At 49.5% G+C, this 72,089-nt stretch overlaps 1 long non-coding RNA gene across 1 annotated transcript; it reads right to left on the reverse strand.

Moving 5' to 3' along the window:
- Positions 1-29,878: 29,878 nt before the first annotated feature.
- Positions 29,879-56,367, reverse strand: LOC308186725. The gene is made up of 3 exons (XR_013944202.1): positions 55,611-56,367; positions 44,037-44,195; positions 29,879-31,933 (listed from the first exon to the last, which is right to left on the reverse strand). It is a non-coding gene; the product is annotated as an uncharacterized lncRNA (long non-coding RNA).
- Positions 56,368-72,089: the final 15,722 nt, after the last annotated feature.

Below are 72,089 nucleotides of genomic sequence, written 5' to 3' on the forward strand. Positions count from 1 at the left end.
GTGCTAAACGCCACCCTAATACTAGTACTTTTATCCCTAGCAGGCCTCCCCCCATTAACAGGCTTTATACCAAAGTGACTTATCATCCAAGAACTAACTAAACAGGAAATAACACCAGCAGCCATGGCAATTGCCATGCTATCACTGCTCAGCCTCTTCTTCTACCTACGCCTCGCATACCACTCAACAATTACCCTTCCCCCCAACTCCTCTAACCACATAAAACAATGATACACTAGCAAAGCCCCAAGCACACCTACTGCGGTCCTTGCCTCACTATCAATCCTCTTACTTCCCCTGTCCCCAATAATACATGCCATTGTCTAGAAACTTAGGATAACACCCCAAACCGAAGGCCTTCAAAGCCTTAAATAAGAGTTAAACCCTCTTAGTTTCTGCACATTAAGACTTACAGAATATTAACCTGTATCTTCTGAATGCAAGTCAGACGCTTTAATTAAGCTAAAGCCTCCCTAGACAAATGGGCTTCGATCCCACAAAACTCTAGTTAACAGCTAAATGCCTAAACCAATTGGCTTCTGCCTACAAAGACCCTGACGCACCCTAGTGCGCATCGATGAGCTTGCAACTCAACATGAATTTCACTACAGAGCCGATAAGAAGAGGAATTAAACCTCTGTAAAAAGGACTACAGCCTAACGCTTCAACACTCAGCCATCTTACCCGTCACCTTCATCAACCGATGACTATTTTCCACTAACCATAAGGATATTGGCACCCTGTACCTCATCTTCGGGGCATGAGCAGGAATAGTCGGCACCGCACTCAGCCTATTAATCCGCGCAGAACTAGGACAACCAGGAACTCTCCTAGGCGACGACCAAATTTACAATGTAATCGTTACCGCTCACGCCTTTGTAATAAGCTTCTTTATAGTCATACCCATCATGATTGGAGGATTCGGCAACTGATTAGTCCCCCTCATAATCGGTGCCCCCGACATAGCATTCCCGCGAATAAACAACATAAGCTTTTGACTCCTCCCCCCATCATTCCTCCTCCTACTAGCCTCATCCACTGTAGAAGCTGGCGCCGGCACAGGCTGAACTGTCTACCCTCCCCTAGCAGGTGACCTTGCCCACGCCGGAGCTTCAGTAGACCTGGCTATCTTCTCACTCCACTTAGCCGGTATCTCCTCCATCCTTGGGGCCATCAACTTTATCACCACAGCCATCAACATAAAACCCCCCGCACTCTCACAATACCAAACCCCACTATTTGTCTGATCCGTACTAATTACCGCCATCCTACTCCTTCTATCACTCCCCGTACTCGCCGCCGGTATTACAATATTACTAACTGATCGAAACCTAAACACCACATTCTTCGACCCCGCTGGAGGAGGAGACCCAATCCTGTACCAACACCTATTCTGATTCTTCGGACACCCAGAAGTCTATATTCTGATCCTACCGGGGTTCGGAATCATCTCACACGTAGTCACATACTACTCAGGCAAAAAGGAGCCCTTCGGCTACATGGGAATAGTCTGAGCCATACTATCCATCGGCTTCCTAGGATTCATCGTCTGAGCTCACCACATGTTTACAGTAGGAATAGACGTTGATACCCGAGCCTACTTTACATCAGCCACTATAATCATTGCCATCCCTACCGGAATCAAAGTATTTAGCTGACTAGCCACCCTGCATGGAGGAACAATCAAATGAGACCCCCCCCAATACTATGAGCTCTAGGATTTATCTTCCTATTTACCATCGGAGGATTAACAGGAATCGTTCTTGCAAACTCTTCCCTAGACATCGCCCTGCACGACACGTACTACGTAGTTGCCCACTTCCACTACGTCCTATCCATAGGCGCCGTCTTTGCCATTCTAGCAGGATTTACTCACTGATTCCCACTACTCACTGGGTTTACCCTACACCAAACATGAGCAAAAGCCCACTTCGGGGTAATATTTACAGGAGTAAACCTAACGTTCTTCCCCCAGCACTTCCTAGGCCTAGCAGGAATACCCCGACGATACTCGGACTATCCCGACGCCTACACACTATGAAACACCATTTCCTCCTAGTCCTAGGACTTAGAGAAACTCCAGTACTAAAAATAGTAAACACAAGCAATAATTTCATATACTTCACTCTCACTCACCACTCAACTATCAGCTAACCACACCCCCGTCCACATAGCTTAACACAAAGCATGGCACTGAAGTTGCCAAGATGGCATAAAACATGCCTGCGGACAAAAGACTTAGTCCTAACCTTACGGTTGGTTTTTGCTAAATATATACATGCAAGTATCCGCGCCCCAGTGTAAACGCCCTCGACCACCTACCCCCATACAGGCCTTGAGGAGCGGGTATCAGGCACACCCAAGTAGTAGCCCAAGACGCCTCGCTAAGCCACGCCCCCACGGGTATTCAGCAGTAATTAACATTAAGCAATGAGTGCAAACTTGACTTAGTTATAGCAACAGCCTAACTTCAAGGGTTGGTAAATCTTGTGCCAGCCACCGCGGTCATACAAGAAACCCAAATCAACCGTCCTATTGACACGGCGTAAAGAGTGGTAAAATGCCTATCCTAGCTAACTAAGATCAAAATGCAACTGAGCTGTCATAAGCCCAAGATGCACCTAAACACACCATTAAGATGATCTTAGGAACTAACGACTGATTTAAACCCACGAAAGCCAGGGCCCAAACTGGGATTAGATACCCCACTATGCCTGGCCCTAAATCTTGATACTTACTTTACCGAAGTATCCGCCAGAGAACTACGAGCACAAACGCTTAAAACTCTAAGGACTTGGCGGTGCCCCAAACCCACCTAGAGGAGCCTGTTCTACAATCGATAATCCCCGATTAACCCAACCACCCCTTGCCAACACAGCCTACATACCGCCGTCGCCAGCCCACCTCGAATGAGAGCACAACAGTGGACACAATAGCACCCCGCTAATAAGACAGGTCAAGGTATAGCCTATGGAGTGGAAGAAATGGGCTACATTCCCTATTCATAGGGCACACGGAAAGAAGCGTGAAACCACTTCTGGAAGGCGGATTTAGCAGTAAAGTGGGACAATAGAGCCTACTTTAAGCCGGCCCTGGGGCACGTACATACCGCCCGTCACCCTCCTCAAAAGCCACATCCCACATAACTAATACCATAAATACGCTGAAGATGAGGTAAGTCGTAACAAGGTAAGTGTACCGGAAGGTGTACTTAGAATATCAAGACGTAGCTATAACACCAAAGCACTCAGCTTACACCTGAAAGATATCTACTAGACCGGATCGTCTTGAAGCCCCCCCTCTAGCTCAACCACACAAATAGTACACCAAAACTAAAGAATTTACTAAACTAATTAAACTAAAGCATTTTACAGTCTTAGTATAGGCGATAGAAAAGACACTTAGACGCGATAGAGACCCCAGTACCGTAAGGGAAAGATGAAATAGCAGTGAAACAATCAAAGCGACAGACAGCAAAGATCAACCCTTGTACCTTTTGCATCATGGTTTAGCGAGAACAACCAAGCAAAGTGAACTAAAGTTTGCCCCCCCGAAACCCAAGCGAGCTACTTTCAAGCAGTTAAAGAGAGCGAACCCGTCTCTGTTGCAAAAGAGTGGGATGACTTGTCAGTAGAGGTGAAAAGCCAACCGAGCTGGGTGATAGCTGGTTACCTGTGAAACGAATCTAAGTTCCCCCTTAATCCTCCCTACCGGACATCCTGAACCCTAATGAGATGATTAAGAGCTATTTAATGGAGGGACAGCTCCATTAAAAAAGGACACAACCTCGACTAGCGGATAATTCTTACTACTGATCCTACCGTGGGCCCTAAAGCAGCCATCAAAAAAGAGTGCGTCAAAGCTCCACCACCTAAAAATACCAAAATAAGATGATTCCCTTATCACAAACAGGTCAACCTATGAATATAGGAGAATTAATGCTAAAATAAGTAACTCAGGGCCACACCCCTCTAACGGCGCAAGCTTACATAGAAACATTATTAACAGACCTAGACAGATACAAAAACCCCTACAAGACCACGTATTAACTAACCCTGTTAACCCGACTCAGGAGCGCCTATAAGAGCGATTAAAATCTGTGAAAGGAACTCGGCAAATTAATAAGGCCCGACTGTTTACCAAAAACATAGCCTTCAGCAAATTAAACAAGTATTGAAGGTGATGCCTGCCCGGTGACTTAGGTTTAACGGCCGCGGTATCCTAACCGTGCAAAGGTAGCGCAATCAATTGTCCCATAAATCGAGACTTGTATGAATGGCTAAACGAGGTCTTAACTGTCTCTCACAGATAATCAGTGAAATTGATCTCCCCGTGCAAAAGCGGGGATGTGAACATAAGACGAGAAGACCCTGTGGAACTTAAAAATCAATGACCACCGCGAATCCTCAATCAACCCCACTGGGGCCACTACCATCGCAGAGCCTGGTCGATATTTTTCGGTTGGGGCGACCTTGGAGGAGAACAAATCCTCCAAAAACAAGACCATACCTCTTTACCTAGAGCTACCCCTCAAAGTGCTAACAGTGACCAGACCCAATATAATTGATTAATGGACCAAGCTACCCCAGGGATAACAGCGCAATCCCCCTCAAGAGCCCATATCGACAGGGGGGTTTACGACCTCGATGTTGGATCAGGACATCCTAATGGTGCAGCCGCTATTAAGGGTTCGTTTGTTCAACGATTAACAGTCCTACGTGATCTGAGTTCAGACCGGAGCAATCCAGGTCGGTTTCTATCTATGACACACTCTCCCCAGTACGAAAGGACCGGGAAAGTGGGGCCAATACCACAAGCACGCCCCCCCCCTCTAAGCAGTGAAACCAACTAAACCGTGAAGAGGGCCTTCCCCCACCACTTTCAATCCTAGAAAAGGACCAGCTAGAGTGGCAGAGCCCGGCAAGTGCAGAAGGCTTAAGCCCTTTCCCCAGAGGTTCAAATCCTCTCCCTAGCTTCACCCATGATTCAAATAACAACACTAAGCTGCCTCATTATATCCCTCCTATACATCATCCCAATCCTGATTGCCGTAGCCTTCCTAACCCTAGTAGAACGGAAAATCCTAAGCTACATACAATCCCGCAAAGGCCCTAACGTTGTCGGGCCTTTTGGCCTACTTCAACCATTTGCGGACGGACTGAAACTATTTACCAAAGAGCCCATCCGACCCTCTACCTCTTCCCCACTTCTATTCATTCTGATACCAATACTAGCCCTTGTCCTAGCCCTCACCACTTGAGCACCACTACCACTCCCATTTCCCCTAGCAGATCTAAACCTCGGAGTTCTCTTCCTAATAGCCATGTCAAGCCTAGCCGTCTACTCAGTCCTATGATCAGGCTGAGCCTCGAACTCAAAATACGCACTAATCGGAGCCCTACGGGCAGTAGCACAGACCATTTCATACGAAGTGACACTGGCCATAATCCTGCTATCAATAATCATACTAAGCGGAAGCTACACACTCAGCTCCTTTGCCGTCGCACAGGAGCCTCTATACTTCATTTTCTCCTCATGACCCCTAGCAATAATATGATACGTATCCACCCTAGCAGAGACAAACCGAGCTCCTTTTGACCTCACAGAGGGTGAATCTGAGCTAGTCTCAGGGTTTAACGTTGAATACGCCGCAGGACCCTTCGCCTTATTCTTCCTAGCTGAATATGCGAACATTATGCTAATAAATACACTTACAGCCATCATATTCCTAAACCCAAGCGCCCTAGGGCCACCCACAGAACTATTCCCCGTCATCCTAGCCACAAAAGTCCTCCTACTATCTTCTGGTTTCTTATGGGTCCGAGCTTCATACCCACGATTCCGATATGACCAACTAATGCACCTACTATGAAAAAACTTCCTACCCCTCACACTAGCTCTGTGCCTCTGACACATCAGCATACCTATCTGCTATGCAGGCCTACCTCCTTACATAAGGAAATGTGCCTGAACTACAAAGGGTCACTATGATAAAGTGAACATAGAGGTATAACAGCCCTCTCATTTCCTGTTGACCTTAGAAAAGTAGGAATTGAACCCACACAAGAGAAATCAAAATTCTCCATACTTCCCTTATATTATTTTCTAGTAGAGTCAGCTAATCAAGCTATCGGGCCCATACCCCGAAAATGATGGTTTAACCCCCTCCTCTACTAATGAACCCTTACGCGACCCCAATCATAACCTTCAGCCTCATCTTGGGCACCACAATCACAATTTCCAGCAACCACTGAGTTCTGGCCTGGACAGGACTGGAGATCAACACACTAGCCATCATTCCCCTAATTGCCAAATCCCACCACCCACGAGCAGTAGAAGCCGCAACGAAATACTTCCTAACCCAAGCAGCTGCTTCCGCCCTGGTCCTATTCTCTAGCATAACCAATGCCTGAGTCACTGGCCAATGAGACATCACACAAATAAACCACCCAACCTCCTGTCTACTACTGACAGCAGCAATCGCTATTAAACTGGGCCTAGTGCCATTTCACTTCTGATTCCCAGAAGTACTACAAGGATCGCCACTAATAACAGCCCTGCTACTCTCGACCCTCATAAAATTCCCCCCACTAACCCTGCTCCTACTAACATCCAAATCCCTCGACCCAGCTCTACTCACCGCCATGGCCCTAGCCTCAACAGCACTAGGAGGCTGAATAGGACTGAACCAAACACAAACACGCAAAATCCTAGCCTTCTCGTCCATCTCCCACTTAGGCTGAATCGCCATCATCCTAGTTTACAGCCCCAAATTGGCCTTACTTACCTTCTACCTATACACAATCATAACATCAGCCGTATTCCTAGCCCTTAACAAAATCAAAGCCCTTAACCTATCCATGATCACAACCTCATGAACAAAAACCCCAGTGCTAAACGCCACCCTAATACTAGTACTTTTATCCCTAGCAGGCCTCCCCCCATTAACAGGCTTTATACCAAAGTGACTTATCATCCAAGAACTAACTAAACAGGAAATAACACCAGCAGCCATGGCAATTGCCATGCTATCACTGCTCAGCCTCTTCTTCTACCTACGCCTCGCATACCACTCAACAATTACCCTTCCCCCCAACTCCTCTAACCACATAAAACAATGATACACTAGCAAAGCCCCAAGCACACCTACTGCGGTCCTTGCCTCACTATCAATCCTCTTACTTCCCCTGTCCCCAATAATACATGCCATTGTCTAGAAACTTAGGATAACACCCCAAACCGAAGGCCTTCAAAGCCTTAAATAAGAGTTAAACCCTCTTAGTTTCTGCACATTAAGACTTACAGAATATTAACCTGTATCTTCTGAATGCAAGTCAGACGCTTTAATTAAGCTAAAGCCTCCCTAGACAGATGGGCTTCGATCCCACAAAACTCTAGTTAACAGCTAAATGCCTAAACCAATTGGCTTCTGCCTACAAAGACCCTGACGCACCCTAGTGCGCATCGATGAGCTTGCAACTCAACATGAATTTCACTACAGAGCCGATAAGAAGAGGAATTAAACCTCTGTAAAAAGGACTACAGCCTAACGCTTCAACACTCAGCCATCTTACCCGTCACCTTCATCAACCGATGACTATTTTCCACTAACCATAAGGATATTGGCACCCTGTACCTCATCTTCGGGGCATGAGCAGGAATAGTCGGCACCGCACTCAGCCTATTAATCCGCGCAGAACTAGGACAACCAGGAACTCTCCTAGGCGACGACCAAATTTACAATGTAATCGTTACCGCTCACGCCTTTGTAATAAGCTTCTTTATAGTCATACCCATCATGATCGGAGGATTCGGCAACTGATTAGTCCCCCTCATAATCGGTGCCCCCGACATAGCATTCCCGCGAATAAACAACATAAGCTTTTGACTCCTCCCCCCATCATTCCTCCTCCTACTAGCCTCATCCACTGTAGAAGCTGGCGCCGGCACAGGCTGAACTGTCTACCCTCCCCTAGCAGGTGACCTTGCCCACGCCGGAGCTTCAGTAGACCTGGCTATCTTCTCACTCCACTTAGCCGGTATCTCCTCCATCCTTGGGGCCATCAACTTTATCACCACAGCCATCAACATAAAACCCCCCGCACTCTCACAATACCAAACCCCACTATTTGTCTGATCCGTACTAATTACCGCCATCCTACTCCTTCTATCACTCCCCGTACTCGCCGCCGGTATTACAATATTACTAACTGATCGAAACCTAAACACCACATTCTTCGACCCCGCTGGAGGAGGAGACCCAATCCTGTACCAACACCTATTCTGATTCTTCGGACACCCAGAAGTCTATATTCTGATCCTACCGGGGTTCGGAATCATCTCACACGTAGTCACATACTACTCAGGCAAAAAGGAGCCCTTCGGCTACATGGGAATAGTCTGAGCCATACTATCCATCGGCTTCCTAGGATTCATCGTCTGAGCTCACCACATGTTTACAGTAGGAATAGACGTTGATACCCGAGCCTACTTTACATCAGCCACTATAATCATTGCCATCCCTACCGGAATCAAAGTATTTAGCTGACTAGCCACCCTGCATGGAGGAACAATCAAATGAGACCCCCCCCAATACTATGAGCTCTAGGATTTATCTTCCTATTTACCATCGGAGGATTAACAGGAATCGTTCTTGCAAACTCTTCCCTAGACATCGCCCTGCACGACACGTACTACGTAGTTGCCCACTTCCACTACGTCCTATCCATAGGCGCCGTCTTTGCCATTCTAGCAGGATTTACTCACTGATTCCCACTACTCACTGGGTTTACCCTACACCAAACATGAGCAAAAGCCCACTTCGGGGTAATATTTACAGGAGTAAACCTAACGTTCTTCCCCCAGCACTTCCTAGGCCTAGCAGGAATACCCCGACGATACTCGGACTATCCCGACGCCTACACACTATGAAACACCATTTCCTCCTAGTCCTAGGACTTAGAGAAACTCCAGTACTAAAAATAGTAAACACAAGCAATAATTTCATATACTTCACTCTCACTCACCACTCAACTATCAGCTAACCACACCCCCGTCCACATAGCTTAACACAAAGCATGGCACTGAAGTTGCCAAGATGGCATAAAACATGCCTGCGGACAAAAGACTTAGTCCTAACCTTACGGTTGGTTTTTGCTAAATATATACATGCAAGTATCCGCGCCCCAGTGTAAACGCCCTCGACCACCTACCCCCATACAGGCCTTGAGGAGCGGGTATCAGGCACACCCAAGTAGTAGCCCAAGACGCCTCGCTAAGCCACGCCCCCACGGGTATTCAGCAGTAATTAACATTAAGCAATGAGTGCAAACTTGACTTAGTTATAGCAACAGCCTAACTTCAAGGGTTGGTAAATCTTGTGCCAGCCACCGCGGTCATACAAGAAACCCAAATCAACCGTCCTATTGACACGGCGTAAAGAGTGGTAAAATGCCTATCCTAGCTAACTAAGATCAAAATGCAACTGAGCTGTCATAAGCCCAAGATGCACCTAAACACACCATTAAGATGATCTTAGGAACTAACGACTGATTTAAACCCACGAAAGCCAGGGCCCAAACTGGGATTAGATACCCCACTATGCCTGGCCCTAAATCTTGATACTTACTTTACCGAAGTATCCGCCAGAGAACTACGAGCACAAACGCTTAAAACTCTAAGGACTTGGCGGTGCCCCAAACCCACCTAGAGGAGCCTGTTCTACAATCGATAATCCCCGATTAACCCAACCACCCCTTGCCAACACAGCCTACATACCGCCGTCGCCAGCCCACCTCGAATGAGAGCACAACAGTGGACACAATAGCACCCCGCTAATAAGACAGGTCAAGGTATAGCCTATGGAGTGGAAGAAATGGGCTACATTCCCTATTCATAGGGCACATGGAAAGAAGCGTGAAACCACTTCTGGAAGGCGGATTTAGCAGTAAAGTGGGACAATAGAGCCTACTTTAAGCCGGCCCTGGGGCACGTACATGGTTAAACATGCCTGTTAGTAGTGTGGCGAGCCATAGTGGGAAGGCTAGGGCTATGTTCATAGATAGTTGGGTGGTTGGGGTGAATGTATATGGAAGGAGGCCTAGAAGGTTGATTGTAAGAAGTATGATTATTAGGGATGTAAATATTATGGCTCATTTGTGGCCATTTTTGTTGAGTGGGACTATTAGTTGTTTTGTGATTAGGTGAAGGAGTCATGTTTGGATAGTAGAAAGGCGGTTGTTGATTCATCGGTTGTTTGGGGACGGGAATAGTAGGGCTGGGAAGAGTAGGGATAGTAGGATTAAGGGGATGCCAAATAGATTGGGGCTGGAAAATTGGTCAAAGAAGCTTAGGTTCATGGTCAGGATCATGGTGTGGGTTTGGTAGTGAGGGAGGTCTTATTTGATGGGGGGTTGGTTGTGGTGAAGGCTAGTAGTTTTGGTTGGATGAGGAGTGCTAGGGTTAATCAGGTTATAATTATGATTGAAAATCATGGTGCGGGGTTAAGCTGTGGCATATCATTAAGGAGGGGGAAGTCCCTCTTTGGCTAGCTTAAAAGGCTAGTGCTGTTGCATAGCTTCTTAATGATTAGGATGATGATAGAAGGGACGATCAGGCCTCGAAATGTGGGAGTGGGGTTGATTCTACTACAATGGGTATGTAGCTGTGATTAGCCCCGCAAATTTCTGAGCATTGTCCGTAAAAAATCCCAGGCCGGGTGGTAATGAATGAAGTTTGGTTTAGTCGGCCTGGGATTGCGTCTGTTTTAACTCCGAGCGTTGGGACTGCTCAGGAGTGGAGTACGTCTCCTGCAGTAATGATCACGCGGATGGGGGATTCTATTGGGATAACTACGCGGTGGTCAACTTCTAGCAGTCGGAAGTGGCCGTTGGGTAAGTCTGGGGTGGGCACTATGTAGGAGTCGAATGATAGGTCTTTGAAGTCTGTGTATTCGTAGCTTCAGTATCATTGGTGGCCGATGGCTTTTAGGGTGAGGTCTGGTTCGTCGATTTCGTCCATTATGGATTTGTAGGGATGGGAGGGCGAGGAGTACCAGGACGATAGCAGGTAGGATTGTCCAGATCAGCTCTACTTCTTGGGCGTCTACAGCATTGGACGAGAGTTTTTCTGTTAGTATGTGGGCTAAAAGGTAGAGAACTAGGCTGCAGATAGCTAGGGCAACGATTAGGGCGTGGTCGTGGAATTCAACGAGTTCTTCTATGATGGGTGATGAGGCGTCTTGGAATCCTAGTTGGGAGTGGTTGGCCACATGAGATGTACAGGATTTTTACCTGTGATTTAGTCTTGACAAGGCTATGTAATTGGTTTACTAACGTCTCATAAGAAAGAAGCATGAGCGGTTAACCTCCTGGGAGACCCAGAAAACTTCACCCCAGCAAACCCACTAGTAACCCCACCACACATCAAACCAGAATGATACTTCCTATTCGCCTACGCCATCCTACGTTCAATCCCAAATAAACTAGGAGGCGTATTAGCACTGGCCGCCTCCGTACTGATCCTATTCCTAATCCCATTCCTGCACAAATCAAAACAACGAGCAATAACATTCCGACCACTCTCCCAGCTCCTATTCTGAGTACTAGTCGCCGACCTCCTCGTCCTAACATGAGTAGGAAGCCAACCCGTCGAACACCCATTCATCATCATCGGCCAACTCGCTTCAATCGCCTACTTCACTATCCTCCTATTTCTCCTCCCCGCCGCAAGCGCCCTAGAAAACAAAATACTCAACTGCTAAATACTCTAATAGTTTATAAAAACATTGGTCTTGTAAACCAAAGATTGAAGACTTACCACTTCTTAGAGTACCCCAAACTCAGAAAAAAAGGACTCAAACCTTTATCTCCAGCTCCCAAAGCTGGCATTTTCAATAAACTATTCTCTGACCCTAACCCCTAAACCGCCCGAATAGCACCCCGCGACAACCCCCGCACAAGCTCCAATACAACAAACAAAGTCAACAACAGCCCCCAACCCGCCACTAAAAACATCCCTGCCCCATGTGAATAAAACATGGAAACTCCACTAAAATCCGACCGAACAACAAACACCCCAACATTATTCACAGTAGAAACCCCGAACTTCCAAGCCCCCATAAACCCCCCAAACACCAACCCCCCAAAAACAATTGCCACAAACGCTACTGCACATCCAATCACCCATCAATCCCCCCAAGCCCCAGGGAAAGGCTCCGCTGCTAAAGCTACTGAATAAACAAACACCACCAGCATACCCCCCAAATACACCATAAACAGCACTAAAGCCACGAACGAAACCCCAAGGCCCAGCAACCACCCGCACCCCGCCACAGACGCTAACACCAAACCAACAACCCCATAATACGGCGAAGGATTCGACGCCACACCCAAAACACCCACCGCAAAGCAAATCCCTAAAAAAAACATAAAATAAGTCATTATTCCTGCCCGGACACTACCCGAGGCCTGCGGCTCGAAAAGCCGCCATTGTTCTCAACTACAGGAACTAACCGCAAGCCCCCAATAATTCTACCCCATCTATGCCATTATGCTTAACCCCTCCCCCCTCCCCCCCCGAGGCGGGGGTATTTGGTTATGCATATTCGTGCATAAATTTATATACCCCATATACATACATACTATAGTACCAGTAATATACATTATATACGGACTATCTTATAAGCAGGTGCTAAACCCATACATGTACACGGCCATTAAACCCTTAAACACACTCCTACCAAACCACCCGGCATGAATGTTCTAGGACCATACCCCACAACACCCAATACAACTCCACTCAAGCGCATAACAAGACCCCATTTTAATGAATGCTCACAGGACATGCTCCAACAACAACTCTCCACCACATATCTCATGCAGTTCGTATCAGACGGATTTATTAATCGTACTCCTCACGTGAAATCAGCAACCCGTTGCACATAATGTCCGGTATGACTAGCTTCAGGCCCATACGTTCCCCCTAAACCCCTCGCCCTCCTCACATTTTTGCGCCTCTGGTTCCTCGGTCAGGGCCATCCATTGGGTTCACTCACCCCTCCTTGCCCTTCAAAGTGGCATCTGTGAGTACTTTCACCTTCTCAATGCGTAATCGCGGCATGTTCCAGCTTTTTGGCGCCTCTGGTTCCTCTTATTTTTTCCGGGGTTACCTCACAGGTGGCTATTCCCAGTGATCTCGGGGGTCCCACAATCTAAGCCTGGACACACCTGCCTCACGGCCTATCCTATATTTCAAGGGTCCCTCGATGAGACGGTTGGCGTATATGGGGAATCATCCTGACACTGATGCACTTTGACCACATTCAGTTAATGTTACCTCCACCCTCCGGGTTAAATGGGGCTATTGGATGAATGCTCGTTGGACATAGCACAAAACAACAAATCATTAAGCGCAACCCCTGCGCTTCACAAACTAAACCAGTAAACTTTCGCTAACCACCATGTAGCATAAACCTTCATCGCCCAATCCCAGCAAACTACCTCTAAAACTCCATTAATCATCCCTTCCATGACATCATCGGAACGATGTATATATACACACAAACACATACAAAATAACTTAAACTTATTAGAGAAACTCCAGTACTAAAAATAGTAAACACAAGCAATAATTTCATATACTTCACTCTCACTCACCACTCAACTATCAGCTAACCACACCCCCGTCCACATAGCTTAACACAAAGCATGGCACTGAAGTTGCCAAGATGGCATAAAACATGCCTGCGGACAAAAGACTTAGTCCTAACCTTACGGTTGGTTTTTGCTAAATATATACATGCAAGTATCCGCGCCCCAGTGTAAACGCCCTCGACCACCTACCCCCATACAGGCCTTGAGGAGCGGGTATCAGGCACACCCAAGTAGTAGCCCAAGACGCCTCGCTAAGCCACGCCCCCACGGGTATTCAGCAGTAATTAACATTAAGCAATGAGTGCAAACTTGACTTAGTTATAGCAACAGCCTAACTTCAAGGGTTGGTAAATCTTGTGCCAGCCACCGCGGTCATACAAGAAACCCAAATCAACCGTCCTATTGACACGGCGTAAAGAGTGGTAAAATGCCTATCCTAGCTAACTAAGATCAAAATGCAACTGAGCTGTCATAAGCCCAAGATGCACCTAAACACACCATTAAGATGATCTTAGGAACTAACGACTGATTTAAACCCACGAAAGCCAGGGCCCAAACTGGGATTAGATACCCCACTATGCCTGGCCCTAAATCTTGATACTTACTTTACCGAAGTATCCGCCAGAGAACTACGAGCACAAACGCTTAAAACTCTAAGGACTTGGCGGTGCCCCAAACCCACCTAGAGGAGCCTGTTCTACAATCGATAATCCCCGATTAACCCAACCACCCCTTGCCAACACAGCCTACATACCGCCGTCGCCAGCCCACCTCGAATGAGAGCACAACAGTGGACACAATAGCACCCCGCTAATAAGACAGGTCAAGGTATAGCCTATGGAGTGGAAGAAATGGGCTACATTCCCTATTCATAGGGCACACGGAAAGAAGCGTGAAACCACTTCTGGAAGGCGGATTTAGCAGTAAAGTGGGACAATAGAGCCTACTTTAAGCCGGCCCTGGGGCACGTACATACCGCCCGTCACCCTCCTCAAAAGCCACATCCCACATAACTAATACCATAAATACGCTGAAGATGAGGTAAGTCGTAACAAGGTAAGTGTACCGGAAGGTGTACTTAGAATATCAAGACGTAGCTATAACACCAAAGCACTCAGCTTACACCTGAAAGATATCTACTAGACCGGATCGTCTTGAAGCCCCCCCTCTAGCTCAACCACACAAATAGTACACCAAAACTAAAGAATTTACTAAACTAATTAAACTAAAGCATTTTACAGTCTTAGTATAGGCGATAGAAAAGACACTTAGACGCGATAGAGACCCCAGTACCGTAAGGGAAAGATGAAATAGCAGTGAAACAATCAAAGCGACAGACAGCAAAGATCAACCCTTGTACCTTTTGCATCATGGTTTAGCGAGAACAACCAAGCAAAGTGAACTAAAGTTTGCCCCCCCGAAACCCAAGCGAGCTACTTTCAAGCAGTTAAAGAGAGCGAACCCGTCTCTGTTGCAAAAGAGTGGGATGACTTGTCAGTAGAGGTGAAAAGCCAACCGAGCTGGGTGATAGCTGGTTACCTGTGAAACGAATCTAAGTTCCCCCTTAATCCTCCCTACCGGACATCCTGAACCCTAATGAGATGATTAAGAGCTATTTAATGGAGGGACAGCTCCATTAAAAAAGGACACAACCTCGACTAGCGGATAATTCTTACTACTGATCCTACCGTGGGCCCTAAAGCAGCCATCAAAAAAGAGTGCGTCAAAGCTCCACCACCTAAAAATACCAAAATAAGATGATTCCCTTATCACAAACAGGTCAACCTATGAATATAGGAGAATTAATGCTAAAATAAGTAACTCAGGGCCACACCCCTCTAACGGCGCAAGCTTACATAGAAACATTATTAACAGACCTAGACAGATACAAAAACCCCTACAAGACCACGTATTAACTAACCCTGTTAACCCGACTCAGGAGCGCCTATAAGAGCGATTAAAATCTGTGAAAGGAACTCGGCAAATTAATAAGGCCCGACTGTTTACCAAAAACATAGCCTTCAGCAAATTAAACAAGTATTGAAGGTGATGCCTGCCCGGTGACTTAGGTTTAACGGCCGCGGTATCCTAACCGTGCAAAGGTAGCGCAATCAATTGTCCCATAAATCGAGACTTGTATGAATGGCTGAACGAGGTCTTAACTGTCTCTCACAGATAATCAGTGAAATTGATCTCCCCGTGCAAAAGCGGGGATGTGAACATAAGACGAGAAGACCCTGTGGAACTTAAAAATCAACGACCACCGCGAATCCTCAATCAACCCCACTGGGGCCACTACCATCGCAGAGCCTGGTCGATATTTTTCGGTTGGGGCGACCTTGGAGGAGAACAAATCCTCCAAAAACAAGACCATACCTCTTTACCTAGAGCTACCCCTCAAAGTGCTAACAGTGACCAGACCCAATATAATTGATTAATGGACCAAGCTACCCCAGGGATAACAGCGCAATCCCCCTCAAGAGCCCATATCGACAGGGGGGTTTACGACCTCGATGTTGGATCAGGACATCCTAATGGTGCAGCCGCTATTAAGGGTTCGTTTGTTCAACGATTAACAGTCCTACGTGATCTGAGTTCAGACCGGAGCAATCCAGGTCGGTTTCTATCTATGACACACTCTCCCCAGTACGAAAGGACCGGGAAAGTGGGGCCAATACCACAAGCACGCCCCCCCCCTCTAAGCAGTGAAACCAACTAAACCGTGAAGAGGGCCTTCCCCCACCACTTTCAATCCTAGAAAAGGACCAGCTAGAGTGGCAGAGCCCGGCAAGTGCAGAAGGCTTAAGCCCTTTCCCCAGAGGTTCAAATCCTCTCCCTAGCTTCACCCATGATTCAAATAACAACACTAAGCTGCCTCATTATATCCCTCCTATACATCATCCCAATCCTGATTGCCGTAGCCTTCCTAACCCTAGTAGAACGGAAAATCCTAAGCTACATACAATCCCGCAAAGGCCCTAACGTTGTCGGGCCTTTTGGCCTACTTCAACCATTTGCGGACGGACTGAAACTATTTACCAAAGAGCCCATCCGACCCTCTACCTCTTCCCCACTTCTATTCATTCTGATACCAATACTAGCCCTTGTCCTAGCCCTCACCACTTGAGCACCACTACCACTCCCATTTCCCCTAGCAGATCTAAACCTCGGAGTTCTCTTCCTAATAGCCATGTCAAGCCTAGCCGTCTACTCAGTCCTATGATCAGGCTGAGCCTCGAACTCAAAATACGCACTAATCGGAGCCCTACGGGCAGTAGCACAGACCATTTCATACGAAGTGACACTGGCCATAATCCTGCTATCAATAATCATACTAAGCGGAAGCTACACACTCAGCTCCTTTGCCGTCGCACAGGAGCCTCTATACTTCATTTTCTCCTCATGACCCCTAGCAATAATATGATACGTATCCACCCTAGCAGAGACAAACCGAGCTCCTTTTGACCTCACAGAGGGTGAATCTGAGCTAGTCTCAGGGTTTAACGTTGAATACGCCGCAGGACCCTTCGCCTTATTCTTCCTAGCTGAATATGCGAACATTATGCTAATAAATACACTTACAGCCATCATATTCCTAAACCCAAGCGCCCTAGGGCCACCCACAGAACTATTCCCCGTCATCCTAGCCACAAAAGTCCTCCTACTATCTTCTGGTTTCTTATGGGTCCGAGCTTCATACCCACGATTCCGATATGACCAACTAATGCACCTACTATGAAAAAACTTCCTACCCCTCACACTAGCTCTGTGCCTCTGACACATCAGCATACCTATCTGCTATGCAGGCCTACCTCCTTACATAAGGAAATGTGCCTGAACTACAAAGGGTCACTATGATAAAGTGAACATAGAGGTATAACAGCCCTCTCATTTCCTGTTGACCTTAGAAAAGTAGGAATTGAACCCACACAAGAGAAATCAAAATTCTCCATACTTCCCTTATATTATTTTCTAGTAGAGTCAGCTAATCAAGCTATCGGGCCCATACCCCGAAAATGATGGTTTAACCCCCTCCTCTACTAATGAACCCTTACGCGACCCCAATCATAACCTTCAGCCTCATCTTGGGCACCACAATCACAATTTCCAGCAACCACTGAGTTCTGGCCTGGACAGGACTGGAGATCAACACACTAGCCATCATTCCCCTAATTGCCAAATCCCACCACCCACGAGCAGTAGAAGCCGCAACGAAATACTTCCTAACCCAAGCAGCTGCTTCCGCCCTGGTCCTATTCTCTAGCATAACCAATGCCTGAGTCACCGGCCAATGAGACATCACACAAATAAACCACCCAACCTCCTGTCTACTACTGACAGCAGCAATCGCTATTAAACTGGGCCTAGTGCCATTTCACTTCTGATTCCCAGAAGTACTACAAGGATCGCCACTAATAACAGCCCTGCTACTCTCGACCCTCATAAAATTCCCCCCACTAACCCTGCTCCTACTAACATCCAAATCCCTCGACCCAGCTCTACTCACCGCCATGGCCCTAGCCTCAACAGCACTAGGAGGCTGAATAGGACTGAACCAAACACAAACACGCAAAATCCTAGCCTTCTCGTCCATCTCCCACTTAGGCTGAATCGCCATCATCCTAGTTTACAGCCCCAAATTGGCCTTACTTACCTTCTACCTATACACAATCATAACATCAGCCGTATTCCTAGCCCTTAACAAAATCAAAGCCCTTAACCTATCCATGATCACAACCTCATGAACAAAAACCCCAGTGCTAAACGCCACCCTAATACTAGTACTTTTATCCCTAGCAGGCCTCCCCCCATTAACAGGCTTTATACCAAAGTGACTTATCATCCAAGAACTAACTAAACAGGAAATAACACCAGCAGCCATGGCAATTGCCATGCTATCACTGCTCAGCCTCTTCTTCTACCTACGCCTCGCATACCACTCAACAATTACCCTTCCCCCCAACTCCTCTAACCACATAAAACAATGATACACTAGCAAAGCCCCAAGCACACCTACTGCGGTCCTTGCCTCACTATCAATCCTCTTACTTCCCCTGTCCCCAATAATACATGCCATTGTCTAGAAACTTAGGATAACACCCCAAACCGAAGGCCTTCAAAGCCTTAAATAAGAGTTAAACCCTCTTAGTTTCTGCACATTAAGACTTACAGAATATTAACCTGTATCTTCTGAATGCAAGTCAGACGCTTTAATTAAGCTAAAGCCTCCCTAGACAGATGGGCTTCGATCCCACAAAACTCTAGTTAACAGCTAAATGCCTAAACCAATTGGCTTCTGCCTACAAAGACCCTGACGCACCCTAGTGCGCATCGATGAGCTTGCAACTCAACATGAATTTCACTACAGAGCCGATAAGAAGAGGAATTAAACCTCTGTAAAAAGGACTACAGCCTAACGCTTCAACACTCAGCCATCTTACCCGTCACCTTCATCAACCGATGACTATTTTCCACTAACCATAAGGATATTGGCACCCTGTACCTCATCTTCGGGGCATGAGCAGGAATAGTCGGCACCGCACTCAGCCTATTAATCCGCGCAGAACTAGGACAACCAGGAACTCTCCTAGGCGACGACCAAATTTACAATGTAATCGTTACCGCTCACGCCTTTGTAATAAGCTTCTTTATAGTCATACCCATCATGATCGGAGGATTCGGCAACTGATTAGTCCCCCTCATAATCGGTGCCCCCGACATAGCATTCCCGCGAATAAACAACATAAGCTTTTGACTCCTCCCCCCATCATTCCTCCTCCTACTAGCCTCATCCACTGTAGAAGCTGGCGCCGGCACAGGCTGAACTGTCTACCCTCCCCTAGCAGGTGACCTTGCCCACGCCGGAGCTTCAGTAGACCTGGCTATCTTCTCACTCCACTTAGCCGGTATCTCCTCCATCCTTGGGGCCATCAACTTTATCACCACAGCCATCAACATAAAACCCCCCGCACTCTCACAATACCAAACCCCACTATTTGTCTGATCCGTACTAATTACCGCCATCCTACTCCTTCTATCACTCCCCGTACTCGCCGCCGGTATTACAATATTACTAACTGATCGAAACCTAAACACCACATTCTTCGACCCCGCTGGAGGAGGAGACCCAATCCTGTACCAACACCTATTCTGATTCTTCGGACACCCAGAAGTCTATATTCTGATCCTACCGGGGTTCGGAATCATCTCACACGTAGTCACATACTACTCAGGCAAAAAGGAGCCCTTCGGCTACATGGGAATAGTCTGAGCCATACTATCCATCGGCTTCCTAGGATTCATCGTCTGAGCTCACCACATGTTTACAGTAGGAATAGACGTTGATACCCGAGCCTACTTTACATCAGCCACTATAATCATTGCCATCCCTACCGGAATCAAAGTATTTAGCTGACTAGCCACCCTGCACGGAGGAACAATCAAATGAGACCCCCCCCAATACTATGAGCTCTAGGATTTATCTTCCTATTTACCATCGGAGGATTAACAGGAATCGTTCTTGCAAACTCTTCCCTAGACATCGCCCTGCACGACACGTACTACGTAGTTGCCCACTTCCACTACGTCCTATCCATAGGCGCCGTCTTTGCCATTCTAGCAGGATTTACTCACTGATTCCCACTACTCACTGGGTTTACCCTACACCAAACATGAGCAAAAGCCCACTTCGGGGTAATATTTACAGGAGTAAACCTAACGTTCTTCCCCCAGCACTTCCTAGGCCTAGCAGGAATACCCCGACGATACTCGGACTATCCCGACGCCTACACACTATGAAACACCATTTCCTCCTAGTCCTAGGACTTAGAGAAACTCCAGTACTAAAAATAGTAAACACAAGCAATAATTTCATATACTTCACTCTCACTCACCACTCAACTATCAGCTAACCACACCCCCGTCCACATAGCTTAACACAAAGCATGGCACTGAAGTTGCCAAGATGGCATAAAACATGCCTGCGGACAAAAGACTTAGTCCTAACCTTACGGTTGGTTTTTGCTAAATATATACATGCAAGTATCCGCGCCCCAGTGTAAACGCCCTCGACCACCTACCCCCATACAGGCCTTGAGGAGCGGGTATCAGGCACACCCAAGTAGTAGCCCAAGACGCCTCGCTAAGCCACGCCCCCAGGGGTATTCAGCAGTAATTAACATTAAGCAATGAGTGCAAACTTGACTTAGTTATAGCAACAGCCTAACTTCAAGGGTTGGTAAATCTTGTGCCAGCCACCGCGGTCATACAAGAAACCCAAATCAACCGTCCTATTGACACGGCGTAAAGAGTGGTAAAATGCCTATCCTAGCTAACTAAGATCAAAATGCAACTGAGCTGTCATAAGCCCAAGATGCACCTAAACACACCATTAAGATGATCTTAGGAACTAACGACTGATTTAAACCCACGAAAGCCAGGGCCCAAACTGGGATTAGATACCCCACTATGCCTGGCCCTAAATCTTGATACTTACTTTACCGAAGTATCCGCCAGAGAACTACGAGCACAAACGCTTAAAACTCTAAGGACTTGGCGGTGCCCCAAACCCACCTAGAGGAGCCTGTTCTACAATCGATAATCCCCGATTAACCCAACCACCCCTTGCCAACACAGCCTACATACCGCCGTCACCAGCCCACCTCGAATGAGAGCACAACAGTGGACACAATAGCACCCCGCTAATAAGACAGGTCAAGGTATAGCCTATGGAGTGGAAGAAATGGGCTACATTCCCTATTCATAGGGCACATGGAAAGAAGCGTGAAACCACTTCTGGAAGGCGGATTTAGCAGTAAAGTGGGACAATAGAGCCTACTTTAAGCCGGCCCTGGGGCACGTACATGGTTAAACATGCCTGTTAGTAGTGTGGCGAGCCATAGTGGGAAGGCTAGGGCTATGTTCATAGATAGTTGGGTGGTTGGGGTGAATGTATATGGAAGGAGGCCTAGAAGGTTGATTGTAAGAAGTATGATTATTAGGGATGTAAATATTATGGCTCATTTGTGGCCATTTTTGTTGAGTGGGACTATTAGTTGTTTTGTGATTAGGTGAAGGAGTCATGTTTGGATAGTAGAAAGGCGGTTGTTGATTCATCGGTTGTTTGGGGACGGGAATAGTAGGGCTGGGAAGAGTAGGGATAGTAGGATTAAGGGGATGCCAAATAGATTGGGGCTGGAAAATTGGTCAAAGAAGCTTAGGTTCATGGTCAGGATCATGGTGTGGGTTTGGTAGTGAGGGAGGTCTTATTTGATGGGGGGTTGGTTGTGGTGAAGGCTAGTAGTTTTGGTTGGATGAGGAGTGCTAGGGTTAATCAGGTTATAATTATGATTGAAAATCATGGTGCGGGGTTAAGCTGTGGCATATCATTAAGGAGGGGGAAGTCCCTCTTTGGCTAGCTTAAAAGGCTAGTGCTGTTGCATAGCTTCTTAATGATTAGGATGATGATAGAAGGGACGATCAGGCCTCGAAATGTGGGAGTGGGGTTGATTCTACTACAATGGGTATGTAGCTGTGATTAGCCCCGCAAATTTCTGAGCATTGTCCGTAAAAAATCCCAGGCCGGGTGGTAATGAATGAAGTTTGGTTTAGTCGGCCTGGGATTGCGTCTGTTTTAACTCCGAGCGTTGGGACTGCTCAGGAGTGGAGTACGTCTCCTGCAGTAATGATCACGCGGATGGGGGATTCTATTGGGATAACTACGCGGTGGTCAACTTCTAGCAGTCGGAAGTGGCCGTTGGGTAAGTCTGGGGTGGGCACTATGTAGGAGTCGAATGATAGGTCTTTGAAGTCTGTGTATTCGTAGCTTCAGTATCATTGGTGGCCGATGGCTTTTAGGGTGAGGTCTGGTTCGTCGATTTCGTCCATTATGGATTTGTAGGGATGGGAGGGCGAGGAGTACCAGGACGATAGCAGGTAGGATTGTCCAGATCAGCTCTACTTCTTGGGCGTCTACAGCATTGGACGAGAGTTTTTCTGTTAGTATGTGGGCTAAAAGGTAGAGAACTAGGCTGCAGATAGCTAGGGCAACGATTAGGGCGTGGTCGTGGAATTCAACGAGTTCTTCTATGATGGGTGATGACGCGTCTTGGAATCCTAGTTGGGAGTGGTTGGCCACATGAGATGTACAGGATTTTTACCTGTGATTTAGTCTTGACAAGGCTATGTAATTGGTTTACTAACGTCTCATAAGAAAGAAGCATGAGCGGTTAACCTCCTGGGAGACCCAGAAAACTTCACCCCAGCAAACCCACTAGTAACCCCACCACACATCAAACCAGAATGATACTTCCTATTCGCCTACGCCATCCTACGTTCAATCCCAAATAAACTAGGAGGCGTATTAGCACTGGCCGCCTCCGTACTGATCCTATTCCTAATCCCATTCCTGCACAAATCAAAACAACGAGCAATAACATTCCGACCACTCTCCCAGCTCCTATTCTGAGTACTAGTCGCCGACCTCCTCGTCCTAACATGAGTAGGAAGCCAACCCGTCGAACACCCATTCATCATCATCGGCCAACTCGCTTCAATCGCCTACTTCACTATCCTCCTATTTCTCCTCCCCGCCGCAAGCGCCCTAGAAAACAAAATACTCAACTGCTAAATACTCTAATAGTTTATAAAAACATTGGTCTTGTAAACCAAAGATTGAAGACTTACCACTTCTTAGAGTACCCCAAACTCAGAAAAAAAGGACTCAAACCTTTATCTCCAGCTCCCAAAGCTGGCATTTTCAATAAACTATTCTCTGACCCTAACCCCTAAACCGCCCGAATAGCACCCCGCGACAACCCCCGCACAAGCTCCAATACAACAAACAAAGTCAACAACAGCCCCCAACCCGCCACTAAAAACATCCCTGCCCCATGTGAATAAAACATGGAAACTCCACTAAAATCCGACCGAACAACAAACACCCCAACATTATTCACAGTAGAAACCCCGAACTTCCAAGCCCCCATAAACCCCCCAAACACCAACCCCCCAAAAACAATTGCCACAAACGCTACTGCACATCCAATCACCCATCAATCCCCCCAAGCCCCAGGGAAAGGCTCCGCTGCTAAAGCTACTGAATAAACAAACACCACCAGCATACCCCCCAAATACACCATAAACAGCACTAAAGCCACGAACGAAACCCCAAGGCCCAGCAACCACCCGCACCCCGCCACAGACGCTAACACCAAACCAACAACCCCATAATACGGCGAAGGATTCGACGCCACACCCAAAACACCCACCGCAAAGCAAATCCCTAAAAAAAACATAAAATAAGTCATTATTCCTGCCCGGACACTACCCGAGGCCTGCGGCTCGAAAAGCCGCCATTGTTCTCAACTACAGGAACTAACCGCAAGCCCCCAATAATTCTACCCCATCTATGCCATTATGCTTAACCCCTCCCCCCTCCCCCCCCGAGGCGGGGGTATTTGGTTATGCATATTCGTGCATAAATTTATATACCCCATATACATACATACTATAGTACCAGTAATATACATTATATACGGACTATCTTATAAGCAGGTGCTAAACCCATACATGTACACGGCCATTAAACCCTTAAACACACTCCTACCAAACCACCCGGCATGAATGTTCTAGGACCATACCCCACAACACCCAATACAACTCCACTCAAGCGCATAACAAGACCCCATTTTAATGAATGCTCACAGGACATGCTCCAACAACAACTCTCCACCACATATCTCATGCAGTTCGTATCAGACGGATTTATTAATCGTACTCCTCACGTGAAATCAGCAACCCGTTGCACATAATGTCCGGTATGACTAGCTTCAGGCCCATACGTTCCCCCTAAACCCCTCGCCCTCCTCACATTTTTGCGCCTCTGGTTCCTCGGTCAGGGCCATCCATTGGGTTCACTCACCCCTCCTTGCCCTTCAAAGTGGCATCTGTGAGTACTTTCACCTTCTCAATGCGTAATCGCGGCATGTTCCAGCTTTTTGGCGCCTCTGGTTCCTCTTATTTTTTCCGGGGTTACCTCACAGGTGGCTATTCCCAGTGATCTCGGGGGTCCCACAATCTAAGCCTGGACACACCTGCCTCACGGCCTATCCTATATTTCAAGGGTCCCTCGATGAGACGGTTGGCGTATATGGGGAATCATCCTGACACTGATGCACTTTGACCACATTCAGTTAATGTTACCTCCACCCTCCGGGTTAAATGGGGCTATTGGATGAATGCTCGTTGGACATAGCACAAAACAACAAATCATTAAGCGCAACCCCTGCGCTTCACAAACTAAACCAGTAAACTTTCGCTAACCACCATGTAGCATAAACCTTCATCGCCCAATCCCAGCAAACTACCTCTAAAACTCCATTAATCATCCCTTCCATGACATCATCGGAACGATGTATATATACACACAAACACATACAAAATAACTTAAACTTATTAGAGAAACTCCAGTACTAAAAATAGTAAACACAAGCAATAATTTCATATACTTCACTCTCACTCACCACTCAACTATCAGCTAACCACACCCCCGTCCACATAGCTTAACACAAAGCATGGCACTGAAGTTGCCAAGATGGCATAAAACATGCCTGCGGACAAAAGACTTAGTCCTAACCTTACGGTTGGTTTTTGCTAAATATATACATGCAAGTATCCGCGCCCCAGTGTAAACGCCCTCGACCACCTACCCCCATACAGGCCTTGAGGAGCGGGTATCAGGCACACCCAAGTAGTAGCCCAAGACGCCTCGCTAAGCCACGCCCCCACGGGTATTCAGCAGTAATTAACATTAAGCAATGAGTGCAAACTTGACTTAGTTATAGCAACAGCCTAACTTCAAGGGTTGGTAAATCTTGTGCCAGCCACCGCGGTCATACAAGAAACCCAAATCAACCGTCCTATTGACACGGCGTAAAGAGTGGTAAAATGCCTATCCTAGCTAACTAAGATCAAAATGCAACTGAGCTGTCATAAGCCCAAGATGCACCTAAACACACCATTAAGATGATCTTAGGAACTAACGACTGATTTAAACCCACGAAAGCCAGGGCCCAAACTGGGATTAGATACCCCACTATGCCTGGCCCTAAATCTTGATACTTACTTTACCGAAGTATCCGCCAGAGAACTACGAGCACAAACGCTTAAAACTCTAAGGACTTGGCGGTGCCCCAAACCCACCTAGAGGAGCCTGTTCTACAATCGATAATCCCCGATTAACCCAACCACCCCTTGCCAACACAGCCTACATACCGCCGTCGCCAGCCCACCTCGAATGAGAGCACAACAGTGGACACAATAGCACCCCGCTAATAAGACAGGTCAAGGTATAGCCTATGGAGTGGAAGAAATGGGCTACATTCCCTATTCATAGGGCACACGGAAAGAAGCGTGAAACCACTTCTGGAAGGCGGATTTAGCAGTAAAGTGGGACAATAGAGCCTACTTTAAGCCGGCCCTGGGGCACGTACATACCGCCCGTCACCCTCCTCAAAAGCCACATCCCACATAACTAATACCATAAATACGCTGAAGATGAGGTAAGTCGTAACAAGGTAAGTGTACCGGAAGGTGTACTTAGAATATCAAGACGTAGCTATAACACCAAAGCACTCAGCTTACACCTGAAAGATATCTACTAGACCGGATCGTCTTGAAGCCCCCCCTCTAGCTCAACCACACAAATAGTACACCAAAACTAAAGAATTTACTAAACTAATTAAACTAAAGCATTTTACAGTCTTAGTATAGGCGATAGAAAAGACACTTAGACGCGATAGAGACCCCAGTACCGTAAGGGAAAGATGAAATAGCAGTGAAACAATCAAAGCGACAGACAGCAAAGATCAACCCTTGTACCTTTTGCATCATGGTTTAGCGAGAACAACCAAGCAAAGTGAACTAAAGTTTGCCCCCCCGAAACCCAAGCGAGCTACTTTCAAGCAGTTAAAGAGAGCGAACCCGTCTCTGTTGCAAAAGAGTGGGATGACTTGTCAGTAGAGGTGAAAAGCCAACCGAGCTGGGTGATAGCTGGTTACCTGTGAAACGAATCTAAGTTCCCCCTTAATCCTCCCTACCGGACATCCTGAACCCTAATGAGATGATTAAGAGCTATTTAATGGAGGGACAGCTCCATTAAAAAAGGACACAACCTCGACTAGCGGATAATTCTTACTACTGATCCTACCGTGGGCCCTAAAGCAGCCATCAAAAAAGAGTGCGTCAAAGCTCCACCACCTAAAAATACCAAAATAAGATGATTCCCTTATCACAAACAGGTCAACCTATGAATATAGGAGAATTAATGCTAAAATAAGTAACTCAGGGCCACACCCCTCTAACGGCGCAAGCTTACATAGAAACATTATTAACAGACCTAGACAGATACAAAAACCCCTACAAGACCACGTATTAACTAACCCTGTTAACCCGACTCAGGAGCGCCTATAAGAGCGATTAAAATCTGTGAAAGGAACTCGGCAAATTAATAAGGCCCGACTGTTTACCAAAAACATAGCCTTCAGCAAATTAAACAAGTATTGAAGGTGATGCCTGCCCGGTGACTTAGGTTTAACGGCCGCGGTATCCTAACCGTGCAAAGGTAGCGCAATCAATTGTCCCATAAATCGAGACTTGTATGAATGGCTAAACGAGGTCTTAACTGTCTCTCACAGATAATCAGTGAAATTGATCTCCCCGTGCAAAAGCGGGGATGTGAACATAAGACGAGAAGACCCTGTGGAACTTAAAAATCAACGACCACCGCGAATCCTCAATCAACCCCACTGGGGCCACTACCATCGCAGAGCCTGGTCGATATTTTTCGGTTGGGGCGACCTTGGAGGAGAACAAATCCTCCAAAAACAAGACCATACCTCTTTACCTAGAGCTACCCCTCAAAGTGCTAACAGTGACCAGACCCAATATAATTGATTAATGGACCAAGCTACCCCAGGGATAACAGCGCAATCCCCCTCAAGAGCCCATATCGACAGGGGGGTTTACGACCTCGATGTTGGATCAGGACATCCTAATGGTGCAGCCGCTATTAAGGGTTCGTTTGTTCAACGATTAACAGTCCTACGTGATCTGAGTTCAGACCGGAGCAATCCAGGTCGGTTTCTATCTATGACACACTCTCCCCAGTACGAAAGGACCGGGAAAGTGGGGCCAATACCACAAGCACGCCCCCCCCCTCTAAGCAGTGAAACCAACTAAACCGTGAAGAGGGCCTTCCCCCACCACTTTCAATCCTAGAAAAGGACCAGCTAGAGTGGCAGAGCCCGGCAAGTGCAGAAGGCTTAAGCCCTTTCCCCAGAGGTTCAAATCCTCTCCCTAGCTTCACCCATGATTCAAATAACAACACTAAGCTGCCTCATTATATCCCTCCTATACATCATCCCAATCCTGATTGCCGTAGCCTTCCTAACCCTAGTAGAACGGAAAATCCTAAGCTACATACAATCCCGCAAAGGCCCTAACGTTGTCGGGCCTTTTGGCCTACTTCAACCATTTGCGGACGGACTGAAACTATTTACCAAAGAGCCCATCCGACCCTCTACCTCTTCCCCACTTCTATTCATTCTGATACCAATACTAGCCCTTGTCCTAGCCCTCACCACTTGAGCACCACTACCACTCCCATTTCCCCTAGCAGATCTAAACCTCGGAGTTCTCTTCCTAATAGCCATGTCAAGCCTAGCCGTCTACTCAGTCCTATGATCAGGCTGAGCCTCGAACTCAAAATACGCACTAATCGGAGCCCTACGGGCAGTAGCACAGACCATTTCATACGAAGTGACACTGGCCATAATCCTGCTATCAATAATCATACTAAGCGGAAGCTACACACTCAGCTCCTTTGCCGTCGCACAGGAGCCTCTATACTTCATTTTCTCCTCATGACCCCTAGCAATAATATGATACGTATCCACCCTAGCAGAGACAAACCGAGCTCCTTTTGACCTCACAGAGGGTGAATCTGAGCTAGTCTCAGGGTTTAACGTTGAATACGCCGCAGGACCCTTCGCCTTATTCTTCCTAGCTGAATATGCGAACATTATGCTAATAAATACACTTACAGCCATCATATTCCTAAACCCAAGCGCCCTAGGGCCACCCACAGAACTATTCCCCGTCATCCTAGCCACAAAAGTCCTCCTACTATCTTCTGGTTTCTTATGGGTCCGAGCTTCATACCCACGATTCCGATATGACCAACTAATGCACCTACTATGAAAAAACTTCCTACCCCTCACACTAGCTCTGTGCCTCTGACACATCAGCATACCTATCTGCTATGCAGGCCTACCTCCTTACATAAGGAAATGTGCCTGAACTACAAAGGGTCACTATGATAAAGTGAACATAGAGGTATAACAGCCCTCTCATTTCCTGTTGACCTTAGAAAAGTAGGAATTGAACCCACACAAGAGAAATCAAAATTCTCCATACTTCCCTTATATTATTTTCTAGTAGAGTCAGCTAATCAAGCTATCGGGCCCATACCCCGAAAATGATGGTTTAACCCCCTCCTCTACTAATGAACCCTTACGCGACCCCAATCATAACCTTCAGCCTCATCTTGGGCACCACAATCACAATTTCCAGCAACCACTGAGTTCTGGCCTGGACAGGACTGGAGATCAACGCACTAGCCATCATTCCCCTAATCGCCAAATCCCACCACCCACGAGCAGTAGAAGCCGCAACGAAATACTTCCTAACCCAAGCAGCTGCTTCCGCCCTGGTCCTATTCTCTAGCATAACCAATGCCTGAGTCACTGGCCAATGAGACATCACACAAATAAACCACCCAACCTCCTGTCTACTACTGACAGCAGCAATCGCTATTAAACTGGGCCTAGTGCCATTTCACTTCTGATTCCCAGAAGTACTACAAGGATCGCCACTAATAACAGCCCTGCTACTCTCGACCCTCATAAAATTCCCCCCACTAACCCTGCTCCTACTAACATCCAAATCCCTCGACCCAGCTCTACTCACCGCCATGGCCCTAGCCTCAACAGCACTAGGAGGCTGAATAGGACTGAACCAAACACAAACACGCAAAATCCTAGCCTTCTCGTCCATCTCCCACTTAGGCTGAATCGCCATCATCCTAGTTTACAGCCCCAAATTGGCCTTACTTACCTTCTACCTATACTAGGATGGCCTCTAGCAGGATTTACTCACTGATTCCCACTACTCACTGGGTTTACCCTACACCAAACATGAGCAAAAGCCCACTTCGGGGTAATATTTACAGGAGTAAACCTAACGTTCTTCCCCCAGCACTTCCTAGGCCTAGCAGGAATACCCCGACGATACTCGGACTATCCCGACGCCTACACACTATGAAACACCATTTCCTCCATCGGCTCCCTAATCTCAATAGTAGCCGTAATCATACTAATATTCATCATCTGAGAAGCCTTTCCGGCCAAACGAAAAGTCCTACAACCAGAACTAACTACCACAAACGTTGAATGAATCCACGGCTGCCCTCCCCCATACCATACTTTCGAGGAACCGGCCTTCGTCCAAGTACAAGAAAGGAAGGAATCGAACCCTCACATGCTGGTTTCAAGCCAACTGCATTAACCGCTCATGCTTCTTTCTTATGAGACGTTAGTAAACCAATTACATAGCCTTGTCAAGACTAAATCACAGGTAAAAATCCTGTACATCTCATGTGGCCAACCACTCCCAACTAGGATTCCAAGACGCCTCATCACCCATCATAGAAGAACTCGTTGAATTCCACGACCACGCCCTAATCGTTGCCCTAGCTATCTGCAGCCTAGTTCTCTACCTTTTAGCCCACATACTAACAGAAAAACTCTCGTCCAATGCTGTAGACGCCCAAGAAGTAGAGCTGATCTGGACAATCCTACCTGCTATCGTCCTGGTACTCCTCGCCCTCCCATCCCTACAAATCCTCTACATAATGGACAAAATCGATGAACCAGACCTCACCCTAAAAGCCATCGGCCACCAATGATACTGAAGCTACGAATACACAGACTTCAAAGACCTATCATTCGACTCCTACATAGTGCCCACCCCAGACTTACCCAACGGCCACTTCCGACTGCTAGAAGTTGACCACCGCGTAGTTATCCCAATAGAATCCCCCATCCGCGTGATCATTACTGCAGGAGACGTACTCCACTCCTGAGCAGTCCCAACGCTCGGAGTTAAAACAGACGCAATCCCAGGCCGACTAAACCAAACTTCATTCATTACCACCCGGCCTGGGATTTTTTACGGACAATGCTCAGAAATTTGCGGGGCTAATCACAGCTACATACCCATTGTAGTAGAATCAACCCCACTCCCACATTTCGAGGCCTGATCGTCCCTTCTATCATCATCCTAATCATTAAGAAGCTATGCAACAGCACTAGCCTTTTAAGCTAGCCAAAGAGGGACTTCCCCCTCCTTAATGATATGCCACAGCTTAACCCCGCACCATGATTTTCAATCATAATTATAACCTGATTAACCCTAGCACTCCTCATCCAACCAAAACTACTAGCCTTCACCACAACCAACCCCCCATCAAATAAGACCTCCCTCACTACCAAACCCACACCATGATCCTGACCATGAACCTAAGCTTCTTTGACCAATTTTCCAGCCCCAATCTATTTGGCATCCCCTTAATCCTACTATCCCTACTCTTCCCAGCCCTACTATTCCCGTCCCCAAACAACCGATGAATCAACAACCGCCCTTCTACTATCCAAACATGACTCCTTCACCTAATCACAAAACAACTAATAGTCCCACTCAACAAAAATGGCCACAAATGAGCCATAATATTTACGTCCCTAATAATCATACTTCTTACAATCAACCTTCTAGGCCTCCTTCCATATACATTCACCCCAACCACCCAACTATCTATGATCATAGCCCTAGCCTTCCCACTATGGCTCGCCACACTACTAACAGGCCTACGAAACCAACCATCAGCCTCTTTAGCCCACCTATTACCCGAAGGTACCCCTACACCCCTAATCCCCGCACTAATCCTGATCGAAACAACCAGCCTACTAATCCGCCCCCTAGCCCTCGGAGTCCGCCTTACAGCCAACCTTACAGCAGGACACTTACTCATCCAACTCATCTCTACAGCCTCCATTGCATTAATACCCACCCTTCCTGCAGTATCCATCCTAACAATAATCATCCTACTACTCCTAACCATCCTAGAAGTAGCAGTAGCCATAATCCAGGCCTACGTCTTCGTGCTCCTTCTAAGCCTATACTTACAAGAAAACATCTAATGGCACACCAAGCACACTCATACCACATAGTTGACCCAAGCCCTTGACCAATCTTCGGGGCAGCCGCCGCCCTACTCACAACCTCAGGATTAATCATGTGATTCCACTACAACTCATCCATACTACTAACCCTAGGCCTCATCTCAATACTCCTAGTAATACTCCAATGATGACGAGACATTGTACGAGAAAGCACCTTCCAAGGCCATCACACTCCCACAGTCCAAAAAGGCCTACGATACGGCATAATCCTTTTCATCACATCCGAAGCATTCTTCTTCTTAGGGTTCTTCTGAGCGTTCTTCCACTCGAGCCTGGCCCCAACCCCAGAACTAGGAGGCCAATGACCCCCAACAGGAATTAAACCACTCAACCCGATAGAAGTCCCCCTACTAAACACAGCCATCCTACTAGCCTCAGGCGTTACCGTAACGTGAGCCCATCACAGCATCACAGAAGGAAACCGAAAACACGCCATCCACGCCCTAACCCTAACGATCCTCCTGGGATTCTACTTCACAGCCCTACAAGCAATAGAATACCACGAAGCCCCATTCTCAATCGCCGATAGCGTCTACGGATCTACCTTCTTCGTTGCCACTGGATTCCACGGACTCCACGTAATCATCGGATCCTCCTTCCTGACCGTCTGCCTCTTCCGACTGATCAAGTTCCACTTTACATCAGACCACCACTTCGGATTCGAGGCAGCAGCCTGATACTGACACTTCGTAGACGTCATCTGACTATTCCTCTACATAACCATCTACTGATGAGGATCTTGCTCTTCTAGTATATTAATTACAATTGACTTCCAATCTCTAGAATCTGGTATAAACCCAGAGGAGAGCAATGAACGCACTCATGTTCATATTCGCCCTATCATCAATCCTAAACGCCGCCCTAACCGCATTAAACTTCTGACTCGCCCAAATAAACCCCGACTCAGAGAAACTCTCACCGTACGAATGTGGATTCGACCCACTTGGATCTGCTCGATTACCATTCTCAGTCCGATTCTTCCTCAGTAGCCATCCTGTTCGTCCTATTCGACCTAGAAATCGCCCTCCTACTCCCCCTGCCATGAGCCGTCCAACTCCAATCCCCCCTAATGACCCTCACCTGAACTGTAGTGATCCTCCTTCTCCTAACACTCGGACTGGCCTACGAGTGAATTCAAGGGGGCCTAGAATGAGCAGAATAACAGAAAGTTAGTCTAACCAAAAAGATAGCTGGTTTCGACCCAGCAGATTACAGCCAACCCTGTAACTTTCTTATGTCGCCCCTACATTTAAGCTTCTACTCAGCCTTCATTTTCAGCGGACTAGGACTAGCCTTCCACCGAACCCACCTAGTATCCGCCCTACTATGCCTTGAAAGCATAATATTATCGATATTCGTAGGCCTATCAATATGATCCATCGAAAACCAAGTCTCCTCATTCACCATGGTACCAATTCTCATGCTAACCTTCTCAGCGTGTGAGGCGGGCACAGGCCTGGCCATCCTAGTAGCCTCCACCCGCACACATGGCTCCGACCATCTACACAACCTAAACCTCCTGCAATGCTAAAAATCATCCTACCCACAATCATACTTCTTCCAACAGCCCTGCTGTCTCCACCAAAATTTCTATGGACTAACACCACCTTATACAGCCTCCTAATCGCTGCCCTAAGCCTACAGTGATTAATCCCAACCTACTACCCCTACAAATTTTTATCCAACTGAACAGGAATTGACCAAATCTCATCCCCCCTCCTAGTACTATCCTGCTGACTACTCCCACTCATAATCATAGCAAGCCAAAACCACCTGCAACAAGAACCCCTACAACGCAAACGAATCTTTATCTCAACCTTAGTCGCAGTCCAGCCATTCATCCTACTAGCCTTTTCCACCACAGAACTAGCACTATTTTACATCTCATTTGAAGCAACCCTCATTCCCACCCTAATCTTAATCACCCGATGGGGGAACCAACCAGAACGCCTAAGCGCTGGCATCTACCTGCTATTCTACACGCTAGTAAGCTCTCTACCCCTGCTAATCACAATCATACACCTATACGTGAAAATTGGCACCCTGCACCTGCCAACCCTACAACTAACCCACCCAACCCTATCCACCTCATGGACAGGAATACTATCAGGTCTAGCACTGCTCATAGCATTCATAGTAAAAGCCCCACTATATGGCCTACACCTCTGACTGCCAAAAGCCCACGTAGAAGCACCCATCGCAGGCTCAATACTCCTCGCCGCCCTACTACTAAAGCTAGGAGGATACGGAATTATACGAGTCACTCTATTTATGGGCCCACTGTCCAACCTCCTGCACTACCCCTTCCTAACCCTGGCCCTATGAGGCGCCCTAATGACTAGCTCAATCTGCCTACGACAGACAGACCTAAAATCACTAATCGCTTATTCATCCGTTAGCCACATAGGCCTAGTTATCGCCGCAGGAATAATCCAAACCCACTGATCATTCTCAGGGGCAATGATCCTAATAATTTCCCATGGACTAACTTCCTCCATACTATTCTGCCTAGCCAACACAAACTATGAACGTACGCACAGCCGAATTCTACTACTCACACGAGGCCTACAACCTCTCCTACCACTCATAGCTACCTGATGATTGCTGGCCAATCTAACAAACATAGCCTTACCCCCAACAACAAACCTCATAGCAGAGCTAACCATTATAATCACCTTATTCAACTGATCTGCCTTCACGATCATCCTAACAGGAATCGCAACCCTACTAACCGCCTCCTACACCTTATTCATACTACTAATGACCCAACGAGGCTCAATCCCCTCCCACATCACATCTATGCAAAACTCAACCACGCGAGAACACCTGCTCATAACACTCCACATTATCCCAATATTCCTCCTAATCCTCAAACCCGAACTGATCTCCGGAATCCCCTCATGCAAGTATAGTTTAAACCAAACATTAGACTGTGATTCTAAGAATAGAAGTTCAAACCTTCTTACCTGCCGAGGGGAGGGTTTAACCAACAAGAGCTGCTAACTCTTACATCTGAGCCTAAAACCTCAGCCCCCTTACTTTTAAAGGATAACAGCAATCCACTGGTCTTAGGAACCACCCATCTTGGTGCAAATCCAAGTAAAAGGAGTGAACCCCACACTACTAATCAACTCCCTCACACTACTCACGCTGACAATCCTCCTAACCCCAATCATCCTGCCATTTCTATTTAAAAACTTTAAAAACACCCCACAAGCCACCACCCGCGCTGTTAAAACCGCATTCCTAATTAGCCTAGCCCCTACAACCGCATTCATCTACTCGGGAGTAGAATCTGTCACCTGCCACTGGGAGTGAAAATTCATTATAAACTTTAAAATCCCCCTGAGCCTAAAAATAGACCAATACTCAATAACATTTCTTCCAATCGCCCTATTTGTAACATGATCAATCCTACAATTCGCCATATGATACATGGCCTCAGAGCCATACGTAACAAAATTTTTCACCTACCTACTGACATTCCTAGTCGCCATACTCCTCCTAACAACCGCAAACAACATATTCCTCCTATTCGTAGGCTGGGAAGGAGTACGAATCATGTCCTTCCTTCTCATCGGCTGATGACAAGGCCGAGCAGATGCCAACACCGCCGCCCTACAAGCCGTAATCTACAACCGAATCGGAGACATCGGACTGATCCTGAGCATAGCATGACTAGCTTCAACATTCAACACCTGAGAGATCCAACAAGCCGTACACCCCCACCAAACCCCAATCCTCCCCCTCATAGGATTAATCCTCGCAGCCGCAGGAAAATCCGCCCAATTTGGACTCCACCCATGACTGCCCGCAGCAATAGAAGGCCCCACCCCAGTATCAGCCCTACTGCACTCCAGTACCATAGTAGTAGCCGGAATCTTCCTGTTCATCCGCATGCACCCCCTGCTAGCCACCAACCAGACAGCCCTAACCGCCTGCCTATGCCTAGGTGCTCTATCAACCCTATTCGCTGCCACATGCGCCCTAACCCAAAATGACATCAAAAAAATCATTGCTTTCTCAACATCCAGCCAACTAGGACTAATAATAGTCACTATCGGACTAAACCTCCCACAACTAGCCTTCCTACACATCTCAACCCATGCCTTCTTTAAAGCCATACTATTCCTATGCTCAGGGTCTATCATCCACAACCTAAACGGAGAACAAGATATCCGAAAGATAGGAGGCCTACAGAAAATACTCCCAGTCACTACTTCCTGCCTAACCATCGGAAACCTGGCGCTGATAGGAACCCCATTCCTAGCCGGATTCTACTCAAAAGACCTCATCATCGAAAGCTTAAACACATCATACCTAAATACTTGAGCCCTACTCCTAACCCTTATAGCCACAGCATTCACCGCAACCTACAGCATCCGCATAACCATCCTAGTCCAAGCTGGACAAACCCGAATCCCCCCAATAGTATCAATAAACGAAAACAACCCACTAATCACCGCCCCCCTAACCCGACTCGCCCTAGGCAGCATTACAGCAGGAATAATCATTACCTCTTTCATCACACCAACCAAAACCCCCCCAATAACCATACCCCTTATCACCAAAACCGCTGCCATCCTCATAACAATCCTAGGAATCATCCTAGCCCTAGAACTATCGAACATAACACACACCCTCACTCACCCCAAACCAAACCCCCTCATAAACTTCTCCTCTGCATTAGGGTACTTCAACCCCCTAGTACACCGATTCTTCTCCAAAAACCTACTAGAAAAGGGACAAAACATTGCCCTACACTTGATCGACCTCTCCTGACTCAAAAAAATAGGGCCAGAGGGCCTTGCTGAACTACAAGTAGCCGCAAGCAAAGCCGCAACCTCAATACACACAGGGCTAATTAAGGCCTACCTAGGATCCTTCGCCCTCTCCATCCTGGTAATAATCCTAATAACACACAGACTCACTAATGGCCCCTAACATCCGCAAATCCCATCCCCTACTAAAAATAATCAACAACTCCCTAATCGACCTACCCGCCCCCTCCAACATCTCTGCCTGATGAAACTTCGGCTCCCTTCTAGCCATCTGCTTAGCCACACAAATCCTAACAGGCCTGCTACTAGCCATACACTACACCGCAGACACTTCACTCGCCTTCTCCTCAGTAGCTCACACATGCCGAGACGTCCAGTACGGATGGCTCATCCGCAACCTCCACGCCAACGGTGCTTTGCTCTTCTTTATCTGCATCTACTTACACATCGGACGAGGCCTCTACTACGGCTCCTACCTATACAAAGAAACCTGAAACACAGGAGTAATCCTCCTACTCACCCTAATAGCAACTGCCTTCGTAGGGTATGTCCTACCATGAGGACAAATGTCATTCTGAGGGGCCACCGTAATCACCAACCTATTCTCAGCCATCCCGTACATTGGGCAAACTCTAGTAGAATGAGCCTGAGGAGGATTCTCAGTAGACAATCCAACCTTAACCCGATTCTTCGCCATCCACTTCCTACTGCCCTTCCTAATTGCAGGAATCACCCTAGTCCACCTAACCTTCCTACACGAATCAGGCTCAAATAACCCACTAGGAATCGTATCAGACTGCGACAAAATCCCATTCCACCCATACGTCTCCATTAAAGACAGCTTAGGGCTTACCCTAATAATCACCCCTCTAATAGCACTAGCCCTATTTTCACCGAACCTCCTGGTTCTTGGAATCCTAGTTGGGAGTGGTTGGCCACATGAGATGTACAGGATTTTTACCTGTGATTTAGTCTTGACAAGGCTATGTAATTGGTTTACTAACGTCTCATAAGAAAGAAGCATGAGCGGTTAATGCAGTTGGCTTGAAACCCATCCCCAGTGGTGCAAGTGCACTCTCTGAACTCACTGAAGTGCATCCCCAGTGGTGCCAGTGCACTCTCTGCACTCACTGCACTGCATCCCCAGTGGTGCCAGTGCAATCTCTGGACTCACTGCAGAGCATCCCCAGTGGTGCCAGTGCACTCTCAGGACTCACTGTAGTGCATCCCCAGTGGTGCCAGTGCACTCTCTGGACTCACTGCACTGCATCCCCAGTGGTGCCAGTGCACTCTCTGGACTCACTGCACTGCATCCCCAGTGGTGCCAGTGCACTCACTGGACACACTGTACCGCAACACAGGTGGTGCCAGTGCACTCTCTGCACTCACTGCACAGCATCCCCAGTGGTGCCAGTGCATTCACTGGACTCACTGGACTGCATCACCAGTGGTGCCAGTGCACTATCTGGACTCAATGCACTACATCCCCAGTGGTGCCAGTGCACTCTCTGGACTCACTGCACTGCATCCCCAGTGGTGCCAGTGTACTCTCTGGACTCACTGCAGTGCATCCCCAGTGGTGCCAGAGCACTCTCTGGACTCACTGCACTGCATCCCCAGTGGTGCCAGTGCACTCTCTGGACTCACTGCACTGTATCCGCAGTGGTGTCAGTGCACTCTCTGTACTCACTGAAGTGCATCCCCAGTGGTGCCAGTGCACTCTCTGGACTCACTGCACTGCATCCCCAGTGGTGCCAGTGCACTCTCTGGACTCACTGCACTGCATCCCCAGTGGTGCCAGTGCAATCTCTGGACTCACTGTAGTGCATCCCCAGTGGTGCCAGTGCACTCTCTGGACTCACTGCAGTGCATCCCCAGTGGTGCCAGTGCACTCTCTGGACTCACTGTACTGCATCACCAGTGGTGCCAGTGCACTCTCTGGACTCACAGCAGTGCATCCCCAGTGGTGCCAGTGCACTCTCTGGACTCACTGCACTGCATCCCCAGTGGTGCCAATGCACTCTCTGGACTCACTGCACTGCATCCCCAGTGGTGCCAGTGAAGTCTCTGGACTCACTGCACTGCATCCCCAGTGGTGCCAGTGCACTCTCTGGACTCACTGCACTGCATCCCCAGTGGTGCCAGTGAAGTCTCTGGACTCACTGCACTGCATCCCCACTGCTGCCAGTGCACTCTCTGGACTCACTGCACTGCATCCCCAGTGGTGCCAGTGCACTCTCTGGACTCACTGCACTGCATCCCCAGTGGTGCCAGTGCACTCTCTCGAGTCACTGCACTACATCCCCAGTGGTGCCAGTGCACTCTGTGGACTCACTGTACTGCATCATCGGTGGTGCCAGTGCACTCTCTGGACTCACTGCACTGCATCCCCACTGGTGCCAGTGCACTCTCTGGACTCACTGCACTGCAGGCCCAGTGGTACCAGTGCACTCACTGGACTCACTGTACTGCATCACCAGTGGTGCCAGTGCACTCTCTGGACTCACTGCACTGCATCCCCAGTGGTTCCAGTGCACTCTCTGGACTCACTGTACTGCATCTCCAGTGGTGCCAGTGCACTCTCTGGACTCACTGCACTGCATCCCCAGTGGTGCCAGTGAGCTCTCTGGACTCACTGCACTGCATCCCCAGTGGTGCCAGTGTACTCACAGGATTCACTGCACTGCATCCCCAGTGGTGCTAGTGCACTCTCTGGACTCACTGCAGTGCATCCCCAGTGGTGCCAGTGCACTCTCTGGACTCACTGAAGTGCATTCTCAGTGGTGCCAGTGCACTCTCTGGGCTCACTGAAGTGCATCCCCAGTGGTGCCAGTACACTCACTGGACTCACTGCACTGCATCCCCAGTGGTGCCAGTGCACTCTCTGGACTCACTGCACTGCATCCCCACTGCTGCCAGTGCACTCTCTGCACTCACTTCACTGCATCCCCAGTGGTGCCAGTGCACTCTCTGGAGTCACTGAAGTGCATCCCCAGTGGTGCCAGTGCACTCTCTGGACTCACTGCACTGCATGTCCAGTGGTGCCAGTGCACTCTGTGGACTCACTGTACTGCATCCCCACTGGTGCCAGTGCACTCTCTGGACTCACTGTACTGCATCCCCAGTGGTGACAGTGCACTCTCTGGACTAACTGCAGTGCATCCCCAGTGGTGCCAGTGCACTCTCTGGACTCACTGCACTGCATCCCCAGTGGTGCCAGTGCACTCTCTGGTCTCACTGCACTGAAGCCCCAGTGGTGCCAGTGCACTCTCTGGACTCACTGCACTGCATCCCCAGTGGTGCCAGTGCACTGTCTGGACTCACTGCACTGCATCCCCAGTGGTGTCAGTGCACTCTCTGGACTCACTGTACTGCACCCCCAGTGGTGCCAGTGCACTCACTGAACTGACTGCACTGCATCCCCAGTGGTGCCAGTGCGCTCTCTGGAGTCACAGCACTGCATCCCCAGTGGTGCCAGTGCACTCACTGGACTCACTGCACTGCATCACAGGTGGTGCCAGTGCACTCTCTGGACTCACTGCAGTGAATCCCCGGTGGTGCCAGTGTACTCTCTGCAGTCACTGCGCTGCATCCCCAGTGGTGCCAGTGCACTCACTGGACTCACTGCTGTGCATCCCCAGTGGTGCCAGTGCACTCTCTGGACTCACTGCACTGCATCCCCAGTGGTGCCAGAGCACTCTCTGGACTCACTGCACTGCATCCCCAGTGGTGCCAGTGCACTCTCTGGACTCACTGCACTGCATCCCCAGTCGTGTCAGTGCACTCTCTGGACTCACTGAAGTGCATCCCCAGTTGTGCCAGTGCACTCTCTGGACTCAATGCACTGCATCCCCAGTGGTGCCAGTGCACTCTCTGGACTCAGTGCACTGCATCCCCAGTGGTGCCAGTGCAATCTCTGGACTCACTGTAGTGCATCCCCAGTGGTGCCAGTGCACTGTCTGGACTCACTGCAGTGCATCCCCAGTGGTGCCAGTGCACTCTCTGGACTCACTGTACTGCATCACCAGTGGTGCCAGTGCACTCTCTGGACTCACTGCAGTGCATCCCCAGTGGTGCCAGTGCACTCTCTGGACTCACTGCACTGCAGCCCCGGTGGTGCCAGTGCAATCTCTGGACTCACTGCACTGCATCCCCAGTGGTGCCAGTGCACTCTCTGGACTCACTGCACTGCATCCCCAGTTTTGCCAGTGAAGTCTTTGGACTCACTGCACTGCATCCCCAGTGGTGCCAGTGCACTCTCTGGAGTCACTGAAGTGCATCCCCAGTGGTGCCAGTGCACTCTCTGGACTCACTGCACTGCATGCCCAGTGGTGCCAGTGCACTCTCTGGACTCACTGCACTGCATCCGCTCATGATCGGAGGATTCGGCAACTGAGTAGTCCCCCTCATAATCGGTGCCCCCGACATAGCATTCCCGCGAATAAACAACATAAGCTTTTGACTCCTCCCCCCATCATTCCTCCTCCTACTAGCCTCATCCACTGTAGAAGCTGGCGCCGGCACAGGCTGAACTGTCTACCCTCCCCTAGCAGGTAACCTTGCCCACGCCGGAGCTTCAGTAGACCTGGCTATCTTCTCACTCCACTTAGCCGGTATCTCCTCCATCCTTGGGGCCATCAACTTTATCACCACAGCCATCAACATAAAACCCCCCGCACTCTCACAATACCAAACCCCACTATTTGTCTGATCCGTACTAATTACCGCCATCCTACTCCTTCTATCACTCCCCGTACTCGCCGCCGGTATTACAATATTACTAACTGATCGAAACCTAAACACCACATTCTTCGACCCCGCTGGAGGAGGAGACCCAATCCTGTACCAACACCTATTCTGATTCTTCGGACACCCAGAAGTCTATATTCTGATCCTACCGGGGTTCGGAATCATCTCACACGTAGTCACGTACTACTCAGGCAAAAAGGAGCCCTTCGGCTACATGGGAATAGTCTGAGCCATACTATCCATCGGCTTCCTAGGATTCATCGTCTGAGCTCACCACATGTTTACAGTAGGAATAGACGTTGATACCCGAGCCTACTTTACATCAGCCACTATAATCATTGCCATCCCTACCGGAATCAAAGTATTTAGCTGACTAGCCACCCTGCACGGAGGAACAATCAAATGAGACCCCCCCCAATACTATGAGCTCTAGGATTTATCTTCCTATTTACCATCGGAGGATTAACAGGAATCGTTCTTGCAAACTCTTCCCTAGACATCGCCCTGCACGACACGTACTACGTAGTTGCCCACTTCCACTACGTCCTATCCATAGGCGCCGTCTTTGCCATTCTAGCAGGATTTACTCACTGATTCCCACTACTCACTGGGTTTACCCTACACCAAACATGAGCAAAAGCCCACTTCGGGGTAATATTTACAGGAGTAAACCTAACGTTCTTCCCCCAGCACTTCCTAGGCCTAGCAGGAATACCCCGACGATACTCGGACTATCCCGACGCCTACACACTATGAAACACCATTTCCTCCATCGGCTCCCTAATCTCAATAGTAGCCGTAATCATACTAATATTCATCATCTGAGAAGCCTTTCCGGCCAAACGAAAAGTCCTACAACCAGAACTAACTACCACAAACGTTGAATGAATCCACGGCTGCCCTCCCCCATACCATACTTTCGAGGAACCGGCCTTCGTCCAAGTACAAGAAAGGAAGGAATCGAACCCTCACATGCTGGTTTCAAGCCAACTGCATTAACCGCTCATGCTTCTTTCTTATGAGACGTTAGTAAACCAATTACATAGCCTTGTCAAGACTAAATCACAGGTAAAAATCCTGTACATCTCATGTGGCCAACCACTCCCAACTAGGATTCCAAGACGCCTCATCACCCATCATAGAAGAACTCGTTGAATTCCACGACCACGCCCTAATCGTTGCCCTAGCTATCTGCAGCCTAGTTCTCTACCTTTTAGCCCACATACTAACAGAAAAACTCTCGTCCAATGCTGTAGACGCCCAAGAAGTAGAGCTGATCTGGACAATCCTACCTGCTATCGTCCTGGTACTCCTCGCCCTCCCATCCCTACAAATCCTCTACATAATGGACAAAATCGATGAACCAGACCTCACCCTAAAAGCCATCGGCCACCAATGATACTGAAGCTACGAATACACAGACTTCAAAGACCTATCATTCGACTCCTACATAGTGCCCACCCCAGACTTACCCAACGGCCACTTCCGACTGCTAGAAGTTGACCACCGCGTAGTTATCCCAATAGAATCCCCCATCCGCGTGATCATTACTGCAGGAGACGTACTCCACTCCTGAGCAGTCCCAACGCTCGGAGTTAAAACAGACGCAATCCCAGGCCGACTAAACCAAACTTCATTCATTACCACCCGGCCTGGGATTTTTTACGGACAATGCTCAGAAATTTGCGGGGCTAATCACAGCTACATACCCATTGTAGTAGAATCAACCCCACTCCCACATTTCGAGGCCTGATCGTCCCTTCTATCATCATCCTAATCATTAAGAAGCTATGCAACAGCACTAGCCTTTTAAGCTAGCCAAAGAGGGACTTCCCCCTCCTTAATGATATGCCACAGCTTAACCCCGCACCATGATTTTCAATCATAATTATAACCTGATTAACCCTAGCACTCCTCATCCAACCAAAACTACTAGCCTTCACCACAACCAACCCCCCATCAAATAAGACCTCCCTCACTACCAAACCCACACCATGATCCTGACCATGAACCTAAGCTTCTTTGACCAATTTTCCAGCCCCAATCTATTTGGCATCCCCTTAATCCTACTATCCCTACTCTTCCCAGCCCTACTATTCCCGTCCCCAAACAACCGATGAATCAACAACCGCCTTTCTACTATCCAAACATGACTCCTTCACCTAATCACAAAACAACTAATAGTCCCACTCAACAAAAATGGCCACAAATGAGCCATAATATTTACATCCCTAATAATCATACTTCTTACAATCAACCTTCTAGGCCTCCTTCCATATACATTCACCCCAACCACCCAACTATCTATGAACATAGCCCTAGCCTTCCCACTATGGCTCGCCACACTACTAACAGGCCTACGAAACCAACCATCAGCCTCTTTAGCCCACCTATTACCCGAAGGTACCCCTACACCCCTAATCCCCGCACTAATCCTGATCGAAACAACCAGCCTACTAATCCGCCCCCTAGCCCTCGGAGTCCGCCTTACAGCCAACCTTACAGCAGGACACTTACTCATCCAACTCATCTCTACAGCCTCCATTGCATTAATACCCACCCTTCCTGCAGTATCCATCCTAACAATAATCATCCTACTACTCCTAACCATCCTAGAAGTAGCAGTAGCCATAATCCAGGCCTACGTCTTCGTGCTCCTTCTAAGCCTATACTTACAAGAAAACATCTAATGGCACACCAAGCACACTCATACCACATAGTTGACCCAAGCCCTTGACCAATCTTCGGGGCAGCCGCCGCCCTACTCACAACCTCAGGATTAATCATGTGATTCCACTACAACTCATCCATACTACTAACCCTAGGCCTCATCTCAATACTCCTAGTAATACTCCAATGATGACGAGACATTGTACGAGAAAGCACCTTCCAAGGCCATCACACTCCCACAGTCCAAAAAGGCCTACGATACGGCATAATCCTTTTCATCACATCCGAAGCATTCTTCTTCTTAGGGTTCTTCTGAGCGTTCTTCCACTCGAGCCTGGCCCCAACCCCAGAACTAGGAGGCCAATGACCCCCAACAGGAATTAAACCACTCAACCCGATAGAAGTCCCCCTACTAAACACAGCCATCCTACTAGCCTCAGGCGTTACCGTAACGTGAGCCCATCACAGCATCACAGAAGGAAACCGAAAACACGCCATCCACGCCCTAACCCTAACGATCCTCCTGGGATTCTACTTCACAGCCCTACAAGCAATAGAATACCACGAAGCCCCATTCTCAATCGCCGATAGCGTCTACGGATCTACCTTCTTCGTTGCCACTGGATTCCACGGACTCCACGTAATCATCGGATCCTCCTTCCTGACCGTCTACCTCTTCCGACTGATCAAGTTCCACTTTACATCAGACCACCACTTCGGATTCGAGGCAGCAGCCTGATACTGACACTTCGTAGACGTCATCTGACTATTCCTCTACATAACCATCTACTGATGAGGATCTTGCTCTTCTAGTATATTAATTACAATTGACTTCCAATCTCTAGAATCTGGTATAAACCCAGAGGAGAGCAATGAACGCACTCATGTTCATATTCGCCCTATCATCAATCCTAAGCGCCGCCCTAACCGCATTAAACTTCTGACTCGCCCAAATAAACCCCGACTCAGAGAAACTCTCACCGTACGAATGTGGATTCGACCCACTTGGATCTGCTCGATTACCATTCTCAGTCCGATTCTTCCTCAGTAGCCATCCTGTTCCTCCTATTTGACCTAGAAATCGCCCTCCTACTCCCCCTGCCATGAGCCGTCCAACTCCAATCCCCCCTAATGACCCTCACCTGAACTGTAGCGATCCTCCTTCTCCTAACACTCGGACTGGCCTACGAGTGAATTCAAGGGGGCCTAGAATGAGCAGAATAACAGAAAGTTAGTCTAACCAAAAAGATAGCTGGTTTCGACCCAGCAGATTACAGCCAACCCTGTAACTTTCTTATGTCGCCCCTACATTTAAGCTTCTACTCAGCCTTCATTTTCAGCGGACTAGGACTAGCCTTCCACCGAACCCACCTAGTATCCGCCCTACTATGCCTTGAAAGCATAATATTATCGATATTCGTAGGCCTATCAATATGATCCATCGAAAACCAAGTCTCCTCATTCACCATGGTACCAATTCTCATGCTAACCTTCTCAGCGTGTGAGGCGGGCACAGGCCTGGCCATCCTAGTAGCCTCCACCCGCACACATGGCTCCGACCATCTACACAACCTAAACCTCCTGCAATGCTAAAAATCATCCTACCCACAATCATACTTCTTCCAACAGCCCTGCTGTCTCCACCAAAATTTCTATGGACTAACACCACCTTATACAGCCTCCTAATCGCTGCCCTAAGCCTACAGTGATTAATCCCAACCTACTACCCCTACAAATTTTTATCCAACTGAACAGGAATTGACCAAATCTCATCCCCCCTCCTAGTACTATCCTGCTGACTACTCCCACTCATAATCATAGCAAGCCAAAACCACCTGCAACAAGAACCCCTACAACGCAAACGAATCTTTATCTCAACCTTAGTCGCAGTCCAGCCATTCATCCTACTAGCCTTTTCCACCACAGAACTAGCACTATTTTACATCTCATTTGAAGCAACCCTCATTCCCACCCTAATCTTAATCACCCGATGGGGGAACCAACCAGAACGCCTAAGCGCTGGCATCTACCTGCTATTCTACACGCCAGTAAGCTCTCTACCCCTGCTAATCACAATCATACACCTATACGTGAAAATTGGCACCCTGCACCTGCCAACCCTACAACTAACCCACCCAACCCTATCCACCTCATGGACAGGAATACTATCAGGTCTAGCACTGCTCATAGCATTCATAGTAAAAGCCCCACTATACGGCCTACACCTCTGACTGCCAAAAGCCCACGTAGAAGCACCCATCGCAGGCTCAATACTCCTCGCCGCCCTACTACTAAAGCTAGGAGGATACGGAATTATACGAGTCACTCTATTTATGGGCCCACTGTCCAACCTCCTGCACTACCCCTTCCTAACCCTGGCCCTATGAGGCGCCCTAATGACTAGCTCAATCTGCCTACGACAGACAGACCTAAAATCACTAATCGCTTATTCATCCGTTAGCCACATAGGCCTAGTTATCGCCGCAGGAATAATCCAAACCCACTGATCATTCTCAGGGGCAATGATCCTAATAATTTCCCATGGACTAACTTCCTCCATACTATTCTGCCTAGCCAACACAAACTATGAACGTACGCACAGCCGAATTCTACTACTCACACGAGGCCTACAACCTCTCCTACCACTCATAGCTACCTGATGATTGCTGGCCAATCTAACAAACATAGCCTTACCCCCAACAACAAACCTCATAGCAGAGCTAACCATTATAATCACCTTATTCAACTGATCTGCCTTCACGATCATCCTAACAGGAATCGCAACCCTACTAACCGCCTCCTACACCTTATTCATACTACTAATGACCCAACGAGGCTCAATCCCCTCCCACATCACATCTATGCAAAACTCAACCACGCGAGAACACCTGCTCATAACACTCCACATTATCCCAATATTCCTCCTAATCCTCAAACCCGAACTGATCTCCGGAATCCCCTCATGCAAGTATAGTTTAAACCAAACATTAGACTGTGATTCTAAGAATAGAAGTTCAAACCTTCTTACCTGCCGAGGGGAGGGTTTAACCAACAAGAGCTGCTAACTCTTACATCTGAGCCTAAAACCTCAGCCCCCTTACTTTTAAAGGATAACAGCAATCCACTGGTCTTAGGAACCACCCATCTTGGTGCAAATCCAAGTAAAAGGAGTGAACCCCACACTACTAATCAACTCCCTCACACTACTCACGCTGACAATCCTCCTAACCCCAATCATCCTGCCATTTCTATTTAAAAACTTTAAAAACACCCCACAAGCCACCACCCGCGCTGTTAAAACCGCATTCCTAATTAGCCTAGCCCCTACAACCGCATTCATCTACTCGGGAGTAGAATCTGTCACCTGCCACTGGGAGTGAAAATTCATTATAAACTTTAAAATCCCCCTGAGCCTAAAAATAGACCAATGCTCAATAACATTTCTTCCAATTGCCCTATTTGTAACATGATCAATCCTACAATTCGCCATATGATACATGGCCTCAGAGCCATACGTAACAAAATTTTTCACCTACCTACTGACATTCCTAGTCGCCATACTCCTCCTAACAACCGCAAACAACATATTCCTCCTATTCGTAGGCTGGGAAGGAGTACGAATCATGTCCTTCCTTCTCATCGGCTGATGACAAGGCCGAGCAGATGCCAACACCGCCGCCCTACGAGCCGTAATCTACAACCGAATCGGAGACATCGGACTGATCCTGAGCATAGCATGACTAGCTTCAACATTCAACACCTGAGAGATCCAACAAGCCGTACACCCCCACCAAACCCCAATCCTCCCCCTCATAGGATTAATCCTCGCAGCCGCAGGAAAATCCGCCCAATTTGGACTCCACCCATGACTGCCCGCAGCAATAGAAGGCCCCACCCCAGTATCAGCCCTACTGCACTCCAGTACCATAGTAGTAGCCGGAATCTTCCTGCTCATCCGCATGCACCCCCTGCTAGCCACCAACCAGACAGCCCTAACTGCCTGCCTATGCCTAGGTGCTCTATCAACCCTATTCGCTGCCACATGCGCCCTAACCCAAAATGACATCAAAAAAATCATTGCTTTCTCAACATCCAGCCAACTAGGACTAATAATAGTCACTATCGGACTAAACCTCCCACAACTAGCCTTCCTACACATCTCAACCCATGCCTTCTTTAAAGCCATACTATTCCTATGCTCAGGGTCTATCATCCACAACCTAAACGGAGAACAAGATATCCGAAAGATAGGAGGCCTACAGAAAATACTCCCAGTCACTACTTCCTGCCTAACCATCGGAAACCTGGCGCTGATAGGAACCCCATTCCTAGCCGGATTCTACTCAAAAGACCTCATCATCGAAAGCTTAAACACATCATACCTAAATACTTGAGCCCTACTCCTAACCCTTATAGCCACAGCATTCACCGCAACCTACAGCATCCGCATAACCATCCTAGTCCAAGCTGGACAAACCCGAATCCCCCCAATAGTATCAATAAACGAAAACAACCCACTAATCACCGCCCCCCTAACCCGACTCGCCCTAGGCAGCATTACAGCAGGAATAATCATTACCTCTTTCATCACACCAACCAAAACCCCCCCAATAACCATACCCCTTATCACCAAAACCGCTGCCATCCTCATAACAATCCTAGGAATCATCCTAGGCCCCTCATGTACAGGGCCACACCCCTCTAACGGCGCAAGCTTACATAGAAACATTATTAACAGACCTAGACAGATACAAAAACCCCTACAAGACCACGTATTAACTAACCCTGTTAACCCGACTCAGGAGCGCCTATAAGAGCGATTAAAATCTGTGAAAGGAACTCGGCAAATTAATAAGGCCCGACTGTTTACCAAAAACATAGCCTTCAGCAAATTAAACAAGTATTGAAGGTGATGCCTGCCCGGTGACTTAGGTTTAACGGCCGCGGTATCCTAACCGTGCAAAGGTAGCGCAATCAATTGTCCCATAAATCGAGACTTGTATGAATGGCTAAACGAGGTCTTAACTGTCTCTCACAGATAATCAGTGAAATTGATCTCCCCGTGCAAAAGCGGGGATGTGAACATAAGACGAGAAGACCCTGTGGAACTTAAAAATCAACGACCACCGCGAATCCTCAATCAACCCCACTGGGGCCACTACCATCGCAGAGCCTGGTGGATATTTTTCGGTTGGGGCGACCTTGGAGGAGAACAAATCCTCCAAAAACAAGACCATACCTCTTTACCTAGAGCTACCCCTCAAAGTGCTAACAGTGACCAGACCCAATATAATTGATTAATGGACCAAGCTACCCCAGGGATAACAGCGCAATCCCCCTCAAGAGCCCATATCGACAGGGGGGTTTACGACCTCGATGTTGGATCAGGACATCCTAATGGTGCAGCCGCTATTAAGGGTTCGTTTGTTCAACGATTAACAGTCCTACGTGATCTGAGTTCAGACCGGAGCAATCCAGGTCGGTTTCTATCTATGACACACTCTCCCCAGTACGAAAGGACCGGGAAAGTGGGGCCAATACCACAAGCACGCCCCCCCCCTCTAAGCAGTGAAACCAACTAAACCGTGAAGAGGGCCTTCCCCCACCACTTTCAATCCTAGAAAAGGACCAGCTAGAGTGGCAGAGCCCGGCAAGTGCAGAAGGCTTAAGCCCTTTCCCCAGAGGTTCAAATCCTCTCCCTAGCTTCACCCATGATTCAAATAACAACACTAAGCTGCCTCGTTATATCCCTCCTATACATCATCCCAATCCTGATTGCAGTAGCCTTCCTAACCCTAGTAGAACGGAAAATCCTAAGCTACATACAATCCCGCAAAGGCCCTAACGTTGTCGGGCCTTTTGGCCTACTTCAACCATTTGCGGACGGACTGAAACTATTTACCAAAGAGCCCATCCGACCCTCTACCTCTTCCCCACTTCTATTCATTCTGATACCAATACTAGCCCTTGTCCTAGCCCTCACCACTTGAGCACCACTACCACTCCCATTTCCCCTAGCAGATCTAAACCTCGGAGTTCTCTTCCTAATAGCCATGTCAAGCCTAGCCGTCTACTCAGTCCTATGATCAGGCTGAGCCTCGAACTCAAAATACGCACTAATCGGAGCCCTACGGGCAGTAGCACAGACCATTTCATACGAAGTGACACTGGCCATAATCCTGCTATCAATAATCATACTAAGCGGAAGCTACACACTCAGCTCCTTTGCCATCGCACAGGAGCCTCTATACTTCATTTTCTCCTCATGACCCCTAGCAATAATATGATACGTATCCACCCTAGCAGAGACAAACCGAGCTCCTTTTGACCTCACAGAGGGTGAATCTGAGCTAGTCTCAGGGTTTAACGTTGAATACGCCGCAGGACCCTTCGCCTTATTCTTCCTAGCTGAATATGCGAACATTATGCTAATAAATACACTTACAGCCATCATATTCCTAAACCCAAGCGCCCTAGGGCCACCCACAGAACTATTCCCCGTCATCCTAGCCACAAAAGTCCTCCTACTATCTTCTGGTTTCTTATGGGTCCGAGCTTCATACCCACGATTCCGATATGACCAACTAATGCACCTACTATGAAAAAACTTCCTACCCCTCACACTAGCTCTGTGCCTCTGACACATCAGCATACCTATCTGCTATGCAGGCCTACCTCCTTACATAAGGAAATGTGCCTGAACTACAAAGGGTCACTATGATAAAGTGAACATAGAGGTATAACAGCCCTCTCATTTCCTGTTGACCTTAGAAAAGTAGGAATTGAACCCACACAAGAGAAATCAAAATTCTCCATACTTCCCTTATATTATTTTCTAGTAGAGTCAGCTAATCAAGCTATCGGGCCCATACCCCGAAAATGATGGTTTAACCCCCTCCTCTACTAATGAACCCTTACGCGACCCCAATCATAACCTTCAGCCTCATCTTGGGCACCACAATCACAATTTCCAGCAACCACTGAGTTCTGGCCTGGACAGGACTGGAGATCAACGCACTAGCCATCATTCCCCTAATCGCCAAATCCCACCACCCACGAGCAGTAGAAGCCGCAACGAAATACTTCCTAACCCAAGCAGCTGCTTCCGCCCTGGTCCTATTCTCTAGCATAACCAATGCCTGAGTCACCGGCCAATGAGACATCACACAAATAAACCACCCAACCTCCTGTCTACTACTGACAGCAGCAATCGCTATTAAACTGGGCCTAGTGCCATTTCACTTCTGATTCCCAGAAGTACTACAAGGATCGCCACTAATAACAGCCCTGCTACTCTCGACCCTCATAAAATTCCCCCCACTAACCCTGCTCCTACTAACATCCAAATCCCTCGACCCAGCTCTACTCACCGCCATGGCCCTAGCCTCAACAGCACTAGGAGGCTGAATAGGACTGAACCAAACACAAACACGCAAAATCCTAGCCTTCTCGTCCATCTCCCACTTAGGCTGAATCGCCATCATCCTAGTTTACAGCCCCAAATTGGCCTTACTTACCTTCTACCTATACACAATCATAACATCAGCCGTATTCCTAGCCCTTAACAAAATCAAAGCCCTTAACCTATCCATGATCACAACCTCATGAACAAAAACCCCAGTGCTAAACGCCACCCTAATACTAGTACTTTTATCCCTAGCAGGCCTCCCCCCATTAACAGGCTTTATACCAAAGTGACTTATCATCCAAGAACTAACTAAACAGGAAATAACACCAGCAGCCATGGCAATTGCCATGCTATCACTGCTCAGCCTCTTCTTCTACCTACGCCTCGCATACCACTCAACAATTACCCTTCCCCCCAACTCCTCTAACCACATAAAACAATGATACACTAGCAAAGCCCCAAGCACACCTACTGCGGTCCTTGCCTCACTATCAATCCTCTTACTTCCCCTGTCCCCAATAATACATGCCATTGTCTAGAAACTTAGGATAACACCCCAAACCGAAGGCCTTCAAAGCCTTAAATAAGAGTTAAACCCTCTTAGTTTCTGCACATTAAGACTTACAGAATATTAACCTGTATCTTCTGAATGCAAGTCAGACGCTTTAATTAAGCTAAAGCCTCCCTAGACAGATGGGCTTCGATCCCACAAAACTCTAGTTAACAGCTAAATGCCTAAACCAATTGGCTTCTGCCTACAAAGACCCTGACGCACCCTAGTGCGCATCGATGAGCTTGCAACTCAACATGAATTTCACTACAGAGCCGATAAGAAGAGGAATTAAACCTCTGTAAAAAGGTCTACAGCCTAACGCTTCAACACTCAGCCATCTTACCCGTCACCTTCATCAACCGATGACTATTTTCCACTAACCATAAGGATATTGGCACCCTGTACCTCATCTTCGGGGCATGAGCAGGAATAGTCGGCACCGCACTCAGCCTATTAATCCGCGCAGAACTAGGACAACCAGGAACTCTCCTAGGCGACGACCAAATTTACAATGTAATCGTTACCGCTCACGCCTTTGTAATAAGCTTCTTTATAGTCATACCCATCATGATCGGAGGATTCGGCAACTGATTAGTCCCCCTCATAATCGGTGCCCCCGACATAGCATTCCCGCGAATAAACAACATAAGCTTTTGACTCCTCCCCCCATCATTCCTCCTCCTACTAGCCTCATCCACTGTAGAAGCTGGCGCCGGCACAGGCTGAACTGTCTACCCTCCCCTAGCAGGTGACCTTGCCCACGCCGGAGCTTCAGTAGACCTGGCTATCTTCTCACTCCACTTAGCCGGTATCTCCTCCATCCTTGGGGCCATCAACTTTATCACCACAGCCATCAACATAAAACCCCCCGCACTCTCACAATACCAAACCCCACTATTTGTCTGATCCGTACTAATTACCGCCATCCTACTCCTTCTATCACTCCCCGTACTCGCCGCCGGTATTACAATATTACTAACTGATCGAAACCTAAACACCACATTCTTCGACCCCGCTGGAGGAGGAGACCCAATCCTGTACCAACACCTATTCTGATTCTTCGGACACCCAGAAGTCTATATTCTGATCCTACCGGGGTTCGGAATCATCTCACACGTAGTCACGTACTACTCAGGCAAAAAGGAGCCCTTCGGCTACATGGGAATAGTCTGAGCCATACTATCCATCGGCTTCCTAGGATTCATCGTCTGAGCTCACCACATGTTTACAGTAGGAATAGACGTTGATACCCGAGCCTACTTTACATCAGCCACTATAATCATTGCCATCCCTACCGGAATCAAAGTATTTAGCTGACTAGCCACCCTGCACGGAGGAACAATCAAATGAGACCCCCCCAATACTATGAGCTCTAGGATTTATCTTCCTATTTACCATCGGAGGATTAACAGGAATCGTTCTTGCAAACTCTTCCCTAGACATCGCCCTGCACGACACGTACTACGTAGTTGCCCACTTCCACTACGTCCTATCCATAGGCGCCGTCTTTGCCATTCTAGCAGGATTTACTCACTGATTCCCACTACTCACTGGGTTTACCCTACACCAAACATGAGCAAAAGCCCACTTCGGGGTAATATTTACAGGAGTAAACCTAACGTTCTTCCCCCAGCACTTCCTAGGCCTAGCAGGAATACCCCGACGATACTCGGACTATCCCGACGCCTACACACTATGAAACACCATTTCCTCCATCGGCTCCCTAATCTCAATAGTAGCCGTAATCATACTAATATTCATCATCTGAGAAGCCTTTTCGGCCAAACGAAAAGTCCTACAACCAGAACTAACTACCACAAACGCTGAATGAATCCACGGCTGCCCTCCCCCATACCATACTTTCGAGGAACCGGCCTTCGTCCAAGTACAAGAAAGGAAGGAATCGAACCCTCACATGCTGGTTTCAAGCCAACTGCATTAACCGCTCATGCTTCTTTCTTATGAGACGTTAGTAAACCAATTACATAGCCTTGTCAAGACTAAATCACAGGTAAAAATCCTGTACATCTCATGTGGCCAACCACTCCCAACTAGGATTCCAAGACGCCTCATCACCCATCATAGAAGAACTCGTTGAATTCCACGACCACGCCCTAATCGTTGCCCTAGCTATCTGCAGCCTAGTTCTCTACCTTTTAGCCCACATACTAACAGAAAAACTCTCGTCCAATGCTGTAGACGCCCAAGAAGTAGAGCTGATCTGGACAATCCTACCTGCTATCGTCCTGGTACTCCTCGCCCTCCCATCCCTACAAATCCTCTACATAATGGACAAAATCGATGAACCAGACCTCACCCTAAAAGCCATCGGCCACCAATGATACTGAAGCTACGAATACACAGACTTCAAAGACCTATCATTCGACTCCTACATAGTGCCCACCCCAGACTTACCCAACGGCCACTTCCGACTGCTAGAAGTTGACCACCGCGTAGTTATCCCAATAGAATCCCCCATCCGCGTGATCATTACTGCAGGAGACGTACTCCACTCCTGAGCAGTCCCAACGCTCGGAGTTAAAACAGACGCAATCCCAGGCCGACTAAACCAAACTTCATTCATTACCACCCGGCCTGGGATTTTTTACGGACAATGCTCAGAAATTTGCGGGGCTAATCACAGCTACATACCCATTGTAGTAGAATCAACCCCACTCCCACATTTCGAGGCCTGATCGTCCCTTCTATCATCATCCTAATCATTAAGAAGCTATGCAACAGCACTAGCCTTTTAAGCTAGCCAAAGAGGGACTTCCCCCTCCTTAATGATATGCCACAGCTTAACCCCGCACCATGATTTTCAATCATAATTATAACCTGATTAACCCTAGCACTCCTCATCCAACCAAAACTACTAGCCTTCACCACAACCAACCCCCCATCAAATAAGACCTCCCTCACTACCAAACCCACACCATGATCCTGACCATGAACCTAAGCTTCTTTGACCAATTTTCCAGCCCCAATCTATTTGGCATCCCCTTAATCCTACTATCCCTACTCTTCCCAGCCCTACTATTCCCGTCCCCAAACAACCGATGAATCAACAACCGCCTTTCTACTATCCAAACATGACTCCTTCACCTAATCACAAAACAACTAATAGTCCCACTCAACAAAAATGGCCACAAATGAGCCATAATATTTACATCCCTAATAATCATACTTCTTACAATCAACCTTCTAGGCCTCCTTCCATATACATTCACCCCAACCACCCAACTATCTATGAACATAGCCCTAGCCTTCCCACTATGGCTCGCCACACTACTAACAGGCCTACGAAACCAACCATCAGCCTCTTTAGCCCACCTATTACCCGAAGGTACCCCTACACCCCTAATCCCCGCACTAATCCTGATCGAAACAACCAGCCTACTAATCCGCCCCCTAGCCCTCGGAGTCCGCCTTACAGCCAACCTTACAGCAGGACACTTACTCATCCAACTCATCTCTACAGCCTCCATTGCATTAATACCCACCCTTCCTGCAGTATCCATCCTAACAATAATCATCCTACTACTCCTAACCATCCTAGAAGTAGCAGTAGCCATAATCCAGGCCTACGTCTTCGTGCTCCTTCTAAGCCTATACTTACAAGAAAACATCTAATGGCACACCAAGCACACTCATACCACATAGTTGACCCAAGCCCTTGACCAATCTTCGGGGCAGCCGCCGCCCTACTCACAACCTCAGGATTAATCATGTGATTCCACTACAACTCATCCGTACTACTAACCCTAGGCCTCATCTCAATACTCCTAGTAATACTCCAATGATGACGAGACATTGTACGAGAAAGCACCTTCCAAGGCCATCACACTCCCACAGTCCAAAAAGGCCTACGATACGGCATAATCCTTTTCATCACATCCGAAGCATTCTTCTTCTTAGGGTTCTTCTGAGCGTTCTTCCACTCGAGCCTGGCCCCAACCCCAGAACTAGGAGGCCAATGACCCCCAACAGGAATTAAACCACTCAACCCGATAGAAGTCCCCCTACTAAACACAGCCATCCTACTAGCCTCAGGCGTTACCGTAACGTGAGCCCATCACAGCATCACAGAAGGAAACCGAAAACACGCCATCCACGCCCTAACCCTAACGATCCTCCTGGGATTCTACTTCACAGCCCTACAAGCAATAGAATACCACGAAGCCCCATTCTCAATCGCCGATAGCGTCTACGGATCTACCTTCTTCGTTGCCACTGGATTCCACGGACTCCACGTAATCATCGGATCCTCCTTCCTGACCGTCTGCCTCTTCCGACTGATCAAGTTCCACTTTACATCAGACCACCACTTCGGATTCGAGGCAGCAGCCTGATACTGACACTTCGTAGACGTCATCTGACTATTCCTCTACATAACCATCTACTGATGAGGATCTTGCTCTTCTAGTATATTAATTACAATTGACTTCCAATCTCTAGAATCTGGTATAAACCCAGAGGAGAGCAATGAACGCACTCATGTTCATATTCGCCCTATCATCAATCCTAAACGCCGCCCTAACCGCATTAAACTTCTGACTCGCCCAAATAAACCCCGACTCAGAGAAACTCTCACCGTACGAATGTGGATTCGACCCACTTGGATCTGCTCGATTACCATTCTCAGTCCGATTCTTCCTCAGTAGCCATCCTGTTCGTCCTATTCGACCTAGAAATCGCCCTCCTACTCCCCCTGCCATGAGCCGTCCAACTCCAATCCCCCCTAATGACCCTCACCTGAACTGTAGCGATCCTCCTTCTCCTAACACTCGGACTGGCCTACGAGTGAATTCAAGGGGGCCTAGAATGAGCAGAATAACAGAAAGTTAGTCTAACCAAAAAGATAGCTGGTTTCGACCCAGCAGATTACAGCCAACCCTGTAACTTTCTTATGTCGCCCCTACATTTAAGCTTCTACTCAGCCTTCATTTTCAGCGGACTAGGACTAGCCTTCCACCGAACCCACCTAGTATCCGCCCTACTATGCCTTGAAAGCATAATATTATCGATATTCGTAGGCCTATCAATATGATCCATCGAAAACCAAGTCTCCTCATTCACCATGGTACCAATTCTCATGCTAACCTTCTCAGCGTGTGAGGCGGGCACAGGCCTGGCCATCCTAGTAGCCTCCACCCGCACACATGGCTCCGACCATCTACACAACCTAAACCTCCTGCAATGCTAAAAATCATCCTACCCACAATCATACTTCTTCCAACAGCCCTGCTGTCTCCACCAAAATTTCTATGGACTAACACCACCTTATACAGCCTCCTAATCGCTGCCCTAAGCCTACAGTGATTAATCCCAACCTACTACCCCTACAAATTTTTATCCAACTGAACAGGAATTGACCAAATCTCATCCCCCCTCCTAGTACTATCCTGCTGACTACTCCCACTCATAATCATAGCAAGCCAAAACCACCTGCAACAAGAACCCCTACAACGCAAACGAATCTTTATCTCAACCTTAGTCGCAGTCCAGCCATTCATCCTACTAGCCTTTTCCACCACAGAACTAGCACTATTTTACATCTCATTTGAAGCAACCCTCATTCCCACCCTAATCTTAATCACCCGATGGGGGAACCAACCAGAACGCCTAAGCGCTGGCATCTACCTGCTATTCTACACGCCAGTAAGCTCTCTACCCCTGCTAATCACAATCATACACCTATACGTGAAAATTGGCACCCTGCACCTGCCAACCCTACAACTAACCCACCCAACCCTATCCACCTCATGGACAGGAATACTATCAGGTCTAGCACTGCTCATAGCATTCATAGTAAAAGCCCCACTATACGGCCTACACCTCTGACTGCCAAAAGCCCACGTAGAAGCACCCATCGCAGGCTCAATACTCCTCGCCGCCCTACTACTAAAGCTAGGAGGATACGGAATTATACGAGTCACTCTATTTATGGGCCCACTGTCCAACCTCCTGCACTACCCCTTCCTAACCCTGGCCCTATGAGGCGCCCTAATGACTAGCTCAATCTGCCTACGACAGACAGACCTAAAATCACTAATCGCTTATTCATCCGTTAGCCACATAGGCCTAGTTATCGCCGCAGGAATAATCCAAACCCACTGATCATTCTCAGGGGCAATGATCCTAATAATTTCCCATGGACTAACTTCCTCCATACTATTCTGCCTAGCCAACACAAACTATGAACGTACGCACAGCCGAATTCTACTACTCACACGAGGCCTACAACCTCTCCTACCACTCATAGCTACCTGATGATTGCTGGCCAATCTAACAAACATAGCCTTACCCCCAACAACAAACCTCATAGCAGAGCTAACCATTATAATCACCTTATTCAACTGATCTGCCTTCACGATCATCCTAACAGGAATCGCAACCCTACTAACCGCCTCCTACACCTTATTCATACTACTAATGACCCAACGAGGCTCAATCCCCTCCCACATCACATCTATGCAAAACTCAACCACGCGAGAACACCTGCTCATAACACTCCACATTATCCCAATATTCCTCCTAATCCTCAAACCCGAACTGATCTCCGGAATCCCCTCATGCAAGTATAGTTTAAACCAAACATTAGACTGTGATTCTAAGAATAGAAGTTCAAACCTTCTTACCTGCCGAGGGGAGGGTTTAACCAACAAGAGCTGCTAACTCTTACATCTGAGCCTAAAACCTCAGCCCCCTTACTTTTAAAGGATAACAGCAATCCACTGGTCTTAGGAACCACCCATCTTGGTGCAAATCCAAGTAAAAGGAGTGAACCCCACACTACTAATCAACTCCCTCACACTACTCACGCTGACAATCCTCCTAACCCCAATCATCCTGCCATTTCTATTTAAAAACTTTAAAAACACCCCACAAGCCACCACCCGCGCTGTTAAAACCGCATTCCTAATTAGCCTAGCCCCTACAACCGCATTCATCTACTCGGGAATAGAATCTGTCACCTGCCACTGGGAGTGAAAATTCATTATAAACTTTAAAATCCCCCTGAGCCTAAAAATAGACCAATACTCAATAACATTTCTTCCAATCGCCCTATTTGTAACATGATCAATCCTACAATTCGCCATATGATACATGGCCTCAGAGCCATACGTAACAAAATTTTTCACCTACCTACTGACATTCCTAGTCGCCATACTCCTCCTAACAACCGCAAACAACATATTCCTCCTATTCGTAGGCTGGGAAGGAGTACGAATCATGTCCTTCCTTCTCATCGGCTGATGACAAGGCCGAGCAGATGCCAACACCGCCGCCCTACAAGCCGTAATCTACAACCGAATCGGAGACGTCGGACTGACCCTGAGCATAGCATGACTAGCTTCAACATTCAACACCTGAGAGATCCAACAAGCCGTACACCCCCACCAAACCCCAATCCTCCCCCTCTTAGGATTAATCCTCGCAGCCGCAGGAAAATCCGCCCAATTTGGACTCCACCCATGACTGCCCGCAGCAATAGAAGGCCCCACCCCAGTATCAGCCCTACTGCACTCCAGTACCATAGTAGTAGCCGGAATCTTCCTGCTCATCCGCATGCACCCCCTGCTAGCCACCAACCAGACAGCCCTAACTGCCTGCCTATGCCTAGGTGCTCTATCAACCCTATTCGCTGCCACATGCGCCCTAACCCAAAATGACATCAAAAAAATCATTGCTTTCTCAACATCCAGCCAACTAGGACTAATAATAGTCACTATCGGACTAAACCTCCCACAACTAGCCTTCCTACACATCTCAACCCATGCCTTCTTTAAAGCCATACTATTCCTATGCTCAGGGTCTATCATCCACAACCTAAACGGAGAACAAGATATCCGAAAGATAGGAGGCCTACAGAAAATACTCCCAGTCACTACTTCCTGCCTAACCATCGGAAACCTGGCGCTGGTAGGAACCCCATTCCTAGCCGGATTCTACTCAAAAGACCTCATCATCGAAAGCTTAAACACATCATACCTAAATACTTGAGCCCTACTCCTAACCCTTATAGCCACAGCATTCACCGCAACCTACAGCATCCGCATAACCATCCTAGTCCAAGCTGGACAAACCCGAATCCCCCCAATAGTATCAATAAACGAAAACAACCCACTAATCACCGCCCCCCTAACCCGACTCGCCCTAGGCAGCATTACAGCAGGAATAATCATTACCTCTTTCATCACACCAACCAAAACCCCCCCAATAACCATACCCCTTATCACCAAAACTGCTGCCATCCTCATAACAATCCTAGGAATCATCCTAGCCCTAGAACTATCGAACATAACACACACCCTCACTCACCCCAAACCAAACCCCCTCATAAACTTCTCCTCTGCATTAGGGTACTTCAACCCCCTAGTACACCGATTCTTCTCCAAAAACCTACTAGAAAAGGGACAAAACATTGCCCTACACTTGATCGACCTCTCCTGACTCAAAAAAATAGGGCCAGAGGGCCTTGCTGAACTACAAGTAGCCGCAAGCAAAGCCGCAACCTCAATACACACAGGGCTAATTAAGGCCTACCTAGGATCCTTCGCCCTCTCCATCCTGGTAATAATCCTAATAACACACAGACTCACTAATGGCCCCTAACATCCGCAAATCCCATCCCCTACTAAAAATAATCAACAACTCCCTAATCGACCTACCCGCCCCCTCCAACATCTCTGCCTGATGAAACTTCGGCTCCCTTCTAGCCATCTGCTTAGCCACACAAATCCTAACAGGCCTGCTACTAGCCATACACTACACCGCAGACACTTCACTCGCCTTCTCCTCAGTAGCTCACACATGCCGAGACGTCCAGTACGGATGGCTCATCCGCAACCTCCACGCCAACGGTGCTTCGCTCTTCTTTATCTGCATCTACTTACACATCGGACGAGGCCTCTACTACGGCTCCTACCTATACAAAGAAACCTGAAACACAGGAGTAATCCTCCTACTCACCCTAATAGCAACTGCCTTCGTAGGGTATGTCCTACCATGAGGACAAATGTCATTCTGAGGGGCCACCGTAATCACCAACCTATTCTCAGCCATCCCGTACATTGGGCAAACTCTAGTAGAATGAGCCTGAGGAGGATTCTCAGTAGACAATCCAACCTTAACCCGATTCTTCGCCATCCACTTCCTACTGCCCTTCCTAATTGCAGGAATCACCCTAGTCCACCTAACCTTCCTACACGAATCAGGCTCAAATAACCCACTAGGAATCGTATCAGACTGCGACAAAATCCCATTCCACCCATACTTCTCCATTAAAGACAGCATAGGGCTTACCCTAATAATCACCCCTCTAATAGCACTAGCCCTATTTTCACCGAACCTCCTGGTTCTTGGAATCCTAGTTGGGAGTGGTTGGCCACATGAGATGTACAGGATTTTTACCTGTGATTTAGTCTTGACAAGGCTATGTAATTGGTTTACTAACGTCTCATAAGAAAGAAGCATGAGCGGTTAATGCAGTTGGCTTGAAACCCAACCCCAGTGGTGCAAGTGCACTCTCTGAACTCACTGAAGTGCATCCCCAGTGGTGTCAGTGCAATCTCTGGACTCACTGCAGTGCATCCCCAGTGGTGCCAGTACACTCTCTGGACTCACTGCACTGCAGCCCCAGTGGTGCCAGTGCACTCTCTGGACTCACTGCAGTGCATCCCCAGTGGTGCCAGTGCACTCTCTGGACTCACTGCAGTGCATCCCCAGTGGTGCCAGTGCACTCTCTGGACTCACTGCACTGCATCCCCAGTGGTGCCAGTGCACTCTCTGGACAAACTGAAGTGCATCACCAGTGGTGCCAGCGCACTCTCTGCACTCACTGCACTGCATGTCCAGTGGTGCCAGTGCGCTCTCTGGAGTCACAGCACTGCATCCCCAGTGGTGCCAGTGCAATCTCTGGACTCACTGCACTGCATCCCCAGTGGTGCCAGTGCACTCTCTGGACTCACTGAAGTGCATCCCCATTGGTGACATTGCACTCTCTGCACTCACTGCACTGCATCCCCAGTGGTGCCAGTGCACTCACTGGACTGACTACACTGCATCACCAGTGGTGCCAGTGCGCTCTCCGGAGTCACAGCACTGCATCCCCAGTGGTGCCAGTGCACTCACTGGACACACTGTACTGCATCACAGGTGGTGCCAGTGCACTCTCTGCACTCACTGAACAGCATCCCCAGTGGTGCCAGTGCATTCACTGGACTCACTGGACTGCATCACCAGTGGTGCCAGTGCACTCTCTGGACTCACTGCAGTGCATCCCCAGTGGTGCCAGTGCACTCTCTGGACTCACTGCAGTGCATCCCCAGTGGTGCCAGTGCACTCTCTGGACTCACTGCACTGCATCCCCAGTGGTGCCAGTGCACTCTCTGGACTCACTGCACCGCATCCCCAGTGGTGTCAGTGCATTCTCTGGACTCAGTGCACTGCATCCCCTGTGGTGCCAGTGCACTCTCTGGACTCACTGCAGTGCATCCCCAGTGGTGCCAGTGCACTCTCTGGACTCACTGCACTGCATCCCCAGTGGTGCCAGTGCAATCTCTGGACTCACTGTAGTGCATCCCCAGTGGTGCCAGTGCACTCTCTGGACTCACTGCAGTGCATCCCCAGTGGTGCAAGTGCACTCTCTGGACTCACTGCACTGCATCCCCAGTGGTGCCAGTGCACTCTCTGGACTCACTGCAGTGCATCCCCAGTGGCGCCAGTGCACTCTCTGGACTCACTGCACTGCATCCCCAGTGGTGCCAGTGCACTCTCTGCACTCACTGCACTGCATTCCCAGTGGTGCCAGTGAAGTCTCTGGACTCACTGCACTGCATCCCCAGTGGTGCCAGTGCACTCTCTGGACTCACTGCACTGCATCCCCAGTGGTGCCAATGCACTCTCTGGACTCACTGCACTGCATCCCCAGTGGTGCCAGTGCACTCTCTGGACTCACTGCACTGCATCCCAAGTGGTGCCAGTGCACTCTCTGGACTCACTGCACTGCATCCCCAGTGGTGCCAGTGCACTCTCTGGACTCACTGCAGTGCATCCCCAGTGGTGCCAGTGCACTCTCTGGACTCACTGTACTGCATCACCAGTGGTGCCAGTGCACTCTCTGGACTCACTGCAGTGCATCCCCAGTGGTGCCAGTGCACTCTATGGACTCACTGCACTGCAGCCCCGGTGGTGCCAGTGCAATCTCTGGACTCACTGCACTGCATCCCCAGTGGTGCCAGTGCACTCTCTGGACTCACTGCACTGCATCTCCAGTTTTGCCAGTGAAATCTTTGGACTCACTGCACTGCATCCCCAGTGGTGCCAGTGCACTCTCTGGACTCACTGAAGTGCATCCACAGTGGTGCCAGTGCACTCTCTGGACTCACTGCACTGCATGCCCAGTGGTGCCAGTACACTCTCTGGACTCACTGTACTGCATCCCCACTGGTACCAGTGCACTCTGTGGACTCACTGTACTGCATTCCCAGTGGTGACAGTACACTCTCTGGACTCACTGCAGTGCATCCACAGTGGTGCCAGTGCACTCACTGGACTCACTGCAGTGCATTCCCTCTGGTGCCAGTGCACTCTCTGGACTCACTGCACTGCATCCCCAGTGGTGCCAGTGCACTCTCTGGACTCACTGCACTGCATCCCCAGTGGTGCCAGTGCATTCTCTGGACTCACTGCAGTGCATCCCCAGTGGTGCCAGTGCAATCTCTGGACTCACTGCAGTGCATCCCCAGTGGTGGCAGTGCACACTCTGGACTCACTGCACTGCATCCCCAGTGGTGCCAGTGCACTCTCTGGACTCACTGCACTGCATCCCCAGTGTTCACAGTGCACTCTCTGCACTCACTACACTGCATCCCCAGTGGTGCCAGTGCACTCTCTGGACTCACTGCACTGCATCCCCACTGGTGCCAGTGCACTCTGTGGACTCACTGCACTGAATCCCCAAGGTGTCAGTGCACTCTCTGGACTCACTGCACTGCATCCCCAGTGGTGCCAGTGCACTCTCTGGACTCACTGCACTGCATCCCCAGTGGAGCCCGTGCACTCTCTGGACTCACTGTACTGCATCCCCAGTGTTCCCAGTGCACTCTCTGGAGTAACTGCAGTGCATCCCCAGTGGTGCCAAAGCACTCTCTGGACTACCGGCACCGCATCCCCAGTGGTGCCAGTGCACTCTCTGGGCTCACTGCAGTGCATCCCCAGTGGTGCCAGTGCACTCTCTTGACTCACTGCACTGCATTCCCCAGTGGTGTTAGTGCACTCTCTGGACTCACTGCAGTGCATCCCCAGTGGTGCCAGTGCACTCTCTGGACTCACTGAAGTGCATTCTCAGTGTTTCCAGTGCACTCTCTGGACTCACTGCAGTGCATCCCCAGTGGTGCCAGTGCGCTCTCTGGACTCACTGCAGTGCATCCCCAGTGCTGCCAGTGCACTCTCTGAACTCACTGCACTGCATCCCCAGTGCTGCCAGTGCACTCTCTGGACTCACTGCACTGCATCCCCAGTGGTGCCAGTGCACTCTCTGGACTCACTGCAGTGCATCCCCAGTGGTGCCAGTGCACTCTCTGGACTCACTGCACTGCATCCCCAGTGGTGCCACTGCACTCTCTGGACTCACTGCAGTGCATCCCCAGTGGTGCCAGTGCACTCTCTGGACTCACTGCAGTGCATCCCCACTGCTGCCAGTGCACTCTCTGGACTCACAGCAGTGCATCCCCAGTGGTGCCAGTGCACTCTCTGGACTCACTGCAGTGCATCCCCAGTGCTGCCAGTGCACTCTCTGGACTCACTGCACTGCATCCCCAGTGCTGCCAGTGCACTCTCTGGACTCACTGCACTGCATCCCCAGTGGTGCCAGTGCACTCTCTGGACTCACTGCAGTGCATCCCCAGTGGTGCCAGTGCACTCTCTGGACTCACTGCACTGCATCCCCAGTGGTGCCACTGCACTCTCTGGACTCACTGCAGTGCATCCCCAGTGGTGCCAGTGCACTCTCTGGACTCACTGCAGTGCATCCCCACTGCTGCCAGTGCACTCTCTGGACTCACAGCAGTGCATCCCCAGTGGTGCCAGTGCACTCTCTGGACTCACTGCACTGCATCCCCAGTGGTGCCAGTGCACTCTCTGGACTCACTGCACTGCATCCCCAGTGGTGCCAGTGCACTCTCTGGACTCACTGCACTGCATCCCCAGTGGTGCCAGTGCACTCTCTCGAGTCACTGCACTACATCCCCAGTGGTGCCAGTGCACTCTCTGTAGTGACTGCAGTGCATCCCCAGTGGTGCCAGTGCACTCTCTGGACTCACTGCACTGCATCCCCAGTGGTGCCAATGCACTCTCTGGACTCACTGCACTGCATCCCCAGTGGTGCCAGTGCACTCTCTGGACTCACTGCACTGCATCCCAAGTGGTACCAGTTCACTCTCTGGACTCACTGCACTGCATCCCCAGTGGTGCCAGTGCACTCTCTCGAGTCACTGCACTACATCCCCAGTGGAGCCAGTGCACTCACTGGACTCACTGTACTGCATTCCCAGTGGTGCTAGTGCACTCTCTGGACTCACTGCAGTGCATCCCCAGTGGTGCCAGTGCACTCTTTGGACTCACTGAAGTGCATTCTCAGTGGTGCCTGTGCACTCTCTGGACTCACTGCACTGCATCCCCAGTGGTGCCAGTGCACTCTCTGGACTCACTGAAGTGCATTCTCAGTGGTGCCAGTGCACTCTCTGGACTCACTGCAGTGCATCCCCAGTGGTGCCAGTACACTCTGTGGACTCACTGCACTGCATCCCCAGTGGTGCCAGTGCACTCTCTGGACTCACTGCACTGCATCCCAGTGGTGCCAGTGCACTCTCTGGACTCACTGCACTGCATCCCCAGTGGTGCCAGTGCACTCTCTGGACTCACTGCACTGCATCGCCAGTGGTGTCACTGCACTCTCTGGACTCACTGCACTGCATCCCCAGTTGTGCCAGTGCACTCTCTGCACTCACTGCACTGCATACCCAGTGGTGCCAGTGCACTCACTGGACTCACGGCAGTGCATTCCCTCTGGTGCCAGTGCACTCTCTGGACTCACTGCAGTGCATCCCCAGTGGTGCCAGTGCACTCTCTGGACTCACTGCACTGCATCCCCAGTGGTGCCAGTGCACTCTCTGGACTCACTGCAGTGCATCACCTGTGGTGCCAGTGCACTCTCTGGACTCACTGAAGTGCATCCCCAGTGGTGCCAGTGCAATCTCTGGACTCACTGCACTGCATTCCCAGTCGTGCCAGTGCACACTCTGGACTCACTGCACTGCATCCCCAGTGGTGCCAGTGCACTCTCTGGACTCACTGCACTGCAACCCCAGTGGTGCCAGTGCACTCTCTGGACTCACTGCACTGCATCCCCAGTGGTGCCAGTGCACTCTCTGGACTCACTTCAGTGCATCCCCAGTGGTGCCAGAGCACTCTCTGGACTCACTGCACTGCATCCCCAGTGGTGCCAGTGCACTCTCTGGACTCACTGCACTGCATCCCCAGTATTGCCAGTGCACTCTCTGGACTCACTGCAGTGCATCCCCAGTGCTGCCAGTGTACTCTCTGGACTCACTGCACTGCATCCCCAGTGGTGCCACTGCACTCTCTGGACTCACTGCACTGCATGTCCAGTGGTGCCAGTGCACTCTCTGCACTCACTGCACTGCATCCCCAGTGGTGCCAGTGCACTCACTGGACTCACTGCACTGCATCCCCAGTGGTGCCAGTGCACTCTCTGGACTCACTGCAGTGCATCCCGAGTGGTGGCAGTGCACTCTCTGGACTCACTGCAGTGCATCCCCAGTGGTGCCAGTGCACTCTCTGGACTCACTGCAGTGCATCCCCAGTGGTGCCAGTGCACTCTCTGGACTCACTGCACTGCATCCCCAGTGGTGCCAGTGCACTCTCTGGACTCACTGCACTGCATCCCCAGTGGTGCCAGAGCACTCTCTGGACTCACTGCACTGCATCCTCTGTGCTGCCAGTGCACTCTCTGGACTCACTGCACTGCATCCCCAGTGGTGCCAGTGCACTCTCTGTACTCACTGTACTGCATCCCCAGTGGAGCGCGTGCACTCTCTGGACTCACTGAAGTGCATCCCCAGTGGTGCCAGTGCACTCTCTGGACTCACTGCACTGCATCCCCAGTGGTCCTAGTGCACTCTGTGGACTCACTGCAGTGCATCCCCAGTGGTGCCAGTGCACTCTCTGGACTCACTGAAGAGCATTCTCAGTGGTGCCAGTGCACTCTCTGGACTCACTGCAGTGTTTCCCCAGTGGTGCCAGTACACTCACTGGACTGACTGCACTGCATCCCCAGTGGTGCCAGTGCACTCTCTGGACTCACCGCACCGCATCCCCAGTGGTGCCAGTGCACTCTCTGGAGTAACTGCAGTGCATCACCAGTGGTGCCAGTGCACTCTCTGGACTCACTGCACTGCATCCCCTCTGGTGCCAGTGCACTCTCTGGACTCACTGCACTGCAGCACCAGTGGTGCCAGAGCACTCTCTGGACTCACTGCAGTGCATCCCCAGTGGTGCCAGTGCACTCTCTGGACTCACTGCACTGCATCCCCAGTGCTGCCAGTGCACTCTCTGGACTCACTGCACTGCATCCCCAGTGGTGCCAGTGCACTCTCTGGACTCCCGGCACCGCATCCCCAGTGGTGCCAGTGCACTCTCTGGTCTCACTGCAGTGCATCCCCAGTGGTGCCAGTGCACTCTCTTGACTCACTGCACTGCATCCCCAGTGGTGCCAGTGCACTCACTGGATTCACTGCACTGCATCCCCAGTGGTGCTAGTGCACTCTCTGGACTCACTGCAGTGCATCCCCAGTGGTACCAGTGCACTCTCTGGACTCACTGAAGTGCATTCTCAGTGGTGCCAGTGCACTCTGTGGACTCACTGCAGTGCATCCCCAGTGGTGCCAGTGCGTTCTCTGGACTCACTGCAGTGCATCCCCAGTGGTGCCAGTGCACTCTCTGGACTCACTGCACTGCATCCCCAGTGGTGCCAGTGCACTCTCTGGACTCACTGCACTGCATCCCCAGTGGTGCCAGTGCACTCTCTGGACTCACTGCAGTGCATCACCAGTGGTGCCAGTGCACTCTTAGGACTCACTGCACTGCATCCCCAGTGGTACCAGTGCACTCTGTGGACTCACTGCAGTGCATCCCCAGTGGTGCCAGTGCACTCTCTGGACTCACTGCACTGCATCCCCAGTGGTGCCAATGCACTCTCTGGACTCACTGCACTGCATCCCCAGTGGTGCCAGTGCACTCTCTGGACTCACTGAAGTGCATCCCCAGTGGTGCCAGTGCACTCACTGGATTCACTGCACTGCATCCCCAGTGGTGCTAGTAAACTCTGTGGACTCACTGCAGTGCATCCCCAGTGGTGTCAGTGCACTCTCTGGACTCACTGAAGGGCATCCCTAGTGGTGCCACTGCACTCTCTGGACTCACTGCAGTGCATCCCCAGTGGTGCCAGTACACTCACTGGACTGACTGCACTGCATCCCCAGTGGTGCCAGTGCACTCTCTGGACTCACCGCACCGCATCCCCAGTGGTGCCAGTGCACTCTCTGGAGTAACTGCAGTGCATCACCAGTGGTGCCAGTGCACTCTCTGGACTCACTGAACTGCATCCCCTGTGGTGCCAGTGCACTCTCTGGACTCACTGCAGTGCATCCCCAGTTGTACCAGAGCACTCTCTGGACTCACTGCAGTGCATCCCCAGTGGTGCCAGTGCACTCTCTGGACTCACTGCACTGCATCCCCAGTGGTGCCAGTGCACTCTCTGGACTCACTGCACTGCATCCCCAGTAGTGACAGTGCACTCTCTGGACTCACTGCACCGCATCCCCAGTGGTGCCAGTGCACTCTCTGGGCTCACTGCAGTGCATCCCCAGTGGTGCCAGTGCACTCTCTTGACTCACTGCACTGCAGCCCCAGTGGTGCCAGTGCACTCACTGGATTCACTGCACTGCATCCCCAGTGGTGCTAGTGCACTCTCTGGACTCACTGCAGTGCATCCCCAGTGGTACCAGTGAACTCTCTGGACTCACTGAAGTGCATTCTCAGTGGTGCCAGTACACTCTGTGGACTCACTGCAGTGCATCCCCAGTGGTGCCAGTGCGCTCTCTGGACTCACTGCAGTGCATCCCCAGTGGTGCCAGTGCACTCTCTGGACTCACTGCACTGCATCCCCAGTGGTGCCAGTGCACTCTCTGGACTCACTGCACTGCATCCCCAGTGGTGCCAGTGCACTCTCTGGACTCACTGCACTGCATCCCCAGTGGTGCCAGTGCACTCTCTGGACTCACTGCAGTGCATCCCCAGTGGTGCCAGTGCACTCTCTGGACTCACTGCACTGCATCCCCAATGGTACCAGTGCACTCTGTGGACTCACTGCAGTGCATCCCCAGTGGTGCCAGTGCACTCTCTGGACTCACTGCACTGCATCCCCACTGGTGCCAATGCACTCTCTGGACTCACTGCACTGCATCCCCAGTGGTTCCAGTGCACTCTCTGGGCTCACTGCACTGCATCCCCAGTGGTGCCAGTGCACTCTCTCGAGTCACTGCACTACATCCCCAGTGGTGCCAGTGCACTCACTGGACTCACTGTACTGCATCATCAGTGGTGCCAGTGCACTCTCTGGACTCACTGCAGTGCATCCCCAGTGGTGGCAGTGCACTCTCTGGACTCACTGCACTGCATCCCCAGTGGTGTCAGTGCACTCACTGGACTCACTATACTGCATCACCAGTGGTGCCAGTGCACTCTCTGGACTCACTGCACCGCATCCCCAGTGGTGCCAGTGCACTCTGTGGACTCACTGCAGTGCATCCCCAGTGGAGCCCGTGCACTCTGTGGACTCAGTGAAGTGCATCCCCAGTGGTGCCAGTGCACTTTCTGGACTCACTGCACTGCATCGCCAGTGGTGCAAGAGCACTCTCTGGACTCACTGCAGTGCATCCCCAGTGGTGCCAGTGCACTCTCTGGACTCACTGTACTGCATCCCCAGTGGTGCCAGTGCACTCTGTGGACTCACTGCTGTGCATCCCCATTGGTGCCAGTGCACTCTCTGGACTCACTGCAGTGCATCCCCAGTGGTGCCAGTGCACTCTCTGGACTCACTGCACTGCATCCCCAGTGGTGCAAGTGCACTCTCTGGACTCACTGCAGTGCATCCCAAGTGGTGCCAATGCACTCTCTGGACTCACTGCAGTGCATCCCCAGTGGTGCCAGTACACTCACTGGACTCACTGCACTGCATCCCCAGTGGTGCCAGTGCAGTCTCTGCACTCACTGAAGTGCATCCCCAGTGGTGCCAGTGAACTCTCTGGACTCACTGCAGTGCATCCCCAGTGGTGCCAGTGCACTCTCTGGACTCACTGCACTGCATCTCCAATGGTGCCAGTGCACTCTCTGGACTCACTGCACTGCATCCCCAGTGGTGCCAGTGCACTCTGTGGACTCACTGAAGTGCATCCCCAGTGGTGCCAGTGCACTCCCTGGACTCACTGCACTGCATCCCCAGTGGTGCCAGTGCACTCTCTGGACTCACTGCACCGCATCCCCAGTGGTGCAAGTGCACTCTCTGGACTCACTGCAGTGCATCCCAAGTGGTGCCATTGCACTCTCTGGACTCACTGCAGTGCATCCCCAGTGGTGCCAGTACACTCACTGGACTCACTGCAGTGCATCCCCAGTGGTGCCAGTGCAGTCTCTGCACTCACTGAAGTGCATCTCCAGTGGTGCCAGTGAACTCTCTGGACTCACTGCAGTGCATCTCCAGTGGTGCCAGTGCACTCTCTGGACTCACTGCACTGCATCCCCAGTGGTGCCAGTGCACTCTCTGGACTCACTGCACTGCATCCCCAGTGGTGCCAGTGCACTCTCTGGACTCTCTGCACTGCATCTCCAATGGTGCCAGTGCACTCTCTGGACTCACTGCATTGCATCCCAAGTGGTGCCAATGCACTCTCTGGACTCACTGCAGTGCATCCCCAGTGGTGCCAGTACACTCACTGGACTCACTGCAGTGCATCCCCAGTGGTGCCAGTGCACTCTCTGGACTCACTGCACTGCATCCCCAGTGGTGCCAGGGCACTCTCTGGACTCACTGCACTGCATCCCCAGTGGTGCCAGTGCACTCTCTGGACTCACTGCACTGCATCTCCAATGGTGCCAGTGCACTCTCTGTACTCACTGCACTGCATCCCCAGTGGTGCCAATGCACTCTCTGGACTCACTGCTGTGCATCCCCAGTGGTGCCAGTGCACTCTCTGGACTCACTGCACTGCATCCCCAGTGGTGCCAGTGCACTCTCTGGACTCACTGCACTGCATCCCCAGTGGTGCCAGTGCACTCTCTGGACTCACTGCACTGCATCCCCATTGGTGCCAGTGCACTCTCTGGACTCACTGCAGTGCATCCCCAGTGGTGCCAGTGCACTCTCTGGACTCACCGCACCGCATCCCCAGTGGTGCCAGTGCACTCTCTGGAGTAACTGCAGTGCATCACCAGTGGTGCCACTGCACTCTCTGGACTCACTGCACAGCATCCCCAGTGGTGCCAGAGCACTCTCTGGACTCACTGCACTGCATCCCCAGTGGTGCCAGTGCACTCTCTGGACTCACTGCACTGCATCCCCAGTGGAGCCAGTGCGATCTCTGGACTCACTGCAGTGCATCCCCAGTGGTGCCAGTGCACTCTCTGGACTCACTGAAGGGCATCCCCAGTGGTGCCAGTACACTCACTGGACTGACTGCACTGCATCCCCAGTGGTGCTAGTGCACTCTATGGACTCACTGCACTGCATCCCCAGTGGTGCCAGAGCACTCTCTGGACTCACTGCTGTGCATCCCC

The sequence above is a fragment of the Anser brachyrhynchus genome, assembly GCF_964034855.1.
Source record: "Anser brachyrhynchus genome assembly, contig: SCAFFOLD_32, whole genome shotgun sequence".
Classification (NCBI taxonomy): Eukaryota; Metazoa; Chordata; class Aves; order Anseriformes; family Anatidae; genus Anser; species Anser brachyrhynchus.